The sequence below is a fragment of the Amblyomma mixtum genome, chromosome 8 (genome assembly GCF_055824585.1).
Source record: "Amblyomma mixtum isolate Tamu chromosome 8, ASM5582458v1, whole genome shotgun sequence".
Classification (NCBI taxonomy): Eukaryota; Metazoa; Arthropoda; class Arachnida; order Ixodida; family Ixodidae; genus Amblyomma; species Amblyomma mixtum.
In genome coordinates, this window is record NC_143019.1 from 114,164,814 (window position 1) to 114,235,029 (window position 70,216).

Sequence of the window (70,216 nt, forward strand, 5' to 3'; positions counted from 1 at the left end):
TAGGTGAACACAGATGTCCTTGTACTTAATATTATTGGAATTATCAAATCTCATACCTCTTCACCCCAAGCCTCTGCAGTCAAATAAATTTGAATGGGTTGCATTACAGGCTGCTGTGTTCGTACACTATTCTGGTGCACATGAAACTGCACTACGGCAGATGGAATACAGGAACACTTCGCTTGGTGGCTTTCACAAAGCTGACAAGCCAGATGCATTTCTGTCCAGTGTTGTAGCTTTTGTGCCATGATGATGATGAAGAAACTTTATTTCTGCCAGAAGAAGACCCGTGCGCCTCCGGGTCCGCACGCAGGCGCTGGGGAGGGCCAGCGTCGCAGCTCGAAGACTAGCAACGATATAATCGCGCAGCTTCTGCTGCCAGGCGGGTAGCGTATCGTTGCATGCTAAGGTCTACACTTCTGAGTATGGTCTCCCATTCCTCTGCATTATTGATTCTGCCATATCCTCGGGCACTGGGGCATCTCCATAGTATGTGTTCGAGTGTAGCGGTATGCCCGCAGAACCCGCCGAACACCTCCGCGTTCTCCCTCGTGTCACTTCCTGTCCAGCTGCTCCAGAGCGGTGATGCGAAGATTCTAGCTTGGAGTCTTCTCCAGTCATAGGCCTGAGCCGAGCTAAGCGATCTATCCGGAGGAGGATAGATCCTTTTGTTCTTTTTCTGAATATCTGTGATGCTATTAAAGGTGTTGGTTTCCTCTTTAGTGCTGAATTCGTACGAGGTGTCCACGGCTCCCCGGGGTAAAGAGGAGCGGGCGAGCCTGTGGGCGGCCTCGTTTCCAACCAGACCCGAGTGGGCTGGGGTCCAGATGATTAGAATACTGTGGGCTGGGCTGTGGACATACATGTGTATTCGAGCACAGCATCTTTCTGAAGACAGGCCGCAGCAGTTAGCCATCGACGAGCAAGCAAGCAGAATAAGCGACCTTGAACAACAAATGCAGAAGAATCCATTCTCCATCGCCTCTGTCACTGCTGGCTGCTCGTCCACAATACAGAGAGAGCGATGGGGCCTTTGAGAGGAATGAAAGGTGGTTTGAAGAAACATTGCCTAATTTGGGCGAATCCCACTTCAAACAGTGCTTTTGTGTGTCGCAGAAGACATTCAAATACTTGGTTGAGTCGTGCTACCGTGAGTTGTCACGAAAGGACACGAACACGCGGGCTGCAATTTCAGTTGAAAAGCGAGTTGCCATTGGACTGTTACCATTTGGGGTCAACCGCAGAGGACAGAACCATCGCACACCTATTTGCTCTTGGCCAGTCCACTGTAAACAAGATTTACAGAGAATTTTTCAAGGTCTTCCTTGAGAATCTGGAGGCCAAATGGCTACGCATGTCGTGATAAGATGGCGGAGCACATGCGACAGTTTTATACTGTCCATAGTGAAGTAGCTTAGGAAGACCTGCTGCAGAGCTCGGATCCCGAGACCCAGCGGAAACTCGTCCGACTGACTGAGGAGGCCGCCGAGGAACAACACATCAGGGCCAGCATTCAAGGCGGTGTCTCCCCCAACATCCTCGGCCGAGGGTGTTGAGGCGGGCACTTTCTCTGTTGGACATTAAATGTTTGTTCTCTCTCTCCCTCAGCAGCTCCATCTCAAGGTGGTACTGTATGGTGCTTGGCACTGTCTACAAGTACAGCTTAAGGGACCGAAGGAAGTGCTCATTATGACCCATAGGCTTATGTGCGACAAGTGTACTCCTCACTGCACCGAGCTCGGAATTTATGATGTCAATCTCATGCCCTGCCTTCCTAAGTTTGGTAGGCTGAAAGAAATTGTCTTGCATTCCAACCTCGAAGAACTTTTGAAAATCTGCCGTACATGTGGAGCTGCAGACGACAGTGTGGACATCGCAACAGCAATGACGATGATTTCAGCAACAATCCCCGGTATGAATGCGCACAAGACAAAGTGGCAGAGCCAGCCGATGGTCAGCAGTAAACCTTTGGACAATGTCCTCTTCTGTTAGACCACTCTATTTTCTGGTAGCAGCCTTACAAAAGTCATCCGGATGATGTCAATTATGGGTGGCCAGGCCTTACAGAAGACCCAGCACTTCCAGCTATCGGGTTCGTCGTGCTCCCGTCAGGTTTTAAGAGTTTCGAAAACGACGCCCTCTGCTTTGCGGAGGAAGGGCAGCCCGAGCTGCTAAGGGTTCGCTCGCCCAGAAATTGGTCGAAGGAGCGCCCCACTTCGGTGCGAAGGGGCTGTGCCTGTGGACTGTTACGGGTTCGTCGCGCCCTGTGACCGACGGGTCTAAAGCGGCGCCCCCGGGAAGCCAGGGAAGAGGGTTCGCCCAATAGGACTTGTAACTGAGCCTCCTCTCTGAGTTGAGACTTGTTGCTGAGCTGGTGGCGGCTCTCCTTTGTTTCGCGAGCATCGGGGGGGCAGTCCTTTGTTTTGCGCGTGTACCCGCCCAGGCAGACATGGTTTTGGTGCTGCTACTTTCAGTGTTTATATTTTCCTTTTTTTCACAAAGTGCTCACTGAAACTTTTTGCCCGGTTTCTTACAATATTTCCCTTCACAGGCTGCTGGTGCTTTTAGTGCTTATATCTTTGTGTTCATTGTGTTCCTAGTGCTCATAGTGTTCCTATTTCCTAGTGTTCATACTACTTGCTCACAGTGTTTATAGTGTCTACTGCCAAGGCAGACATCGTCTTTAGCTGGTTGGTGTGGCTCGTACCTGGGTAGAGGTCGGTTACCTGGTTGACAGTTGTGGAGGCAACACAGGGGCCTTGTTCGGTATTTGGTTTAGAGGCTGTATTGGTGCTTTGGACTGTTAGGTGGCGAATTAGTTGCATTGAAGTGTTGCTTTATTTACTTTTTTTCTCAGTTAAGTGCTGGTGACCACTAGGTGGTGTATTAGCGCTTTGGAAAAAAGGAAGGAAAAATTATAACAAAGTTTCTTTTTCTCTCCGATTAGGCTTAGTGGTTTGAATGGTCATTGACTGATAGCCTGTTAAAACTGGTGACCACAAGGTGGTGTATTAGTATCCTTTTTTTTCATTAGGCTTAGAGGTTTCAATGGTCATATGGTTATAAACTATTAGTGCTGGTGTGCTGCATGGGCGATAGTGGTGATCACTGCAAAATCATGGCGACCTATACACGGGATTTTATTATAGGCCCGAGGAATGCGTCTAGAGATATGGGTCACGTATGCCATATTTGTGACACTAGGGTCACATCAAGAGTGAAACTCGAGGCCCATTCCTCCACCCACAACATTCAGCTACTGTGGCGTTGTGTCTTTTGCGGCAAGGATTGGAAAAATTCACAGGAGGCCCCTTCGCACTGCTCTAAATGCCCCTCGAGGGGCAAGCCTAGGGGTCCCCACCAGGTGGGCACTGCCACTGGCTCCGGTCAATCTAGCTCTGGTACGGATGGAGGGCCTTCAGCATCCGATGCTTTAGTAGCCCCTCTCCATCCTGGTTCGCAGTTGCAGACTGAGTGTCTTGTTACTGCCGCGCTCGACACAAAGCTCACATATAACGCAGCTTCTGATTTATTGGGTACTAGTTCCCCTACATTGATTCCTCCAGTACGCACCATTAGTCCTACTTTGCCGACATCCTCCGGATGGACGTGTCATTCGCACGGCCATAATCCTTAACATGCATCACGACATATGGTCTCTTACAGATTCTTGTGTGCAGCGGTACATTCAAGCAAACCATCTTATGATCTGATAAACCATCTCAACTGATACAATTTGCAGGCTCTCAAAGCTACACGAAGTATTTGATCCAATTTTTAGTAGCAATTCTGACCCAGTGGAATCTGGAATTTCATCAGAATTACAGGCTGATGTAACCCAGTCAAAAAAAATCAATGGGCCCAATTGGGAAACCAATTAGAATGAAATGGTGCCAATTGGGAGGTCAATGGGTTCAATTGGGAGGTCAGTGGGTCTAATTGGGCGCCCAATGAAACCAATTGGGCAGCCCATTGGTCCAATTGGTTTTGTCATTCCCAATGGGTCACCCAACTCACTCTAGGCAGCATTTCAAATCAGACAGGTGGTCAAGAATATTAGACACAAATAGCCAGCACACGATTGCATTTATTTACGTAGCATATAATGTGGATCCAAAGAATAATGTGTTCACAAGATCATAAATTTGATACCAAAGAATGTCAAACTGAAGTAAAACATGAAAGTGAAACAATAGCATATATACATTCAGCAATAAATCATGCAAAAGCGAAAACTACTAACATAGTAACAGCACTCAGATTGAAAGATATTTACAAAGAGGCTTCAGACAAATAGAAATCAATTTGTTTAACAAGAAATCTGCCCCATCCAGTTTGCAATACAAGATGAACACAATTTATGGCCACACAAATGGTGTAACCAATGAGTGAATTTCTTCAAACTTCTGTATCAGAAGCAGTGAAAATTTGTTGCAAAAATTTCAGGTTTTGTAGCAGAAAGGATTGGTGCAGTGAGAAGACTGCACACAAAAGATCACACGAAAATGAAACTATGCAGCACAAGAAAGTGCACAGGCAGCACTCTATGAAATGCACAGTTAGCAAAGGATGGCTTAAAGGCTTTTGCTTGTCCTTTCCTTTTCTTGTCCCATCCGCCGTAGTGGCTCAGTGGTTATGATGCTTGGCTGCTGACCCGAAAGACGCGGGTTCGATCCCGGCCGCGGCAGTCGAATTTCAATGGAGGCGAAATGCTAGAGGCCCGTGTACTGTGCAATGTCAGTGCGCGTTAAAGAACCCCAGGTGGTTGAAATTTCCGGAGCCCTCCACTACGGCGTCTCTCATAGCCTGAGTCTTTTTGGGACATTAAACCCCATAAACCAAACTAAACCAAACCTTTTCTTATCCCATTTCACCTAAAGGACCACAGTCCACTCTGCTAGACTATATGCGCGCTACAACTTCACTCACTCCACTGTTCCTTGCCAATTATTCTGTGTGTACCGAGCATCATAGAGATCACAAGCTATCGTACTATCATGCAATGATGCACTGCACAGCCCTTAACTTAAGTTTCCTGAACCACAAGTGCAGAGCAACCCATGGAGGTTCTTCCTGGTCGCTAATTCCTTTCATCAGGGTCTAGCACTCCCATGCATGTGCTTTTGCCGCTGCCCGGTGATCTGACATATCAAGAAGGCAGAGGTCAATTTATGTGAGCAGTGCACGATTGTGCAAGATAGTTAGCACTGTTTAGAAATGTCACAATTTCAGCTGCGAGTTCAAAAGAACACAAAAAAATGTCATTTTCCAAACACTGCCTCATTACTCTGAATTGAAAATATGTGGTAAGATTCAAACTGAACAATACATTCTATTGAACTGTTAAAAATTTTTAATATTTCTGCACTTCTACTTTCCCCAACGCTGTAATGGAAACAGTTTGTACAAGTTAAAAATGATGGCTGATTTTGATTATGCTAATGTTTTTAATGATACTTGTACAGTTGTGGCACAAAAATAGAGCCAAAAATTGATTTTGTAGCAGCATGTAGCAGGATTTGCCATTTGGAAAAGCAGCTCACCACTGCTAGATTGTTAGCAAGTTGACAATGCATGAGACTGCCTTACATTCTTTTGTCAACCACAGGTAGTCTTAATTCACTGAACGTGCACAACATAGGACACATGAAGCACTCTGAAAAAAAAAAAACATCTAAGAGTTCACTGACAGATGTTTGTGAGTTGACTAGTGACAGTGCCAATAAAAGAGTTCCAGAACTTTCCAGTGCCAGTTTATGGTCACATGACAGGGTTAATTGGAGAGACATGGGAGAGGCCTTTGCCCTGCAGTGGGCATAGTCAGGCTAATAATGATGAATTTTGCCACATTTAGGTTAAGGAAACATACAGAATGCCCCTGTGTGATGTCAGCGCACGTTAAGGCTGCAGGTGGACCCATCCATGCAGCATATGTCGTCGTCTGCAAATGGAGAACCCCAAGTGGTCCAAATTTATCCAGAGCCCTTAACTGCAATGTCTCTCATAGCCTTAGTCTCTTTGGGATGTTCCATAATTTGATTTTTAAGAGCATTAGCTCTTACTACTTACGTTTGCCAAGAATGCGTCTGTCTGTAATGGTCAAATTGATCAAAACAGTTATCATGTGACCACACTATGTCACATAGCAAAAGCGGGCGCGTAGCGGCGCCTCATTTGATAACTATACTTTCAATCCGTTATATATGTGCCAGCATAGTGGCCACCGATATGGGACTCCCCGGCAGCACCATTTGCATAAAATTTGGGGGCCACCCATTTGACGCAGAATGTTCCAAGTGGTGTCAAATGACTTGGCATGTTCCCAAGGATAAAATTACTAAAAGATGAAACTCAAAATGTGTGGGATTCACACCGACGACCCTTCTCCCCCAAACCGTGCATTCCGACTACCTTCAGACGGCCATTACGGCCGAACCGTTTGTCACAGGGGGTTCCAGATAGTGTCAAACAATTCGACGTTTTGTGATGCACACGTTTGTAAAATTAATTAACTAATATAACGAGGAAATATACCAGATAAAGCGAAGGTAGCTGGAAGCTGCACAGTAGTGCAAAATCCATCGGGTAGATGGTGCTGCTTGGGTTTTAGAAAGGACGGTTCCAGAGAGAAAACATCCATGGATTTTGGATTTCACCTTCTCCTCGTTTACTGAGCACACCGATGTAAACACTTGAAGCTGCTGCAGCTAATGCCCATAAGTCGAACAATGAGGCAATGTTGGCAGAGAATTTTTTTTCTGCAAAAACATTTAAAATTTTCTCAAAACGTGAATGAGCTTGGAACTGCAGCTACATATGTGTTATGAAGTTCCATGAGTACACAAACTCTCTCAATATTTGATGCTGGCAGAACAAGCACGTCCGGCTCTTCTGCCACAACCTTCAGAAGATGCCTCATAGTTACCATCGAATATTTTACTGGACTGCACTTGAGTTTCTTGAGGAGGACGTAAGTTTTGGAGTCACCACCACAAACCTGTTTTTCAAGGATGGCAAATGAGCCATCAGTCAATTGAACAACAGAATTATTTGTTCGCTTATTCAGCGCATACCCCCTGACAGTAAAAACTGATCCTTTCATGAGCATTCTAGCATACTGATTAGAATTTGCAGGTATACTGAATTCAGCTCCAACTTGACGGCCTGGTTGTTTGTATTCAGTCCCATTTCCGAAGAAGCGGATGCCGTCACTGGAGCAAACACTCTTTTTGGTAAATGCTGCGTCAAGAGAGGTGCAAAACTGCACTACCCGTTGGTCAACAGCAAGCTGGGTTAGCTGTTGAGCTACATCCTCCATTTGCAAACGACGACACACTTGATGAGGGATTCCATTTGCTGCCTTCACAACCTCCTTTAGGCTGCCATTCCCCGACTCAAAAGGGAAGGCTGAATGAGCCCACAGTGGCCCCCAGTGCCGAACACTCTTCACAATGTGTGTGAGCTGATGCATATTGTAAGTCATAAATTGTTTCCCATATAGAAGTTCCGCACGTATGTGGAACTCCATGAGAAGCTCCGCTGCCATGTCAATTTCATAGGCCTCAATGTTGCATTTTAACATAATATGGAGGGCTTCGACTAAGCATGCCCAGTGTTGTAGATGTTTTTGACAGAATGCCATCAAGCACTGGGATGCTGTAGAATAATATCCAGTTTTCAAGTTCTTTGGCTTTCCACCATCTGCGCTCTTTGGTCGGTCTCTGCATGCGTCTGACTATTTTCGGAGGCTGTATGGCCATTAACCTTTCGTCAATTCTCTCTTGCTCATGGCTGATTGAATGCTGGCAATTGGATGACTGAAGCCATATATCTAAAAACTGACGGCCGATTCCGAGCAGAATGCAGTGCATATAGTCTGGAACAAAACTTGACACTATATCAAAGTATGGCAGAGCAATCAAAGGCGATATAGTTTTTACACCATGGATGGGCTTATTTTCTTTTTCTGCAGCCTCCATGTCGATTAGCATTTGCTTTTCAGTGCGGTCAATAGGATCGACACTAAGTACAGGGTACCGCATTGAGCCCCCAGCCCATTCCCCTTCTTGGAGGCACCAACTGCAACCAAAATAGCCATTGAATTGGGTAACTCCTTGCATTGGTGCCCGCGCAACAGAATCGACAGCACAGCACACACAGAAAGCCTTGAATTTCTTAGTTTTTCCTTGACGCTCTAGGGTGAAACCCTCATTACTTAAATGATTCATGGCATCAACAAATGCCCCTTGGAATAATGCCATGTCTGGCTTTTGCTTCCCAAACCACAAGGCGGCTAGAACAAGCTTCGCCATCCTTTGCTCAACTGGCACTTCATTGACAATTAGCTGAATTGGCCAAATAGAAGTACCACTTGATTTAAAAAGCGGTGCGCCATCTGCATTTAATGAAAAACTAATCCTCGGTCCAACTTCTGCAGTTTTTGTAACAAAATCGCGGTACAGCTGTCCATCCCATATATCTGAAAGAGTGCTATTTTGGGGCAGCGATTCTGTCAAGTCTAATAATTCACAATTGTTCAGTAACTTCTGTAGCTGAGACTCAATATCTAAGAGTACAAAGAATGGTATGTCTTCAAGTTTGGAAACATTGATTACATTGCTGCATTCTGGGCACTCAAAAGATGAATTTGTATCAATGTTGCTTATATGTGCAAAGCAATCAGGACAAAAAAAGTGAAAAATCATTGATGTCCCAGACTGCTCAAGCAGTTTGATAAGCCTGTACTGGGAGTGAGGCAAGATTAGGCGCTCAAAGAAACTGTTGATCATTTCTATAAGGCTTGTGAGCCCTGTTAGGGATAGCTTATTTTTTAAGGCATATTTCAGCACCATCAGAAGAGCATCCCCCTTTGTCACGACTACTTTTTCATTGATGAGCTCTTCAAAAAGATGGCTAAACAAAGAGTTTTCGCCAGGCCCAGGTTCCTTGTCAGGTTGTTCAGGTAGCGACTCCTGAAATGAAAATTATGATTTAGAAGGTCTGAACAAGCACCCGTAGCGATGCTTAAATGGTGCCTGCTCAAACAAGATAAAAAGAACTACACCTTTTAATGACATTTCACCCGAAAAAGCCGACAAAAGTTAACAGCAGGTGAAATAACTTGAACAGCTAACAATGCCTAAACAGTACAACTGTCTACTACAAGTGATTTCCAACCTTTAAGAGCTACTTACTGACAGTGGCAGCAGCTTTAATTTTTTCAGACAGATCCCCAAAAATGGATGTGATCACTTCTGGAGCTCTAAAAAGGAAACTCTAGCCCCTATGTCACGGCCTCTGGATGGAAGCGGGTGCGCTTCCACTGAGCGATCGTGCCCGCGGTTTACTCGAAAGCTACTAACCTCGCTGTCATACACTGACGAAGATCCACTCGTATCCTGTTCTTGTGGAGTTTCTGCACATCTACTGCCATCAAGAGATGCAGGTTCACCCCCCATTTGTGTTGCTGCGTCATAATCGGCAGCATCGGAATCTGTTTCTTCAGTCCCGCTACTGTCGCTGCTAGCCAGACCTGCGGGAACACCACACAGAGCGGAGTCTTCTTCCCAAGGCGAGGGGTCATCTTCAGACGACAAGGCTGCGTCTGAAGTTCCCTGCGACAATACAAGCATATGTTTAAGTCGCGCGTGTACGCTCTGTCCTAAATATTGTCTAAAGACATACAGAATGAACTTACAGCACGTTGGTGGCGGGCGCGCGCGGTAGACCGAGGAAGTTGAAAATCTGCAGCCGGGCTCAAGTAGGCTTTGTAAGGTCCTCGCTTTCTTCGTTTTCGCGAAGAATGCATTTCTGTTGTCAAATTTAGTGGCGACCAGAACGCATGAAAACTTTATCTACTGCATTCCAAACTGCCTTTGACAGCAGCACACAAACACAGCTGACAGTTGCAATCTTGAAAATAATTGTCTAGCTGATCCAGTCGATGTTATTGCTCCGCTTCGTATTCATTGTAGAAGTGTTTGTATCTTCGATATGCGTTTCTTTCTCCACAAAAAAAAATGAATGAATAAAATGTTATTTTTTATAACATTAAAATACATTAAGAACAAGTTTTGTTGTGTTAAAGTTTGTTACTTTATTACTTGTAAAGTGGGAAACTGATTGCTAAATCCTGACTGCTGATATGCAGCGTAAACAAAAGCTGTGCAGGCCACGTGTTTTCAGTCGGCTCTCTCTCTTGTGGCTCGCAGCCTGGTTGTACTAGTTGCTCCTTGCTGTTTCATAATGATGGTGAGCCACGCTTACGTGCGCTATGAAGACGACAAAAAATATGCCATCGTCTCCATTGCTGACATTGAAGACTTTCAACCGCGCAATGAAAAAGACTTTTCTCCAAGGGCGTATTATGCCGTGAAGTGGACAGCGGCGGACGGCAGTTCGGATTTTTACCGCTCGCGCGTTTTAATCTTGGGCGGTAAGTTCATTTCAGCTGGCTTGTTGAATATGTATAGATTTATTTTATGGTGCCTTGCATGACGGCAGAGTCGAATTGTTCCCCAGAAAAAAAAAAGTGCTGTTAGCGTCACTTGTCAGTAAGCTAGTGCATCGATCAGCTTCGCGAGCAGGTTTTACTTCACACGCACTTGTAGCGCCTCAATCGATTATTTCTCTTTGACGATCTCAATGCAAGGTGCATATATGCGATCACATTAAATCAGACATTTGCAGAAGTACCTTTTGAAGGCCACTTGGTTCATTATCACATGGAGTAAACATGGCTAAGAACGGAAGGAAAACAATGGGAATGAAGCCGGCTCCCATGTTGCAGGGTTTTTTTTTTTTTTTGAAGTTAGTTGCACGATTTTTTCTTGACTGCATATTTTGCTGTCATCCGCCATCTCTTGTATGACAGTGCTGTATAAAGAGTGCGTGTTCCCACGAAAGGTAATTAGTAGTCGGCACTCTTCATTGTCTTCGTTCTTCCCGTATCTTTCGTGCCTTGTTAACCTAGATGAGAAGATTGACAAAGATTATTTTGCTTTATTTTAATCTTTTTTTTAGCGATGCTATTATAGCTCAGAGGTGAACTGATCAGCGAAAAATAGGCCATGGGGAAACTTGTTCTGACGAGTTTCATTGTTATTCATTACATCATGTGCATATTACATCATTGATGTAAGTTTGCTATATGTTACAACTTCTTTTTTATCCTGGATTGACATAATTTTCAGAGTCAGAAGATGATGTGGCTTCAAAGGTTGCCCGCAGCAGGGTGAGAATAAATAGATTGCTGGACTCGAGTGACAGTGACGATGATGTGCTCCAAGAGGTAAGTACCTGGTTGCATGTGTTCTGTCTGGTGCCTGTGACTTATGTTTTCTTTCGGGGAGTTGAGACATAACAAAGTGATTTTTTCCTGCACAGCCTCCTCCAAAAAAAAAGAAGAAGGATGGGCCTAGACAGCATCTTCTGGAAATTCTTGATGCAAAGAAAAAGCAGCTTAGGCATGGAGTAGATGACGAAAACTTGCATAAAAAAAAAGTAGGCCTGAACATAGTCGCACAGCCTACAAAGAGAATACGATGTTGAAAGAAGTAAAAAAAAAAGATGAAGAAATCAGGAATCTGAAATCAAAATTGCAAATACAAGAGGAGGAAATCTTGCAGCTGCGCAGGCTAAATGTGGGCCTGCAAGAAAAGATTTTGGCCAGGATTGATGTTGGTGAAGGTATGTGGCTGAAAGCTTTTGGCACTAATCTGAAGCAGTTAGTACTGGCATGTTAGATGCTATATATATGACATGTATATAACGAAGTTTGAAACGTGTCATTAATATAAGTACTTCATGTACTCTTTCGAGAGTTTCCATTCACAAAGGCTGGTTGCAGGCCTAAATGTCAAGTACATAACTGTTTCCATTAATGAAGTGTTTCATACTTCACTACACACACACACACAAAACTGCTATGAGATCAGAGTCAGCGTTCAAGCGGAGATATTGTAAGTGCCAAATTTTGGTTCTCTAGCTTTTAACAATGCGTAACTCACATCAGCATGCCCAGGTGCTCTTTAATTTATTCTGGGTTTTGAAACAGGTTGTTCTGATTGCTGAAAATTAAAATGGTGAAGCACCGACATGGTCTTAGCATGCCTTACCATCGATCACCTGTTGAAGCTTCAAAAGCTTAAAGCAAGAAATTTAATATAAATTATTTGCAAACACTACACAGTCATCTGCAAATTTTCTGCCTGAACTTCTTTAAAAAACAGTTGGATGTAAGATAAAACGTAGTCTCAGGAACGTTCACGAGTTATGGAGTAGGTGGTAGAACATTTGGACTGCTTTTAGTTTTTGTAGGATCCAGTTGTGCTGTATTTGGCAGCTTTCTATCCGGTACCTAGCCTGCATACTGCAGTTGCAGAATAACTGAATTTGCCAAATTTTTCAGTGTGTTTATGCATGTGCTAATACCCAATGTAGGCATCTTGGTCACCCCTCCTGTCACTCGGGCTGCAGCAACCACATCGGATAGCAGCAGTGGCAGATCCCTGCCGCAGCATGCATCCTGTAGTGCAGCAGAACTATCAACAGAGAGTTCACTTCAAGGTGACGACATGGTAGGTTAAACTGCATTTTAATCGACTGCATGCTGATCCGTCTTGACAAAAGGCTGGAAAACGTTCCATGTACATGTCAAGAGATTTTTGTTTTCTCTAGGTGGACATCGGCCAAGGGCTCTACATACAACGAGAGGCCTGGAAATATATTCAGGGCCAACAGAAAGACTCTATATTTGTAAAGGAGTTGATGATGGCCATATGGAAGAAGGAGGACTTAGTCAATAGGTCGCTGCAAGGTAAATTAGCATGCATTGTATCTTATTTCTAAATCATAACTGCTATTTCTCATCCTTGTAGATAACTGAAAGCTTCAATCGTTATTTTGTTTGTATGCAGGCAAAAAATGTCCGCGATTTCCAGACAAGGCAGTAAAGAGCCAACTGTCCCCCTGGAAAGTTGACGTCATGCGAGGTAAGAGTTAAATGATGTAGAACATGATGCAAAATAATGCAGCTTGTCATAGCACTGAGGGGTAAATAAGGACAAAGGAACTGTTTGGCTGGTATTTCTTATTTTGGGGGGGGGGGGGGTTGGGATTTGTCTTTTGATGTAAAACGTCCCCTACATGAAGCTTTTTTGGTGGGAAACTTGATTTCAGAATGCTACAAGGCACGGCTGACAAGGCAGAATATACCGGCAGGGCTGTTGCCAGCTGCCACAAAGAATCTCAACCACTTTATTGTGGAGAAGCTGGCAGATATTGATAAGGGATTCAAGAGGTAAGCTGCTACTTTACAGCATGAATTTGCAGTGAAGCCCCACCTACATTTAGTCTCGCCACACACCCCTACGACAAAGCCATACTCTATTGTTTTTACTGAAACAAGGACCTAATAACAAGGTGTAAATATTAGCTCTAGAGTTTTGAGTCGTCTGGTTTGACTGGTATAGTCAATCATTAAAATTGTGATTCTGTTTACTGTTATGATTCTGCCCCGAAAGGGTGTCGGCAGGGAGTACATTTACTTAAAGGTGCAGTGAAGAGGAAACTGAACTCGTCTTTCAGCCGCAGGAACTCAATCTGCACGTTCCAAGCATTCTTAGAAACGTCAACATATTGCCCTGTGTGGTCGATTTCCCTAATTAAATTGAATTAACGTCCGGATCCTGCCTTTTTTTTTTAATTCTCCCCGCACGGTGGGTGGAGTCGACCAATGCGTGGAGTGCCTTTCACCCAGTCCCGTGGCGGCTTGCCACTCTGCCATCGGCGGAGTAATATGTAGTAATCCGAAGTAGCAAATAGTCCGCGCGTATTTTTATTTCTGCGGGCTTATTTTGTGGCTATATTACCTGCGAATGAAACTATTTATTCATGGAAACCTAAAAAACAAAATAAAGCGAAAGCAAAGCCGCCACGGAGCTGGCTGAAAGGCACTCCCACGCGTCGGTCGACTCCGCCCACCATACGGGGAGAATTTAAAAAATGAAGGCGGGAGCCAGATGTTAATTCAATTTAATTAAGGAAATCGGCCACACAGGGCGATAAGTCGCAGTTTCTAAGAATGCTCGGAACGTGTGGATCGAGTGCCCTGCGGCAAAAAGACGAGTTCAGATTCCTCTTCATTGCACCTTTAAAGCATGCAACGACTGCAGATCTCGAAATTAAATAGCTTAAACATTCAGCTATGATGCAGGGATTATTGCTTAAGTATATTCTATTTTTTGGGTAGTTTGAGATCCTTGAACATTGAATTTTTTTTTCGCTTTAATTTTTCAGGGCATCAAAGGATAACCATGACCACTGAGTGGACACAGATGACGTGGAGGCTGATGTTGGTGGGAAAGGATTGGCAGTGCAATAAATATGATAGTGCACCCTCTTTGTGGCCAACATTTCTACAAAATTATTGGAATGGAGTCTTCTGTGCGTATCGCAAGTGGTTGATATGAAAATCTGCCTGTCGAGCCATATCACTCGAACTAGTGAAGTCTGGGCTAGTTTTGCATCAGGCTGTGTGACCCTACAAATCTATTGGGTCGTTAGTCAATATAAATTTTGTTTGGTGGCATGGTTAGACTAATTCGACTACCATTAGGTCCAGTTGGATGACCACTTGAAACCAACTGGTGTACCCTTTGGTATGATTGGGAAACCAATTGAAACCAACTGGTCTACCAATTGGTCTCCATGGACAACCAATTAAAGCCAACTGGTGTACCATTTGGTCTGCTTGGGCAACCAATTGAAACCAACTGGTGTACCAATTGGTCTGCTTGGGCAACCAGTTAAAACCAACTGGTGTACCATTTGGTCTGTTTGGGCAGCCAATTAAAACTAATGGGTGTACCGTTTGGTCTGCTTGGGCAGCCAATTAAAACTAACGGGTGTACCATTTGGTCTGCTTGGGCAGCCAATTAAAACCAACTGGTGTACCATTTGGTCTGCTTGGGCAGCCAATTAAAACTAACGGGTGTACCGTTCGGTCTGCTTGGGCAACCAATTAAAACCAACTGGTGTACCAATTGGTCTGCTTGGGCAACCAATTAAAACCAAATGGTGCACCATTTGGTCTGCTTGGGCAACCAATTAAAACCAACTGGTGCACCATTTGATTTCAATTGGAGAACCAATTCATTTCAACTGGTTGGTGCCCAATGGGTGGCGAAAACACAACTGGTTGACCAATTGGTTTCAATGGGAAAATTTCCAATGGGACCCATTGGTTTTTTTTGACTGGGAAACGAAGCCTTATTTGTGGTCGATGAGGTAGCCACAGCCCTACGACACTTTCTTAGCAAATCCGCTCCTGGCCCAGATGGGGTCTCGGTGACCGAACTGAGAAAAGTACCAGCCGAAGTACTGGTGCTTATATTTAAAAACTGGTATGCATTCGGTGTGGTTTCCCACGAGCTCAAAGTTTCGCGAACAGTATTTATCCCGAAGTGTGCAAAACCAGCTTCACCGGGCGATTACAATATCCGCAGTTTTGTACAGAGTGTTCGCAAAAGTGCTTCTTGCAAGGTTATCAGATGAGAACAAGTTTCACAAGTTCCAGGCCAGTTTTTTCGGAGGACAAGTCTGCGTCCTCGAATTTGCTTATCTTGCAAGCACTCATGAAGACTATGAAAAAACTCCACCGTCGGCTGTTCGCCATTAGTCTTGACATCCTAAAGGCATTTGACTCGGTGTCACACCATGCCTTGTTTGCGGCCTTGAAGGGAATGAATGTGCCACAGCGTTTCATAGCGCTAATACGTGATATGTACAAGTTTGGTACCACTACGTTTTGGTCCGATGGAACTACTGATGACATCGGAGTCCCTCTTCGGAGAGGCATAAAGCAGGGGAATCCATTATCTCCTTTCCTTTTCAACTGCGTTCTGGACCCCCTGCTGCAACAGTTGAATGCCTCGTAGCTAGGGGTGCACCTGCGGGGTGCATCTAGGAGTGCCTTGGCATATAGTTTTTGTTGCTGACACCTTTGAAGGCCTCCAGGCTCAAATTAGAAAGACGGAGCTGTACCTTCAAAATGCTGGGTTGCGCTTGAACCCTCGAAAGTCACAATACTTTGGTTGGCATTACAACCATAGTGCCAAAGCCTGTAGGTACGACCTGCCACCCGTTTCCCTTGGTTGTGTGCAGGTGCAGTCGATTGCAAAAGAGACGCCAATAAAATATCTGGGCCTAGGAATTCACCTGACAAAGCAACCAGAGGTGCAAACTGCTAAGGCGCGCTCCCTTCTGCACCTCATAGGTGCTGCCAGCCTAAAGCCATTCCAGGAGCTACACTGCTTCCGGCAGCTTGTCGTCCCCGAATTTTTACACACAGCGTCTAACACACTGAACGTCCGGACCGAATCCGGTCGCTTTGATAAATTGTTGGGAGAAGTAGTTAAGAAAGCGTTGCATCTACCACATAGCTTCCCAAATACCCACCTGTGGTTGCCATCAAGATGTGGAGGACTTGGGCTCCTGCAGCTGCAACGGGTTGCTCAGGTAGTCCAACTGAAGGCACTAGGAAGACTGATTTGCCTAGGCGACAACTTCGTAGATGTTTTTTTCGAGTTCGTCCTACAAACATCCTTTAACCAAATTGATCAGCAGTTTGGTGTGCCCGAAGGGGTTACTTCGCACAAAGAACTTAGTTTGGCCATTAAGAAAGGATCCATTAGATGGTGGAAGAAACTAGAGGCGAAATACTCCAACAAAGATCTTTTCGCCTTCAAGGATCAATTCTCAGCCAACTCTGTTTCTTACAACTCCAATCTCATGAAAAACGGCGACAGGATAAAGGCCTCACGATTGCGTACCGATCTATATCCTACCCGAACATTGTCTAACAAACACTTGACAAATCCCGACGACCGCCTCTGCTGTGGCCGCGCTCCTGAAACAGCGTACCATATTCTTCAGGAGTGCAAGTCTATCTCCTTGCCACGCACTGAGCACCACAACTTTGTTGCAAAGAACGTCGCCAGGTTGATTCTAGAGAAAGACCCTACAGCGGTCATTTAACGAGAGAAGACGTTTGCAGCCCCGAGTGGCTGTCTACAACCGGATATGATTGTTAGAAAGGGCGGGGTTGTACATGTTGTCGATTTCGCTGTGACTTGGGACACGAACGTAGGAATTCTGAAAAGCATGTGCGCCTACATGGCAGCGAAATACGAGCAACTCCGCCCTCAATTCCCAGGCGAAACCGTGAAGTTCTGGGGGATGGCCTTCGGGGCAAGGTCAATGCTCTGCAAGGAGACCGCCACTGTTGGTACCTTTCTAGGTCTCACAAAGGCCGACCTTGGATGGCTCTCTGCCAGAACACTAGTTGGGAGTATTATCATGCTTAGCCGCTTCGCACGGTTGGTGAAGTTGGGGAAAGATTGAGAGGAGGCTTCGAGGCTGTGTGTCAGCTACAATGCCTATGAATCTCAATCGAGGTGCAAGCACCACCTGTGCCGAGGTATGACGTAGAGCCTCACAGGTGCTGCATGTGAGCAGCCCTGGGCCCGCATTACGGAACTGTCAAATCAAAAACTTGTCAAAAAAGAGTCAATTAGCCCCGTCGTGGCCGCGCTCCTATTGGTCGGCCGTGGCCGGCGGCCATGTTGCTATTTTGCGTCATGAGTGGCTGTCGTTTACGTCACGGACATGACAGAAGTGATGTTGCACACCTAATTATGCAGGCGTAAATTGACGGGTTTTTTTACCGCTTCGAGGCAGTCAATTCGACCGTTGTGTTTTTTGACAGAAAATGGCGGCGGCAGCGGCGGCGGTGTACGAGGCTGTATGACTGAGGTGGCTGCGGCGACGCGAGCAACGGCGAAGGAGGGCGCACGAAGACGTGTTTGACTTGCCGGACGAGCTGTTCCGACGCCTTTTTCGACTGGAGAAGCAGACTGTGGTGTGGCTGTGCGACGAACTCGTCTATGAACTGGTAGGTGTGCGTGCGAATGCATTGTCGGTGCGGCGGCAGGTGCTGTGTGCACTACGGTTCTTTGCCACCGGCGGCTTTCAAGCTGCCGTTGGTAACGAGGCACACGTCAGCATCGCACAACCGACGGTGAGCAAGTGCGTGCGGCGGGTGGCGGCGGCAATATGCAAAGTTGGCGTGCAGAAGGGCTGGGTTCCGTTCCCTGCGAGCTCCGAGGAGAAGGCGGCGGCGAAGGAGGGCTACCTTCGCAACGGCAGCATCCCCGGCGGCGTCGGGTGTGTCGATGGCACACTCGTTGCCATCAAGGTGCCGCGGGGCAATGCAGCGCTAACCGCATCAGGCGATAATTTGCGGCAACACGCCGCGCGATGGCATCGCGCGATGAACTGACGGCCGCCGAACCACTGTCGCTCATCGCTGTTTCTGGGTTTGCAGAAAATTTCACCCATCGCCCGGAAATGGCGTGTGAGACTAGCCAATGACCGTAGGTGTTGCCGCTGCACAACTTCCGATCCGTTTTGTGCGCGAAAGTCGTCAGTTTTTTTTTTTCAACAGAGCAGCAGCCGACGAACGCCTAACCATGGCAGGTTTGCAACAACAAGAATTTAATGAAAGGCTCATTAATGAAGTTCAACAAGAAAGGGTGCTATGGGACATGTCCTATATGCACTACAGGTCCCAGCAGCGCAGGAATGTTGCCTGGCGCCGCATCGCAGCAGCCCTCGGGTCCACCAGTGAGACACAAACCTTCCACTGTCATTGTCACTCCTTTCACATAAACTTCGTGCACTGACAATTGTTGATCCTGCGTGATTACGTCTACATTTATTGACATTCATAACTGGAACGTTGTCAGTGTGTTTTTCTTCATGATGCTCAGCTGATTGTGAAAATATGGAGTCTTTCGGGTGGTGGCAATTCGTGAAATGTGAATGTATGCGAGCGCTTGGGAACGATTCAGCGAGTACCGTGCTTTTATCGCCCGCGGTCACAGCATTGAACTTGATTGCATCCTGGAGCTAGACTAGCTAGACATACGGAGAACAGCGCGTGGACGCGAGACAAGTGCGTTACGGCACCGAAACGGCGACCGGTGCATATACAGTTGCGGAGAGTCATATATTCTGGCTTTTGTACTGTAATCATTGTTTTAATGCATGAAGCATTGTCAGTTTGAGCATACTTGCGTGGTTTTAAATATAGTTTACACTTCACAGTTGCTGACGTGAAGGACCGCTGGAAGAACCTGCGGGATACATTCCGGTGGCTGTACAAGGGCCGCAACCCCGCACCCAAGAGTGGTGCTGCAGCAGCAGACGAGGATGACCATTTTGATGGCGATGACGCTGCTACGAAATGGTTTTTTTATGACCGACTGCTATTCCTGAGGGACACAGTCACTGGCCGTTCGTAAGTATGCTGAGCTCTACTTTTCAAAGTACAGGATGCTGGAGAGTGAATAAGCATTTTTTTTATCATTAATCTGTAAATGTGCTTTTTCATACTTGTTCATTTTTCCCTTCAGTCATTGAAAAACTGGCATGTATACTGCATGATAAAGCTATAGATTTGGGACAGTCATCAGTCTACGGTAACAGAGAAGCTGTCAGGTTGGTCATCACAAAATCATACTATCAGGAAACGGCAGGCACGCACACAGTTTACTTTAGTGTTGAGCAGCTTTGCTTCCTTGTATGCCTTCAGGACTTCAGGTAACCTGGAGCCGCTGCCGGCTGATGATTGTACCAGTGGTGGTGCAGAAACAGCGCAGCAGATTTTTTCAGGCATGTATGAAGAGGAATCAGCATGCACAGACATTGGTGCTGGAGACAGCGTCGCTGGCTCCACCACCACAGCAACGCAGAATCCACAACCATTAGGTCTGCAATGTGCTGCCGGTCCTAGTGACATTGCAAAAAGGAAACGAAAAAGGTATACGACGATGAAATTAACGCACTGTCAAAAATAATTGCAAAGGACACAGATGAGGCTGAGCATTTTGGCATGCTGATTGCTTCATATGTCAGGCAATGCCCAAAAAGGCTGTCCTTGCAACAGCAGCGAAGTATGTGCAGTTTTCGGAATGACTTTCTTTTTATGATTGCCTCCCTGTGCATGTGATCATGAAACTGCTTGTAGAAATTTTGTTAATGAAGTCACATTTAAGAAATTTTCAGCAAACACACTTTTGCATGGTAATTCCAAATGTACCATTTCATTTCTTGCAAAAAAGTTCTTTGTGCACTCTGGAGTATATTATTTAAATACTTGTCAAGAGCATTCAAGAAATATTGCTGTATAATACTTTTGAAATGCATGTGTTCGTTATAAAAAACTGTAAAATGCTCTTTCCTCAGCCTTTCTAGTTTTCTGCATGAAAATATAACATGGTTTATTGTTAACTTGTCTTGGCATAATTCACACTGTGGCTTGTCTTCTTTTGTTAGTAGGAAAATATGTGCGAGATGTGTGTGCCCTAACGAAGACGACAGATAACCACTTCTTTGAAACGTTCCTGGTGGGTGCACGACTCCCACTCACCTAAAACTGGCTTTTGTTTGTTATTTACCTCACTGTTCCAAGATGACTGCCATTTTTCTTTTCATTTACACTGTATTAAGTTCACGCAATCTATAAAGGGCATATTTATTTTTTTATTTCCTTGCCCCAAGCTTGAGCAGCGCAGAAATCTGCTCTCTCGTTTCCTTTTATTCCGACATGACTCGGGACCCAGCAGAGTTTAATGTTCTGTCCTTGACCTGTGGCTATTACTACGTTATGTATGATGTTACCAAGTAGTGGAGTGACTGAATTTATAGAGTGGAGCGCAGTAAGTAAACTTAGTGAGTCTGTGTAAATAATACTGTGTGAGTTTCTTGTTTACTATTTGCTGCGTGGCTACACAGACGGCGTAACATTCGGCAGTGAAGATTGATGCACATTGCGGAAGCCTTACTATTTGATTCCAATTCTCCTGTACCACTGCGCTTCCAACGTAAACATCTGTTTTTGAGCCATCTGTATTAAAAGGTGTAAAAGTACTCTATTTCTCCTCGAGTGCAAAAAATTCTGGTATTATAAGCTGCTGTGGGGCTTCTTTTTAACGGAACTTTGTAAGAGTGAAATCGCAGATGGAAGGAAAAAGGTACCATGGAGGTGATGGATCTCATCCTGGAGCAATGCCAGGTAACGTGTCTAGTATGCCGAGATTTTCGCACATTTCTTCGAAACGCAAGAGCAGTGGCCTAGTAGACTGCGGTTTGTTATTAAATAGTGTTCTTGATGGGCACTTTGTGACTATTTGGTAACAGATGTGTTTAGGTAGTGAACGGATTTTTAAAATTTATGAACATGTGAGCATCGTTCTTCTGTCTATAAGTGATGGTTCATTAGTTTCCACATAAAGACTATTTATGAGTGAAGTCCTGTGTGCACTAGTGGAAAGACGCAAATCTAAATTATGTACCGGGTCCAGTCATTTCAAGTACGATGGTCTCGCTGACCCATATACTATACACCCGTAATCCAGGGAGGAGCGCACTACAGAGCGATAAATTTGCAAAAGACATGACCTATCGGAACCCCAGTGCTTTCGGGAGAGCACTTTAAGTATGTTAAGGGATCGGGAGGCTTTCTTTTTTAATGTGCTGATGTGAGACAGGAAAGTGAGTTTTCTGTCAAATGTTATGCCGGTGAGCGTCCCTACCGCTGTGACTTGTGGTAGCAGCTTTGGACACAGGAATCACCTGGAGAGACATCCATACCCACATGGGTGAAAAGCTGTTTGCGTGTCATCTGTGCCCCATGGCTTTTGTTGAACGCACAGGCCTCGAGTATCATGGTAGATCCCATAAGGGCGAAAAGCCCTTCCAGTGTGACGTACACTCAAATCTCGTTATACAAAACGGTTTATAATGAAATAATGGATATAACGAAAGAATCGCAATTCCCCTTGAAAGTCTCCATAGAAACCCATGTTTAAAATTTCGTTTTAATGAAAAAAATTTCACCGATCAACGACTATAACGAATAGTTATTCCAAAATGCCAACTAACTGGCCAGTTTGCACACAACATATAGATTGGGGAAATTGCATGACGTGTTATGGACCTCCGATGCGGCAGTTCGAATCTCCGGCGCTGGCCCCTCACCATCCGGCAATGCTCCAAGCCAAGCCAGGCTGGCCAAGCAGCCACAAGTGGTCGGTTTCGCCCTTACCATCTGGAAACGTTCCAAGTCAAGTCTCTCCAAGCCAAGCCTTGCAGTCTGTTGTGTTCTGTGCAGCGCGCCATCGCTAGCTTCGTTCCATACCAGCGCTGTGCGTGTAGGGGTTGTAGGCCTGGCTTTACCGGCGTGGTCAGTCCGTCAGCGTGCTTTTATTTGACATGTCGCCAGTTTCACGACATAAAAATGAATAGCGGCGGCAGCAGCTTGAAGCGAAAACGAAAGGTTATCGACCTGGAGCAGAAGGCAGCTATAATTAGGGCTGTTGCGTCGGGCACGAAGAAGACACAAGTGGCCACGGAGTTCGGCATCGTGCCGAGCACGCTTTCTACGATCATCAGCAAGAAAGACGCTGTCGCTGGCGCACGTGGTGTGAAAGGCAGCCGCAAGAAACTGCGGCCTCCTGCCTTTGAGGCCGTGGAAGAGGCGCTGTTCAAATGGATTTTTGACGCAAGGGCTACTAATTTGCCCGTCAGTGGGGCATTACTCGAGAAAAGCGAGAGACTTTGCCTGTCATGGGCTGCAACAGTTTCGTTGCAAGCGATGGCTGGCTGCAGCGATTTAAGGAGCGCCGCGACATCGTTGATAGGACAATTACCTGGCGAGTCCCAGGCATTCGACAGTGAAACCACAACGGCGTGGGTGAAAGCCAAGGTTGGTCTTCTCCTTGAGAAGTATGAAGAGAAGGACGTGTTCAACAGGGACGAGACCGCTCTTTTCTATAAATGTTGCCACAAAAAACCTTATCCTTAAAAGGCGAGCTCTGTCGCGGCGGGAAGCACAGTAAGGTCCGCATCACCGTGCTGCTTTGTACGAATATGGACGGGTCCAAGAAACTGCCACCTTTGCTGATAGGGAAAGGTGCACCGCCACAATGCTTTAAAGGTGCACTAAAGAGGAATCTGAACTCGCCTTTTTTCCGCGGGAACTGTGTCTACGCGTTCCGAGCATTCTTAGAAACTGCGACTTATTGCCCTGTGTGGCCGATTTCCCTAATTAAATCGAATTAACATCCGGCTCCCGCCTTTATTTTTGAATTGTTCCCCGTACAGTGGGCGGAGTCGACCAACGCGTAGAGTGCCTTTGAGCCAGCTCCGTGGAGGCTTTGCGTTCGCTTTATGTTGTTTTTTAGGTTTCCATGAACAAATAATTTCATTCGCAGATAATATAGCCGCAAAATAAGCCCGCAGAAATAAAAATACGCGCGGACTATTTGCTTCTACGAATTACTACGTATTACTCCGCCGATGGCAGAGCAGCAAGCCGCCGCAGGACTGGGTGCAAGGCACTCCGCGCGTTGGTCGACTTCGCCCACCGTACGGGGGAGAATTAAAAAAAGGCGGGAGCCGGACATTACTTCGGTTTAATTAGGAAAATTGGCCACACAGGGCAATAAATCGAAGTTTCTAAGAATGCTCGGAACGTGTAGATCGAGTTCCCGCGGCAAAGAGACGAGTTCAGATTCCTCTTCAGTGCACCTCTAAAGGAAAGAGGCGACTTCAACCGCAGTACCAGTCAAACACGAAAGCCTGGATGACAAGGGAAGTTTTTGCTGGATGGCTCCGTGACTGGGACGAGAAGTTGGAGAGGCAGAATCGCAAGATATGCATTTTCTTGGATAACTGTGCTGCCCACCACACAACTGTGGCGCTGAAGAGCATTGAACTTCGGTTCTTGCCCCCGAACTGCATGGCAGTGATATAGTTCCTTGACCAGGGCATGATCATGTCCTTTAAGGCTGGATACTGCAAGCGAGTAATTGACCGTCTTGTGTTGAACATGAAGTTGAACCGCGACACGAAGGTCGATTTGTATATGGCTTTAGAGATGCTCAACGCTGCATGGATAGATGTGACAGCCAGCACCATCGCCAACTGCTTTCGACAAGCGACATTTGCCGCCAGCGAAAGGGTGGCAGCGATGACTCAACGAACCAAATAGTCGCACCCAGTACTACCGCTGCTACCACCGCTCTCGCCACATCAGACGAAGCTGTAGCATTATGGAAGGTGCTTAATGACGCCGGCGTCGCGTCTGAAGGCGAAACCTTCTGCGACTACGTGGGCGTGGATGCCGATGTTGTGGCAACGGAGCAGCTGGCTAACGACTTTGTGCTTGCTGCCCGGGAGCCCGAAGGAACCAACGATGAAGGTGTTGCGGAGGATGTCACTTTGCATGAGGCTGACGATGTACCGACATCGTCTCAGGCGCTGGACGCGGTGGACCTGTTGCGCTGCTTCTTCGGCGGCCACGAAAACGGCGAAGATGGGCTTGACATAGCTGCTGCTGCCGAGAAGGCCGAGCTTTGGTTGAGAAAGACGCAGCAGCGAAGCATCACCGACTTTTTCGCACCGTCAACGTGAAAGGTTCGACATGAATATAATGGCGATAAAGTCGCTTCTAAATGCCTTTGACTCTAGTTTATCACTGTATGCGATATCGGCAAGCAATAGCACTCGCCGCGGATGCAGCCACTCGGCCGCGACGAGAACTTGTACCTGGGCTTTAGCTTACCTGTAGTAAGTGCAACCTCATATACAATAATTAACTGCGTAATTATTATTCAGTGGCTATAACAAACTAATGGTTGTAACGAAAGAATTTTGGCGCCCTTTCGGCTTCGTTATAATGAGATTTAAGTGTATGTGAGAAGAAATTCACCAAGAGAAATTTGAAATACTACAAAAAGACGTTTCATAATGGACACCCCACAAAGGCGTCTGCAACATGCACACGGTGAGTGGCGACACCACGGGGTTAACCCGAGCATCTGCAGGGACATCCCCGCAGGGGGATGGCGAGCAGTGCGTCACAACGGACCAGAGCACCCGCGTTTAGCCGTGCGTAGCATCACTGTGTCCGGGGAGAAGGGGATCCTGGTGGTTAAGCCAATGCCGAGTGTTTGGACCCTTAAGGCCCCTCGGCAGAGGCAACACACCACTTTGGCCCCAGCTTCCTGTAGACGGCACCTCCGGCCTGACCCGACCGGGGGAAATCGGCAGTCGCCTTTTCCTGTCCTCCCCTCCATCTTTCACTTTCCTATTTCCTTTCTTACAACTCTCCTGTCTCCTCTTCTTTTCTCAGTTTTTTCACTTTTCATAGGCGGCTAGGGTTAACCTTGTGTGACCAACTACCCTGAGTTGCATGACATTTGGTTATAGCAGTGGTGTACAGCTGGCATGGGCAGGGCTTGTTTTTCAAGTTCCTGTACCATCCCCTTGTTGGGCTCCATGGTGGGTGGCTGGCACCATGGCCGAAGAACATTTTTTTTTTCAATGGCTACCTCATTCCTTTCAAATGATCGCCCTCTAAAAAGAGGGTGGACCGTTGTGACCTCCAACTTCTTCAATAAAAAGAAAGCAACTTTCCCTAAGTATCATATTCGCGGCGGTTGAATTTCTTTGCAGGAGAAATTCTAGAGGCCCGTGTACTGTGCGATGTCAGTGCACGTTAAAGAACCCCAGGTGGTCGAAATTTCCGGAGCCCTCCACTACGGCGTCTCTCATAGCCTTAGTCGCTTTGGGACGTTAAACCCCATAAACCAAACCGTTGTGACCTCCAACTTCTTCAATAAAAAGAAAGCAACTTTCCCTAAGTATCATATTGTTCATAGTGAACGCGAAAAAAAAGCCAGGTAGAGTGATATCCCCCTTTGTAGTGTCAAAAGTTCTGACAGATCCCTTGGGCCCTAAGTACAAAGTGACCAAATTGGCTAGTGGCGACCTCCTGCTAGAATTGCTAGATATAATTCAGATCACAAAGCTGGCAAACATCGAAACCTTTGGTGATATCCCTGTGTCCGTAACACCACACCGTTCTTTGAACACAGTACGTGGTGTCATTTCTGACGACGACTTTTTCGAGATATCAGAGGAAGATATGCTTGAAGGATTGCCCGATCAGGACGTAACTAAAGTTCACAGAATGAAAATTCGAAAGGAAAACAAAGAGATTCCGACGAAACACTTGGTCTTGACTTTTGCCTCCTGCACCCTGAGTCAATCGAGGTAGGTTATGCAAAAATCTTTGTGCGCCCTTACATACCCAACCCTAGACGCTGCTTCGAATGCCAGAAGTTTGGCAATGGCTCCCAAAGCTGCCGCAGCCGTGACACCTGTGCTAAATGTGCCTCAATTGACCACAAATCTGACGACTGCGATGGCGCGCCACGGTGCGTGAACTGCGAAGGTGACCAAGCCGCTTATTCAAGGTCTTGTCCTGCCTGGAAAAAAGAAAAAGAAAATTACAATAAAGAGAAAAGGGAATATCACATTCAAAGAGGTAAGAAGGCGCTATGCAAGGACACAAGGCACTTTCTCCTTCACACCCCACATAAACCTCGCTGATGTGGTGCGTGGGCGCGGCACACCACACCGGCCTTCGGCACCTGCCCAGCTCACACACAGTGATGCTGAGGCAGGGCCATCTGCGCCTCCAGCAGATGCAGCGAGAGCTGCTATGCCACCCCCGAAAAAGGGCCCGCCGGCCACCAAGTCGGCACCCCGCAAGGCTTCCCCCGTTCGGGAGAAGCCCGCACCCGCTCTGCCCGCGGTTCTCTGCGGAACTCCACTGCCTCCACTGAGGCGATGGACACAACTCAGAGCTCGCCTCCGCCGCTGCAAAGGCGCGGCTCTCTCGATCGAAACAAAGAAAAAACCCTAATAACAGGCCCTCTACATGAAGGGACCTAAGGTCTCAATCCTTTCCCCCTACTGAAATCATCATGGTGTTCCTTATCCACTGGAACTGCCGTGGAATTCTAAATAATTATAGTAATGCAACAGATATCCTAAATTCTCTATCTCCTGTAGCACTGTGTCTGCTACAGGAGATAGAGAATTTAGGATATCTGTGTGAGTGCACTGGTGTTGCTCTAGGGTGCCCTTTAGAGTAAAGCTGCTACCACATGACAAATCCTAGGGTAGTTCGCCACACAAGGTTAACCCTAGCCGCATATGAAAAGTGAAAAAAAAAAGAGAAAAGAGGAGGAGACAGGAGAGTTGTAAGAAAGAGATAAAAAAGAGAGAGATGGAGGGGAGGACAGGAAAAGGCGACTGCTGATTTCCCCAGGTCGGGTCAGGCCGGAGGTGCCGTCTACAGGAAGCCGGGGCCAAAGTGGTGTGTTGCCTCCGCCGAGGGGCCTTTAAGGCTCATTCACACTTGTGAGTCGCAAAGGGCGTGCGACTCGCAGTCGTATGCGACCTGGGGGCAGCTCGCCACTACCAATGTTCACACTAGCAAGGCGACTACGCGAGTCGCTTTCTCGTTCTGTTCTCGTTCCAAACGAGAACCATTGGGAATGTGGTCATTCGCGCCCTTTTTCCGTCTGCTGTGGGTTCGCGCCAGTCGCTTGCGCTTGTCCCGAGGCATTTTGTTGTATCGCTCCTCGGCTCAACACAAGTATGTTTTAAGGTGACCTCAGCAAGGAGGAAGACGTCGTGACTGTTCTGATGTGCTCTGCAGCCGCGCAAGCTCTTGCTGCGCGCTCGCGCGTACGGCACAGAAAGAGCGGCGACGGCGTCGCTGGTGGGTTCGACCATGCCTCCGATCACGGGAAGTGGCTGGACATGCAAGCCGCCTGCTACCGCAGCTGCGGGCACACGATGAAGAATACTACAGAAAGTAAGTTTTCATTTCTGTCCTTATGGCGCAAAGCACAACTTTGCAACCTTCCTTGTTTAATCCTTTTTTCTCCTTTGCGCATTCCAGCTTTCTCTGGATGCCGCCTCGGACTTTCGACACACTCCTGGATGTGGTGCGAAGTTCTATAACTGCGCGGGACACCAGGTTCAGGAGTGTGATTTCAGCGGCTGACCGTTTGGCCATGACAATTAGGTTACCCGCCTTGTTAGAAAAATGGTAAAGTTTATTCTCATGTATAGCATATAACAATTGTAGCTCCGACCATGTCATAACACAATGCTTGCTGAATTGATCTGTTTCATTGGTTCATGCTGCATAGTAGTGAGCACTGTTCTCTTTATAAATAATCAAGTATAAACAGTTCATCTGTGGTGTGTAAATCAAATTTCCAGTGAAGTGAGTATATATGCTGTTCAACCTTTCTGTGTCATTGCTTTGGCAGGTTCCTGGCCACGGGTCAAAGCCTGAGGGAGTTGTCTTACAACTTCTTGGTAGGAAGGTCCACCCCGTGCTGTGTCGTGGCAACAGTCTGCCAGGCACTGTGGGATGTGCTAAAGCCACCCTACCTAAGGCATCCATAGGTGGCAGACGAGTGGCTAAAAGTAAGCTTCATTATATTATTTATGTTATTGCTGCTGTGCTCTGCAGGAAAAGGTTGTTACTGCACATGGTGTTCCGGAATACCTCACAGGAACAATGAATGAGTGACCAACGCAATTCATTTTGATATATGGAGTTATATCCGTTAAAATTTATTCTGCAGATTGCAGCTGACTTTGAAGAAAAACGGCAGATGCCACACTGCGTTGGGGCCATAGACGGCAAGCATGTCTTGGTTGAATGCCATGCCAACTCTGAAAGTGCAAATAGAAATTATAAAGGATCATTGAGCAAGTCGTTGCTTGCTGTCTGTGATGCGCGCTACAGGTAAGGCTCTCTATTATATGACAATCTTGGCACGTTCAGTTTGCTGACACTTTCTTAATAATGAGGCCGACCACAGGTTTGCATGACTGCTGACTGTCAGGTAGCAATGAACAAATAAGACACACTGTCAATCTCAATGCCATGCAAAGGGCAACATTTCGTCTAAGCACTTTGGGTTTCAATCCATGTGTAAAATTATTGAGAACTGCACATTCTCAGCAACTGCAACATGATGTGACCTTTAAAACATAACTTACAGGTACAAATGAAAAGAGCAGTTGTCAGAAACACATTCATTGCTACTCGATCTCCACTGAATTTCAAACTATCTTCCATACAGGTTCCTCTACATCGAAATGGGGCACTTTGGAAGCGACTCTGATGACGGAGTTTTCGCCTCGTCAACACTCCAAAAAAAAGATTGCTGGTGGTGAGGGGCCGCTGCCCTATTTCTTCGTGGGGGACGAGGCCTTCCCGCTGAAAGAGTACATGATGCGGCTTTTTCCAAGACGAGGTAGAGGACCACATCTGAAGTTTCACTGCACTTAAAATGAAAAGTGCTATATCACTGGCATGATAAAGCCGTGAAATCTGCATCTGTTATAATCTGAATTTTCAATATCTCTTTCCTCTCGAAATGTTGCATGCCTAGTTTCACCAATATGTCATATTTTACCATTTCAAGAAAGCTGTAACACAGGCCATGTAGAGCATGCTAAGAGTTTTGTGTTGCATGCCACAAATTTGTCAGCCCAGCCTTTGCAGCGTCACCTTTTCATCTAACTAGGACGCTTGTGGTCCATTCTTGTAAACCGGTAACCTTGTTGTTAACAAGTGTATCGAAATCACATTACAGAAATGCTGCTCCAGGCGTGCATTGGCAGGAGTACCAGAAAAAACAATACAAATGCAGTAACTTCGATCTGCATGCATACTTGAGCACCAAAATACTCTACCCTGGCGTCTGTTATGCGGGCCATCACCAGGGCAGAGTCAGCCAAGTTGCAGCAGGTTTGCTACCCCACAAAGGTAGGCATTATTGTCTGTATGTTTGGCTGGCAAACGTATGCAGTTATGTCAAGCTTCTGGTTGTATTTTAAGCAGCGTGGAGGCAAGGCGAGAAGGCATTTCATTCTTCAGTGTAATTGTTTCATGCAGTACTGACACAAGCCAGAGCTCTCCAGGCATGGAGCTTTTGGGAATGAAAGTACACACTTAATAAGCAAGTGTGTACCGTGTTATACACTAGATTTGGAAATTTTTTGCACTTCTGAGTGATAAACCACACATTTGTGCTTCTCAGTATGTTTTCAAGCAGTGTTGGCACAAGGTGAGTGCAAAGAATGTCATGTTTCAATACATTTATTTGATGCATTGCTGATATAAACAGCCAAAGCCCTGCGGAAGCACAACTTCTCACACTGTAAGTAGACACATCCATACGTAAGTCTATACCATGCTACAAGTTCAGTGAACTCACATTTCATGCAATCCAGGTACGATGACACAGTTGCCAACTCAGACGACAACGACAGCAGGTAAGCACCTACCATCCTTTTTACCGAAATTGTAGGCATTCTGCAGTAAGTGAATTATATCAGAAAGTTCAGAAGTGTACTGTTTGTCACACAGCCCAGCACCTGCTCAAGCTAGGTTTCCAGGGTCTAGTAGCCCTTCACTGGCTCAAATCTGCACCAGTTCAGACTGAGCTGCATGGGCGATACACGTTGCCAGCCAGGTAAACAAGAAAGCAAACTTTGTCATGTAGTCATTTCTTGACTTGCTTTTGTGCTTTTTCTTCTCGAGGCTGTCCAAAGGAACACCTTCAGGAGGGCCACCTTAACGGTGTGTACTTGCAAGTTTCATACCTTTTAACATAAGATAAAAAAACGGTGTGAAACAATGTAGTTTTCATCATTCTGCAGAAGGAGGAAGACGACAGAGGACAATTTTAGAGACTGCGTGAAGGCGACCCCCGACAAATGTGCGGGCAGTCTTGCTAAAATTACGAGAAAACAAAGGAATGAAGAAGAATGTAACGACGGCAGTGACGCCACGGACCGCTTAGTCACCGTGAAGCTTCGTGCTCTACCACCAAGGCAGTGATCGGAAGCTATACAGTCTAGCCCGGTTATAACGAAGTCAGCGGGAATCGGAAATCCCTTCGCTATATCCGCTATTTCGTTATATGTGGACTACGAAAAAAAAATGCAAGCATCGGCGTACCGATTTATTGCCGCTGAAAGAAGTCGTCCAGCGTCCCCTGAACACGTTTCGCGAGTGCGGACTTCAGGATTGCGGCTTCCATACCATCCAACTGCGAACCAAAGATCTGGTCGAACTCCGCAATAACGATAAAAATAAGCCACGCTTCCAACATGCACAATGCTGCCGCGCTTTCTCCCTGCCTTGCGCACTGCGGCACCGACATAAAACAAAGCGCGCACTGCCACACCTCCTGCAGACTGCAGTACAGCCGTGGCGCCGACTGCCTGGGAGAAATAGAGAACCGAGATTGGCCAAGACGGCCGCTCTCTGCGACGTCATCGAAAAAAAAAAACGTCTGTTCTTTTTTACATTTTTCCCCTGCGCGGCGTGCTCTACCACTCTACGCCGTTGAAGAACAGCGCAACACGAGACCGGCGTGCCATGCGATGCAGTGAAGCAACCTTTCGCTCCGCAGGAGAGCAGACGACGCCACGAAAGGACACCGTCAGCCGAATTTTGCTCTTATTTTCGCGGAAAAAATCGCCTCAAGGACGCAAAAATGTGTTGATTGGCAGATTACTTTTCGGTTGGTATTAAATCTCTTCGTTATATCCGCTGACGCGCTCTTATTTACTTCGTTAAAACCGGACCCAAAATGTATTCAAAATGCAAAAATGGGAATGGGAAATTGAAATCCCTTCGTTATAACCGCTATTTCACTATAAGTGGGTTCGTTATAAACGGGCTAGACTGTATTTAAGACATCCAAAATTTGTACAAAGCTGAGCAAGAAAGTCTACAGTAAAGTAACTTCGCTTTATTTTGAGAGGAAATAAAGCATACAATTGTTTGAACTCAAGAGTATGATGCCTGCATTCATTTCAAAGACAATGTTTTAGAGCAGATACAGTTGTATCTTCCGTCCTGCACGGCCAACAATCCTTTCTTGGCATGGAGCCTTGCCATCCGTGACAAAATATTGTGCCAGTCTGTAGGGCACATTCATAGCAGACCTGCCATACAACATAGATTTTCGAAGGCTACATCCGGAAGCTCGACAAAAAGCGCCAAGGGCGCAAAGTTCTCATGCTGGTGGACAACTGCGCTGCACATGGCCATGTCAGGGACCTGAAAGCTATGCAGCTGGAATTCTTGCCGCCGAACACGACGTCCCTACTGCAGCCCATGGACCAAGGCGTTATCCGGACCCTCAAGCACCTATATCAGTCACGCGTGCTTAGTCGCATGGTGTTATGCGTGGACAGCGGCAAAACCTACAGTGTCGACTTGCTGTCTGCACTCGGCATGCTTTCCGATGCATGGAAGGCGGTGACCGAGGACACACTGCGGAATTGCTTCCGCCATGCGGGTTTCGCGATCAGAGACGAAGTGCGTCGTCATCCGATGATAGCGCAAGTGAATCTGATCAGCCGTCTTCATCTGCTGACCTCATCGAGCACTTGCGCGCTGCAGGAGCCGTTCCCGTGGAAGTGTCACTGGAGCAGTTTGCTAACGCTGACAGCGAGATTGAGCTCTGCGCTGAGCTTACCGACGACGAAATTGTTCGCCAGGTGCTGGAAAGTGATGACTCGGGCTCCGACAGTGAGGAGCCAGAGACTGTGCTGCCAACTAGCAATGAACTAACCCGCGCTCTGATGGTGTTTTCGGCTGTGTACAGCGAGAACGTCACCCTTGCCGACGTGCAAGCCGACTTACATGTACGGCAACGTAGCGCCCCGCAGAGGCAAATTGACCACTTTTTCAAGCCGCTCGATAAATAAAGTTACTTTTTTGCGTGAATTCGTTTTTTCGGACTGCCTGATTTTCCGGACACCATCTCGGCCCCTTGAGGGTCCGAAAAATCGGTCGGCGACTGTACTTAGGTGGGTGTTATTACCAAAACACGCTTCATTAAGCGACCCTCTTTCTTGCTGCATGGCACCTGATGCCACAGATGCAATGACAGCACTGATGGTCTCAAAGGCACATCCGTCATAAATCAATTACCGACCGCATCAAGGCAACTTATATGTGACCACCGCTGCATAGCAGCTGCAATCTATAGCAGCTGTGATCTAAAGCAGCTACCAAAAAGTTTATTCTATTAGCTAATGAGCAAAATTATGCATCCAGATGTACTTTATAAGGTTGATTTTATTAGCAGATAAAATTTTGATCCAGATGCACTGAGCATTTACTCGGAAAGCCGGTTCATAAAGCTGCAGTGCTGTGCTCCAAGTCCCTCGGGTGGCCGAAGTCGGTACTTAGACCATGGTAACAATGTTGATTTAAACTACTCCCTTTGATGCACACTGCAACAAAGCATAGCACAATGTGCATCTGATGCTGAAAGGAGCAGCCAAGAATGCCATCACAGACTCCAAGATAAATATTATGGACGCGAAAGATGCCCCTCGTTGGGGCAAAGTGTTTGACAAGTTCGGGTACACACATTTGCAATGACATGAGACTCACAGCACATGCAGCAAGTCTCGTAAGAAATGTGCCTGCAACTAAAGCAAAGAAAAAAAGCGGCGAACGAAGGATTGCATCGTGGACTGCGAAGTTTTAATGATTGGAAGCGACACACAGGCTACGAGGGACGCTGTAGTGGAGGGCTCTGCATTAATTTAGACCACCCTGGGCTTTGTAAAGAGCGCTGAAATCACACAGTCCACAGGCACCTTTTGAATTTCACGTTCAATGAAACTTACCTGCCGCAGCAGGGCCAAGCACGCGACCAAGTGATCAGCAGCCGAACTCCAAAGCCGCAGAGCCGCAGCAGTGGACGCAAACGAAGGCTTAGAACAAGAAGGTACAAGGAGACGCAGGACTTGCCATAGAACCAATGAATTAAAAAAATCTTGGAAGCATTTAAAACGCAGTGAGAACAATGCTAGACACACACACACACTACACAAATACAGGAGTGCACATCCAAGAACAAATTACAGCAGTTGTAGCGTGGGGCTCAGAAGGCAGTGCAACACAGGAGCGTCAATATTCGGAGGTCAAATGATGGGAGCACGGACCTCGAGAAAAGGCATAACATTGGAAGATAAAATTCCAAGCAACAAACAAAAACTTAAAGATGCACTGAAGAGGAATCTGAACACATCTTTTTGCCATAGGAACTCGATCTACACGTTCCCAGCATTCTTAGAAACTTTGATTTATTGCCCTGTGCAGCCGATTTCCCTAATTTATTCGGATTAACGTCCAGCTCCCGCCTTTTTAATTCCCGCATACGGTGGGAGGAGTCGACCAACACATGGAGTGCCTTTCAGGCAGTCGCGTGGTGACTTTGCTTTCGCTTTTATTTTGTTTCTTTTAAGTTAGTTAGTTATATTAATTTTAATGGCGCAAAAGCAACTGAGGCTATGATACGCCAAACACAAGGTTAGAGTTCCTGTTAAAGGTGAAGCTTTTTATACTTAGAGTTTGTTTAAAACACTGGCTTCCCTGAGAAACCTAAAAATACAAGAGATGTCAACCAGTGCTCGATCACCTAAAAGTAACAAGGGGTGTAAAGGGATGCTTTCCCTGTAAAATGTTGTAAAATATTTCTTTCTTCGTTCTTCTAGTTGGATACATGAAATTAAAATGTGGTTCACCGTGAGTTCAGCACCACACATGTCACAGAGAGGTTTGTTCTGTTTGGTTAGTAGAAAGCTGTGCGTGAGGTGGGTGTGTCCAATGCGGAGCCGACATAAAATAACTTCGGTAAAACGTTCTTGATGCCTACATGATTGCCATTCCCCTAAAATTGGTTTCACAGAATGTAGTTTGTTGTTTACGTGTTCTTGCCATGCAGCCTGCCACTTATTTCTGAGTTTACTGGTGATAAACTTTAAACAATCCCTGTGCGGTATGTTCACTTGCTTTATTTGGCCATTCCGGGCTTGTGCAGCGCATACATCTGCTTTCTCATTGCCCACAATTCCAACATAGGTCTAGTCAGAGGCTACATAGCTGCAAATTAGGCCCACGGAAATAAAAATACGCATGGACTCTGCTTTCGCCGGTCCCTACGTATCACTCCGTCAATGGCAGAGCGGCAAGCCGCCATGGGACTGGAAAATAAAGGCGGGAGCCCGACGATAATCCGATTTCAATTAGGGAAACTGGCCATACAGGGCAATAATTCGAAGTTTCCAAGAACGCTCGGAATGTGTAGACCGAGTTCCCACGGTAAAAATATGAGTTCAGATTCCTCTTCAGTGCACTTTTCAGGGTAAGCAGCAACAATGGGAATCTGGCACGCTCTCAGAGATGACTGGCACGCGTGGACCATGACACTGGATTCCTTTGGGACACAGGGACAAGTTAATCGCCTGCACAGGGTCGTACACACTCGATGTGAACACGCAAGCATCACCAGGCAACTACGTCCCACACAGCCACATATCAGAGAGGCGCCAGCAATGAAGAACCTGGAGATGGTGCATCATGCCATCTGCCACTTTACTTTCATACATGGCCGTGTATGACCAAATGCTATAACCAAATATGACGCAACTAAGGGTAGTTGGTCACACAAGGTTAACCCTAGCTGCCTATGATAAGTGAAAAAACCGAGAAAAGAGGAGGAGACAGGAGAGTTGTAAGAAAGAAATAGGAAAATGAAAGATGGAGGGGAGGAGGACAGGAAAAGGCGACTGCCGATTTCCCCCGGTTGGGTCAGGCCAGAGGTGCCGTCTACAGGAAGCTGGGGCCAAAGTGGTGTGTTGCCTCCGCCGAGGGGCCTTAAAGCTCCCAACGCTCGGCATCGGCTCAACCACCAGGATCCCCTTTTCTCCGGACACGGCCGATGCCACGCACGGCTAAGCACGGGTGCTCAGGTCCGTGGTAACGCATTGCTCATCATCATCCCCCTGCGGGGATGTCCCTGCGGATGCTCAGGTACCCGTGGTGTCACAATTCACGATTGTCTGCATGAGTCAGACGGTCCTTCATTATGAAATGCCTTTTTGTGGTATTTCAAAGCAGCTACCACAGCTGTTGCAACAGTGAGGACGTTCACCAGTGTGAGTGCGCTGCTGTACCACCAGGTGACTCTTCAAACCAAAGCTGCTCCCACACTCATCATAAAGGTATGGGCGGTCACCTGTGTGAGAGCACTGGCCCTTTAGAGTAAAGCTGCTACCACAGCTGTTGCAACAGTGAGGACGTTCACCAGTGTGAGTGCGCTGCTGTACCAGGTGACTCTTCAAACCAAATCTGCTCCCACACTCATCACAAAGGTATGGGCAGTCACCTGTGTGAGTGCGCTGGTGTTGCTTTAGGGTGCCCTTTAGAGTAAAGCTGCTACCACAGCTGTTGCAACAGTGAGGACGTTCACCAGTGTGAGTGCGCTGCTGTACCAGGTGACTCTTCAAACCAAATCTGCTCCCACACTCATCACAAAGGTATGGGCAGTCACCTGTGTGAGTGCGCTGGTGTTGCTTTAGGGTGCCCTTTAGAGTAAAGCTGCTACCACAGCTGTTGCAACAGTGAGGACGTTCACCAGTGTGAGTGCGCTGCTGTACCACCAGGTGACTCTTCAAACCAAAGCTGCTCCCACACTCATCATAAAGGTATGGGCGGTCGCCTGTGTGAGAGCACTGGCCCTTTAGAGTAAAGCTGCTACCACAGCTGTTGCAACAGTGAGGACGTTCACCAGTGTGAGTGCGCTGCTGTACCAGGTGACTCTTCAAACCAAATCTGCTCCCACACTCATCACAAAGGTATGGGCAGTCACCTGTGTGAGTGCGCTGGTGTTGCTTTAGGGTGCCCTTTAGAGTAAAGCTGCTACCACAGCTGTTGCAACAGTGAGGACGTTCACCAGTACGAGTGCGCTGCTGTACCACCAGGTGACTCCAATCCAAAGCTGCTCCCACACTCATCACAAATGTATGGGCGGTCGCCTGTATGAGTGCATTAGGGATGCTTTAGGGTGCCCTTTAGAGTAAAGCTGCTACCACAGTGAGGACGTTCACCAGTGTGAGTGCGCTGCTGTACCAGGTGACTCTTCAAACCAAAGCTGCTCCCACACTCATCACAAAGGTATGGGTGGTCGTCTGTGTGAGTGCGCTGGTGTTGCTCTAGGGTGCCCTTTAGAGTAAAGCTGCTACCACATGACAAAACCTAGGGTAGTTCGCCACACAAGGTTAACCCTAGCAGCCTATGAAAAGTGAAAAAAAAAACGGAGAAAAGAGGAGGAGACAGGAGAGTTGTAAGAAAGATAGAAAAGTGAAAGATAGAGGGGAAGACAGGAAAAGGCGACTGCCGATTTCCCCCGGTCGGGTCAGGCAGGAGGTGCCGCCTACCTGAAGCTGGGGCCAAAGTGGTGTGTTGCCTCCGCCGAGGGGCCTTACAGGTCCAAATGCTCGGCATTGGCTCAACCACAGGGATCTTTTCCCCGGACACGGCGATGCCACGCACAGCTAAGCGTGGGTGCTTGGGTCCGTGGTGACGCACTGCTCACCATCATCAGCCTGCGGGGATGTCCCTGCGGATGCTCAGGTACCCGTGGTGTCGAACTCACCAACGTTTGCATGGAACAGACGTCCCTGCGCGGTGTCCATTATGAAACGCCTTTTCGTGGTATTGCACATTTCTCCTCTCGGTGAATTTCTTTTCACATACGTCGCACTCGAAGGGCTTTTCGCCCTTATGGGACCTAACATGACACTCAAGGCCTACACGTTCCACAATAGCCATGGGGCACAGATGGCACGCAAACGGCTTTTCACCTGTGTTGGTACGGATGTCTCTCTCCAGGTCATTCCTGTGTCCAAAGCTGCGACCGCAATGGTCACAGCGGTACGGACGCTCACCGGTGTGTGTGCGCTGATGTCGCTCTAGGTTGCAACCATTTGTAAAGCGGCTACCACAGCTAGCCGCAGTGACTCCGCAACAACTGCTGCCATCTGCTGCGTGGACGCTGCTGCCTGCTGCAATGCGCCTGTCGCATCACAGCTGCCACATCCGCCATGGCGGCAGTGTGAACAGCAGTTGCTGCAGCCGCTGCTGTCTGCATCTGCAAAGGAAAGGAGCTTGAATTGCACTACCCCGAGTGATTGAAGAGGGCTGGTTTCACTTCCACGGTAAACATGATGCGACCAAGCCCCACACGCGTGCGTTCCATATGGCAGTGACAGAACGCCAGGCTCTGAGCCATGTGTCAAGGGTACGTACTATGCGAAATAATGGTGCGAAACGTAAAAAAAAATTTGGTGAATGCTTAAGCTTCATCTTTGAGTGGAATGCGGCAGCGTGTTGCAGCACTGCCAGGTAGTCGAGGCATGGCCGTGCGCACAACAATCAGTCATTTTCAAAATTGGATACCCATGCATTATGTAATATTTCTGTGCAAAAATCCGAACAATTTGTCTGCACCTACCTCATTGTTGCTCTCAATGAGCCTTTCCAGGGTGTTGAGCAGCCGCTGCTGGCACTCGGCGTCCTGGCGGTTTCGCGCCTCTGCCGGGTCAGCGTTACGCAGTTTCCAGCAGCAGCTGCTCCACGGCATCTCCTTCCGCCCGCCTACTGTTGCGAGGCGGGTGCCTTCTCTCACAGCTTGGCCCTGGCTGTGGCTGCTGGGGGGCTGTCAGAGGGGAACACGCACATATTACTCAATGCGGCATGCTGTAGAATAAGCAAACTGATCTGCACAATGTTTGTGAGAACTATGGACATGAATACACATGAACAGGCCCATACGCATGCATACGCTGCCAGTGATGTAACGAACGTGCCATTGTAGCAAGATATACGCTGTGCGCATTGACTACTCCAATGGGTGCCATCACAGTCCCCACTGCAATAGGCCAAAACTTGCACAAGCTCCAGTGCCTGATGTACAGGAGAGTTTTGCGACCACTATTGGATGATTTTGATTATACATATTTCTCTGCAAATCATACTAAGGCCGAGCAGCTTCCAACCCGGGTGCTAAGGAGGCTACATATTTGCAGGCTGACTCACCGGCTTCTTCGCTCAGCTCCTCAGCAAGGAGGTCCCCCAGCAGCACGCTGTCGACGCTGCTGATGCTGTCTTCTGTATGAAAGCATCACAGCACAACTGATCAGTGGAGAGTTGCATCAAAGTGTGCAGTGCACCATAGTAAAATGAACGGCTACTTCATCTGAGCTGCTACGAGAACTAACAAATCCCCAGGAATGGAACAAAAACAAAACTATCAAAAGTGGAAACTGCATATGCAACTCCAATTTCTTCATTCCAACCACTCAAACCTTTTGCATAGGATTTAACTTCTTCTACCTCAGGCTTATCTCTTCCATGATATTCAAACCCACACATGCCGCTAACAATGCGCACAGCTCACTAGCCATACAGGCGATTGATGAAATGGTTTACCTACCCGCTGACATTGGAGACAGCGGTGGAGGCGGCGGTGGTGGTGCTGCAGAGGTTCAAACGCTCGGCATTGGCTTGTGGAGGCCAGTGTTGAGGTCGAGAGAGACCTCTTCTGGTGGTGGTCCCAAGGCAGGCACCACAGCTGGCAAGCAGGGCTGGGCAGGAGTCGTGGGACGGGTGCTCGCACGTGGATCGGCGTCTAGAGCCGAAGCTTGTTGTACCGCGTGGGACGCAGGACGGGGAAGGTTTGAGCCGAAAAACTTGAAGAAGGCGTCCTTCAAGTCATCGTAAGGGTGTTCACCCGGCGGTGAAATGTCAAGCTGGGTAAAGAGATCGGCGGGCAACTCCCTTTTCACGAGGAGGTACCGCCAGATCTGTGATCGGACGCCGTTCACGTATAGCTGAGCGTCCACTTGCAGAAACCAAACTACAGGGCTGTGCGGGCGGAACGGCCACAGCTGCAGACGTGAAGGGTCGAGAAGCTCGGGTGGCTGCCACTCGTCTTGAGCCAGGTCCTTGTCGAGAGGGCAGGAGTTCGAGGGTGCGGTCGTAGTTGAAGCAACCGGGCCGAAGACGCTGGACTGGGGCGGAAGAGTACTGGCCAGTGACGGTTGCGGCGTGCTGTTTCTCGAGGATGCAGCCGAAGACGAGTGCGATGCTGGTTCGGGCGCAGGCGCTGGCGGTGGCGAAAGCGAGTCTGCCTCGTCATGGAGCGGCAGCGGGTAGTATGATGCGCCGTAGTAGACGAGGACGGCAGCGCGCAACTCGTAGGGCCGGCATCCCGAGGCAGGGCAGGCAAGTCGGCAGAGGAGGTCAGGCGGGAGAATGTCGCAAAGGACTGCGTGTTTAAACGGCTGGATGGTAATGCCGTTCAAGTACAACGCAGCCTCCAGTTCGGCGAACCACCCGCCGACGCCTGCAGGCCGGAACGCTGGAAGCGGGGGGTTGAAATCCAGGTCTTGCCAGCCTGCCATGCTGGGACGCCGCTGGGATAGAAGGCGCGGCTCTCCGGGTCACCACGATGTGGAGGCCAGTGTTGAGGTCGCCCAGGAGGCGACCACGGCCACGTTTATTTGAGGCTGCCTTAGAAGAGGTAGCGACAGAGCAGCGGCGGCAGCGTCTGGCCAGGCCGAAGTCCAGAGCGTTCTCTACTGCGCGAGCCGGCGTTCTCCTGCGCGTGCCCACCGCTTCGTCGTCTTCCGCGAGCCGAAGCGGTGGCGCTACAGGCTCAACCACCAGGATCCCCTTCTCCCCGGACACGGCGATGCCACGCACGGCTAAGCGCGGTTGCTTGGGTCCGTGGTGACGCACTGCTCACCATGATCCCCCTGCGGGGATGTCCCTGTGGATGCTCAGGCACCCGTAGTGTCCCAACTCACCAACGTCTGCAGGGTGTCCTCCATTATGAAATCCCTTTTTGTGGTATTTCAAATTTCTCCTCTTGCTGAATTTCCTTTCACATTCGTCACACTGGAAGGGCTTTTCGCCCTTATGGGAATCTAACGTGACACTCAAGGCCTACACGTTCCACAAAAGCCATGGGGCACAGATGGCACGCAAACGGCTTTTCACCTGTGTGGGTACGGATATGTCTCTCCAGGTCATTCCTGTGTCCAAAGCTGCTACCAGGTCACAGCGGTAGGGACGCTCACCGATGTGTGTGCGCTCATGTCGCTCTAGGTTGTAACCATTTGTAAAGCAGCTACCACAGCTGTTGCAACAGTGAGGACGTTCACCAGAGTGAGTGCGCTGCTGTACCACCAGGTGACTCTTCAAACCAAAGCTGCTCCCACATTGATCACAAAGGTAAGGGCGGTCGGTCGCCTGTGTGAGTGTGCTGGTGTTGCTTTCGGGTTTACCTACCCGCTGACATTGGAGAAAGCGGTGCAGGCGGCGGCGGAGCTGCTGCTGCAGGAGGCTGGGCCTGCGAGAAAGCAAACCGCCGCAAGTTTACACAAGCTTATCCCAAAGTTCATCTTGATGGTACATTGATCACAGCACGACTTTGTGAAACAGTAAAGAATCCCTCATTACCACCAAGCAGAAAACTGTGGAAACGTTTATAACCTCACTACAATTCTTTTACAACATTGCAAACGCACCTGTCGCCTGGCCATGGGGAAATAGGCTTTCCCCACGCCCTTGGCACTGACCCACCCCAGGATCTGCACGATACGGCCCCCAGAGCCAGGCAGCTTGCCACCTCCGGTGCCCCTGCGACCGAATGCGAAGAGATACGTTACTGCGGCATTCCATAGACCAACACTGTTGACAGGCTCACCCTTGGCCGGCCCGCAGACTTGCCAGCTCCGCCCTTGTGTGGCAGCACATTTGCCGCCAAGACTGCCGCCAATGTTCGGCGGTCTTGACAGCTGGGCCCAATCGGTTAAGGTTCTCCGTCAGCTCATCCCAGAGCGTGCGTTTGCGGGCTCCGTCGAGGCCCGTGCCAAGAAGGTATGCTGCTCCAAAAAATCAAGCAGCATCTCCTCTTGGGCAGCGGACATGCGGGGTCTCTTCGGTGCCATACCAGACTAGATTTCCCACCTATTCTCTCCGAGATATCAAATAACTTCCGCAGGGAACAGCGGGGAGTTTTTGGGGTCAGGGCAGTCGCTTTACAAGAGGGAGCGTATCCGTGCGCTGTATTCCAAGCATTACTTTTCACGACTATCGCTTTAATGTGAGCATTCTGGCCTGCACGTCATGGTCGTCTTCTATTTCCTATGGGAATACAGACAGACAACCACACATTAGATACTGCAACACTCCATTCTTTGACACTTTTGCCATCGATCGTAAGCGTCGACAAACACAGGCTTACCTCAAGCAGTTTTCATTTCGTACCAACCGCTCCTTGCAAATTTCCTCAGCAGACACGTAGCCTTCACTGTCTTCATTCACATTTTTCTCCGCGCTTGGAACAACCGCACAGTACTTTGATATTAGACGCCGCGCAAAAAATATCAAGGCGTGGAACAGCTGTTTTCGTGCAAAGCGGCTCGTTGACATTTTTACCGCCGTCAGCGCAGCCCCGCGGCAGCAAAACTTACCCACTAGCAAATTTAAGAGCCCAACTTCGTACGCCTCTTGTTTTTCTTAATATTTTCCAACTTTAAACTTAATATTTTGGCAAAAAAAAATAATTATTTTTATCGCTGCGCATTTCTTTACTCTTTTAGCAAAAAATCAGCAGACGGTCCATCGTCGTGCAGACAAATGCTTCCGGGGCGCCGCTCTGCTGTAATTGGCTGATTCCTCGTAGCGTCAATTTTGCGTCAAACGTCGACGTCACATTGTATCGTCATTTTGACGTCACTGTCAATAACTTTTGACAGAATTTTTGGCAGTTCCGTAATACGGCCCCTGTTGAGTGCTCTTCGGCAGGGGAAGGTGTGGTCAGTGCTCGTGAAGCAACTGCGCCAACGGCTGTCTGCGATTCTCACAACTGTGAGTGGGTGGTTGTCATCTCCAGGAAGAAGCGGAAGGCTGTTGCATTGTGTAGGCAAGGAAAAGGCATCAGCCCAGCCACTGGCAGGACTGCCAAAGTACTTGCTAAGACAGCTGCCAAGCCCTCGAAGCGTGCCACAGCTTTGTCTGTAGCAGTGAGGAAGGTGCAGGATTACTTGCACAGGAGTGCTTGTGAGCCTCCTTCTGTTGCAGCCATTGGTGTGGACGACGAAGGGCAAGCTAGTGACCTGCGCAGCACTGCTGCTGTGTGGCCAACCAGCACAGTGGTGAGCTGCTTGGCAAAGTAGACTTCGCAGCTGTCTTCTGCGGCATTGTTGTAGGGGTCACTGGCTGCAAAAGCTGCACACTATCCACAGCTAGAGAAGGCCAGGGGGCATGCAAACTAACCAAACTAACCAAGCATCAGTCCGGTGCTGCTAAGCGGCGACGGCGTCGTTTGTGTTTGTGTTGTGTTGGGTTTATTGGCGCATAAGCAGCTAAGGCTATCATGCGCCAAGAACAAGGTATGGAAAAAATATGTTTGAGCAGAGTTTGAAAACAAAGTGGATAAAAACGGTGGTGTAAAGGGCCTAAAAGTTATTTTTACTAAGTAGCTGATGAAATACAAGAATTAAAAAAAATGTCTGATAGCAGAAACCTTTAAAGGTTGGGTTACCTCCGCAGACATCCTTGGCTCGGCAAGGATTTCGAGGCTCCCAACAGCTCAGATAAAGACCTCAGCCTCCTTCTCGTGATTGAGAAAGTGGCTGAGGTGTATAATTGTATGTAGCGAAGCACCGGGTGAGTAGATTAGAGTTGATGAAGAATACTGGCTTCCCTTAAAAAGCTAACAACACACGGTATACTGACAAGTGCATCTTTGCCTAAAATCAATGCTGGATGAAAAGGAATGTGTTCTTTGTAAAAGGTAGTAAAATGTTTTTTTCTTAGTGATTCAAGTTCTGTACATGAGAATAATATGTGGTTTACTGTTAGTTCATCTCCGCACTTTTCACAAACACGATTGTCTTCTTTTGTAAGTAGGAAGTTGTGTGTGAGATGTGTGTGTCCAATACGGAGACGGCATAAAATAACTTCGATGAAACGGTCTTGGTGGGAGCATGACTTCCATTCTTCTATAAATGGTTTTACTAAGTGGAGCTTATTATTTCGTTCAATATTCCATTGCGACTGCCATTTATTTCTTAGCTTGCACTGTACCAACTTCATACAGTCATTGTAGGGGATGTTCACTTTCTTTATTTCTTTGTTGCGAGCTTTCGCAGCACATTCATCCGCCTTCTCATTGCCAGTGATTCCAATGTGGCTGGGAACCCAGCAAAATTTTATATCTTGTCCCTGTATTGTGGCGCTCGTTATGTTGTGTATGATATTACCAATTAGTGGTGTCACTGCATTTCTATGGTGAAGTGAGGTTAGTATGCTCAGAGAATCAGTGTAAATGATACTGCTCTGAATGTTCTCATTTATTATTTTTTCTATAGCCACCAAGACTGCGTAACCCTCGGCGGTGAAAATGGATGCACATTCAGGTAGCCGTACTATTTTTTCCCAATTATTCTGAACTACAGCACTTCCCACGTAGTGCGTCGATTTTGATCCATCGGTATAAAATGCTTCGTATTCTCCGTATTTTTCCTTGAGTGCTAAATATTCTTGTAATATCTGTTCATGTGGTGTGTGTTTTTTCTGAAATTGTGTTAATGTGAAGTCGCACACAGATGGTAGGCAGTGCCAAGGCGGGAGTGGATCAGGTTTGCGGGCAATATTTGGTAATATGTTCATTATGTCTAGTTCTTGGCATTTCTCTTCAAAGCGGAGAAGAAGTGGTCTGATTGCTAGAGGTTTGTTGGTAAATAGTGTTCGAGATGAACACTTTGTAACGAGTGGGTAACAGATGTGTTTAGGCTGGGAACGGATCTTTAAGATGTATGAGCATGAGAGCATTGTTCGTCTGTCTGCAAGTGGTGGTTCATTGGTTTCTACGTAAAGGCTTTTTATGGGTGATGTCCTGTAAGCACCAGTTGAAAGACGCAAACCCATATTGTGCACAGGGTCCAGTCGCTTCAAGTACGACGGCCTTGCTGATCCATACACTATGCTGCCATAATCTAAAACGGAACGTACTACAGAGCGATAAATCTGTAAAAGGCATACCCGATCAGAACCCCAGTGTTTGCGTGAAAGGACTTTAAGTATGTTCAGTGATAGCGACGCTTTCTTCTTTAGTGCGTTTATGTGAGGCAGGAAAGTAAGCTTTTTATCGAAGGTGATGCCTAGAAATTTGTGTTCCTTTTTTAAAGGCAGTGTGGTTTGGTTTAGGTGTAATGTGGGATCTGTGTGCAAGCCTCGTTTGAGTGAAAAAAGTAAGGCTACTGTTTTCTGTGGTGAGAACTGGAAACCATTCTTTTCTGCCCATGTTGCCAGTTTGTTGATTGTAAGTTGTACTTGTCTTTCACATGTACATATATTGGAAGATGTGCACGCTATCTGAAGATCGTCGACATAGACTGAATATGTTATGGAGCTTGGTATAATTTTGTTAAGAGAATTCATTTTTACAATAAAAAGAGTTGTGCTTAAAATACACCCTTGAGGCACTCCATTTTCCTGAATAAAATCCCTTGAAAGGGTTGAGCCTAGACGGACATTAAATGAACGGTTAGATAAAAAGTCTTTAATGGAGTTCAGCATTCTGCCACGGATGCCAAGTTCAGCTAAGTCCTGGAGGATCCCGAACCTCCAGGTAGTATCATATGCTTTTTCTAAATCAAAAAAGACGCTAAGACAGTGTTGCTTGTGTATAAAAGCTTCTCTGACCGTATTTTCAAGGCGGACTAGGTGGTCTGTAGTGCAGCATCCCTTTTTAAATCCACACTGATGGATATCAAGAAGTTCACCAGATTGAAGAACAAAGGTTAGTCTTATATTTAGGACACTTTCGAAGGATTTGTCAAGGCAACTAGTCAGGGCTATGGGTCTATAACTGCTAGGAGAAGTTGGGGGTTTACTAGGCTTAAGAAGCGGTACAATAATAGCTTTCTTCCAGACTTCCGGTATTTTCCCAGACATGAATATTGTGTTAAAGAATCTTAAAAGTGCGTTCACGGCTGGCTCGGAAAGATGCGCAAGCATTTCATAGTGTATTTCGTCGGGTCCTGGAGCAGTTTTTTTGCCGGCAGATAGTACTTTATTGATTTCTTGGAGGGTAATTAGACAATTGTATTTTTCATTTGTGCCTCCACTTGTTGGGAGCCTCTGTTTTTCAGCTGTGTTTTTGTATTTTAAAAAAGACTGTGTATAGTGTGATGAACTTGAAACTGCTGCGAAATGTTCCCCCAATATGTCTGCCTGTTCCCCTATGCTTGTTTGTGTGCCAGGTGTTGTCAATAAAGGAATTGTGAACGGTGAAAAATTTCCATTCAATTTTCGCACATGTTCCCACATTTTTTTAGATGTGGTGTGACTGTTTATAGAAGAGACGTAAGTTTGCCATGATTTTTTCTCGGCACTACGACGGACGTACCGAGCTTTAGCTCTTGCTTTTTTTAAATTTATGAGATTCTCATGAGTCGGATACCTGCGAAATTTACCCCAAGCCCTGTTTTGTAATTTTTTTGCTTCCTTGCAGTCTTTTGTCCACCATATTTTATGATTTTGTTGCACCACTCCTGATGACTGTGGAATAGCTGTGAGTGCGGCAGTTATGATACAATTAGTGAACTTTTCATTTATCTGGTCGATGGAGAGATTATCTAAAAGTATGTTTTCTAAATTTGCCTTTTCTTTAAAAAGTGACCAGTCGGCGAGGTGAAGCTTCCAGCGCCGTGGCCTTGTGGGGATTATTTCCGGTGGGGATGCTAAAGTGATTAGTATAGGGAGGTGGTCACTGCCATATGGGTTGTCAATGATATCCCATTTAAAATCATTAAAAACAGAAGGTGAGCTAAATGACAAGTCTAAAAAGGACATTTTCCCCGAGGTAGGGGAGCAGTAGGTGGCTTTTCCTGTATTTAAAAGACATACATTGTTTGTGATGATAAAATCTTCGATTATTTGACCCTTAGAGTCACAGCGCTCGCTTCCCCAAAAAGGGGAGTGAACGTTGAAGTCCCCAACTACTAGATACGGTTCTGGAAGTTCATTGATCAGTTCTTGTAAATCGTGGACTGTTAATGTAAAATGTGGAGGAATATATACAGAACAGATAGAAATTGTTTTATGGCTGACGACACTGACCGCAACGGCTTCAAGTTTTGTTTTGAGTGTGATTTCTCGAGCAGGGACGCCGCTTTGCACGACAATCGCAACGCCTCCAGATAGTCTATTTGCGTGCTCACGATCGTGTCTAAAAGTTTTATAATGTTTCAGGATATTTGTATGTTGTGGACCTAGATTTGTTTCTTGAAGACATAAGACTACGGGCGAGATTGACCCTAGGATATCTTTTATGTCATTGTAGTTCCTCAACATTCCTCTACAGTTCCACTGAACTAGAAAAGCCATATTTATGTTTGGGATAGGAACGATTGGGAGTTTACTTATTTTCTGGGGCCGTTATAGTGGCCCTGCCTTTTTTCCGCTCAAGAGAGCTGTTTCGCCGCTCTAAAGCAGGCGGACTGTGGGATACGTCCATCACCTCGTGACAGGTGCTGGACGACCGCGGGGAAGCCGCGCGTGTGTGAGTGTCAGGTCTCCCCCGACGGGGGGAGGTCCTGCGGGATGTCAACCCATGGGCCGGCACTCCCTGGCTTGGAGTTGGCAGAGCAGCTTTCGCTGTTCCTGCCTGGGGCGTGGGTGGCCCTGCTACAGGCACAGTGACACTGGCCTCGGCAGGTGCCGGAGTGCTGTGTGGTGCTACGCCCCTGCGCACCACATCAGCGAAGTTTGGTTTTGCTGAGAAGGAGAATGTATTTGTAACTGCAAAACGCCTTCTGGCTTCTTTAAATGAAATGTTTTCTTTTGTCTTTATGGTAATGATTTCTTTCTCTTTTTTCCAGGACGGACACGCCCTGGAGTACGCAGCATGGTCTCCTTCGCAATTTGCGCAGCGTAGTGCTGCGTCACATTCCTCAGACTGGTGGTCTTTTGATGCGCATTTCGCGCAGGTTTTGCGGCCGCGGCAGCTCTGCGAGCCATGGCCAAACTTCTGGCAATTGAAACAGCGACGGGGGTTGGGTATGTAGTGTCTTACGTTGACTTTCAGGTACCCTACTTCGATTGTTTCGGGTAAGCTGCTGGTGTTAAATGTAAGGACCATGTGTTTGGTGTCTATTTCCTTGTTATCTTTGCGGATTTCGATCCTGTGGACGTCTATTACATTTTGTTCGGATAGTCCTTGAAGCATTTCAGTTTCTGTTAGGTGGATAAAGTCAGCTTCGGAGATAACGCCTTTGACTGAGTTGAGGGATCGGTGGGGAGTCACGGAGACAGAGATGTCCCCTATGGAATCGATGTTTGCAAGTTTCGAGCACTGGATGCTCTCGCGTAGTTCGAGGAGTAGGTCGCCGCTTGACATTTTGGATACCTTGTAGCCAGGCCCTAAGGTATCTGTTAGGCATTTGGTGACAAGAAATGGGGATATGATTCGGGCTTGCTTTTGTTCACAGTTGCTGTGTATAACATGAAACTTAGTGAAAGTTGGTTTCTTTTTCATGAAAAAGTCTGATGCTTCGTTCCGCACTCTTTTAAGAGAGCGATCGGGTTTGGAAAGGGGGGGAGCCATAAAAAATTGATGTTTTTCGGTCATGGTGCCAGCCACCCACCATGGAGTCCAACAAGGGGACGCGACAGGAACTTGAAAGAAAGTCCTGCCCACGCCAGCTGTACACCTTAACTATAACCTAATATGACTCAACTCAGGGTAGTTGGTCACACACGGTTAACCCTCGCCGCCAGGAAAAAGAGGAAAAACCGAAGAAGAGAGGAGGATACAGGAGAGTTGTAAGAAAGGAGATAGGAAAGTGAAAGATGGAGAGGAGAACAGGAAAAGGCGACTGCCGATTTCCCCCGGTCGGGTCAGGCCGGAGGTGCCGTCTACAGGAAGCTGGGGCCAAAGTGGTGTGTTGCCTCCGCCGAGGGGCCTTAAAGGTCCAAACGCTCGGCATCGACTCAACCACCAGGATCCCCTTTTCCCCGGACACGGCGATGCCACGCACGGCTAAGCGCGGATGCTCGGGTCCGTGGTGACGCATTGTTCACCATCATCCCCTGCGGGGATGTCCCTGCGGATGCTCGGGTTAACCCCGTGGTGTCGCCACTCACCAACGTCTGCATGCTGCAGACGCCTCCCTGCGGGGAGGCGTCGTTTGGCTGCTTTGATGCCATGCAGAGAGGCTGGCAACTTTGACGACCCAATCCGCGCTAAGGTTCAAACTTCTGTGCACGAGGGTGACACAGCAGGATGCGCCTTGAGCACTGCAAGACCCAGTGCTGCCAAGCGACGCAGACGCTGTCACATAGCATCAGCTTCGAGCTGCAAGAATGGCCAAACTAACGTTTAAGGCAATCAAAATGCCCAAAAAGCGGAGTGGTCTGTGCAGGGAAGAGAGAGGAGCAGATGGAACCACTGACACCTGGTCGAACAGTACCCAGTGCGGGCATCATGAACATTCAGAGGCAAGATTTTTAAAGCTGGTAATCTTGGCCATGGGCTGCAAACACATTATCTGGTGAGGGCGGCAGCAAGATTTGTCTGAATGGCACGTTTGATAATTTTACTACCTTTAAGGAGTGCTTAGATGCCTGGTGTTAGGAGGAAAAGCACGTCCTTCAAGTCAGCAGGTCTAACAAAAACCCATTCGATGCAGAATCTAAAGAGCATGAGTTCTTGAGGATTACTTATCGTTGCACTCATGATGGTACTGCTAGGATACGCAGAACTGGAAAGTGCCCGAAGCAGTCATACAATGGTATTGGATGTGAAATGTTTCTTTCACTGGCTCTGTGCAAGGCACCATCTCTGCACTACAAAAATTACTCAGCTGAAAACTGAGCACAATGGTCATTACAATCTTTATCCAAGCCAAAGACTTCTGAACAGTACTGAAAAGCTGAACTCGTTGATTTAGTTAAATGCAATGTTTCTCCAAAAAAGTTCAAGAAAATGGCCCAACAGATAACAGCCGAACTGTAACTACAAAAGATGCGTACAATCTGAAAAAAATGTACTGTGTGCAAGTTCAGAACCAGGAGGCCCAAGAAAAAATGCTAGTTCAACAGGTAGAAAGCTTAACTGAGAGAAATTCAAATTGGGTTATTCATTATGCAAAACATCAGAACCACAAGGTGCAGTCTGTCTTGTTCCAAACAAATGAGATGTGTGAAATGCTTGAAAAATATCCTGAAATATATTTGTAGATGGGACATATAAAGTTAATATCGAAGGTTATGTTCTGTACTCAGTCCTCATTGAAGATGGCCGTGGGCGGTGTGTCCGCTATGCATTTGTACAAAATGAAACTGCTGGAATCATCCGAGGCATGTTTGAAAAGTTTGCAGATTTTAATCCATACGTTGCAGCAGCCTGTAAGGTGGTGATGATAAAGACATGAATGAGTTGCGTATCCTTAGCAGTCTTCTCCCAAAGAGTCAAATTTTACTATGCACATGGCACGTGCTTAACTGCTTCTGTAGAAACATTGATGAGAAGGCAAAGGGGCAAAGAAAATTACTAATTCCGCTTGTAAAAGCATTACTTTACTCTAAAACCAATCAGAAGTACTCTGACAGGCTGAATTCTCTTTGTAATGCAGCTCCTGCTGGATTCCTTTCCTATCACACGCAGCAGTGGGACACATGCAGAGATGTGGGTGCATGTTTACAGAAAAAAATCTTCCAACCCTAGGAAATAATAATAACAACCGAACTGGCAGCCATAATGAAAAGCTGAAAAGGTTTCTTTGTCCTAGTATGAGAAAAACAAACGCGAAGCTTCGCGCCAGTGAACGAGCAAGAGAAACCAGTCGCCGGCCGGCGGAGCTTTCGGAGCGGGTCTAAATCGAGGAGGAACCGGGGAGTTTGAACCGACGTGAATCTCGGTCGCACCCTATTTTACTTGAGCAGCAGTAGACGCTGGTCTGTCCCACAATCTTCTATTTTTTCCCCTTACGTAACGCCGTCGCTCCTTCCACTTCTCGGACAAGATGTCGCACACCGTGACGGTGACGAGAATGACGACCACAAGCAGCTCGCCAATGGTGATCAACACGGGATATGCCTGTAATATCCAAGGGGCCCTCAAGATCCTCGAAACAGTATTCGGGGCCATCTGCCTGGGCCTGATGCTGCACTACACCAAGCACGGCAACGTGGACTTGTTCGGCATGCCGGGCCACGAGCTGTACTTCCTCCTGACCGCCTTCGGGTGCCTGCTGTGCACGTTCCTACTGCTCGTCTCCTCGTGCTGGTCCTTCACCTCGTCATCGCTGCTCTCGCGCACCTCCTTCGAGATTCTGTTCCACGTGGTGGCTTGCGCCCTGTACCTGGCGGCGGGGATCACGCTGCTGACCAAAACCCTCGACTACGACCGCCGCTTCCGAGGGGAGGCGTACGACGCACGCATAGCGGCAGCTGTGTTCGGCATCATGAACGGGGCCCTGTACCTGATCGGCGCCATCCTGTCGGTCCGAATCTTCCGGCTGGGCTGACCGCGCTCGGTGTGGCTGGGCCTGGCCCGACTACCACGAGCTTCTGTTGGCTTTGACGTTAAACGCACTAGCCGCTCTCTGTTCACTCATACTCATCTCGGCATCACTGTTGCTCTGTGCCCGCGAGCGTGGTGGAGTTCTTTCGTTGAATGCTTCATGTACCGTTTGTACTTATAGAGCTCATTCTTTGCGCACAAGTTTGTGACGGCACTGTGTAGACTGTAATGTAATGCCCGCGGGCCATTCGGTATCCTTCTTTTTCTTTTTTTTTTCGTCGCGCTTAATGGAGAAGGTTCTTCGGGCTTGCCTCGACGTACTGAGTCGCCCGCGCGCACATCATGCCGTGTTTTGGTAATCACTGCCACATTCAAGATGCGAGCTTTGGTACAAAGAAAAACAGAGAAGTCATTTTCAAGGTAGCTGAGTAAAGTTACGATTTAAAACTACCGATCTTATGGTGCAGTCCAGAGCGACAGAAAATTCTATCTTGTTTTTTTTTTTTTTTTTGCGAGAAACTACATCGTGCCAAATTTGTATGCACCTTTCTCTATGCTAAACACTCAATCAGTAGACATTGTTGTAGATTCAGGCGGTCAGCGACATTCTTTATATGCATTTCAGGAGGCCGAAGGTAGGATGGCCATGGCATAGTAAAGTAATGCGCCAGAAAGGAAACCCTAGTAATACATTGATTCCTACATGATGATGCGCGAGGCGGCAATTGATTCGCGTCTCTTCGGAGAAGCACTGAAGGGTTAAATTTGAGTCACGTGCGGAGGTTGTGTGCGCGGTCACCACCGGTGGCTTTTTTTTTCTCTTGTTCTCTTGTATTGCAGTTAATTTGAATTTATATTCCGTGTGAATGTCACTCACACTCATCAGTTAAAAGTAACCACAGTACCGGTTGTGATGTGTTTGGTGTTGGGACTTCTGGCCTGCTATTTTTTTTTTTGCTCTCTCGGGATTCTTCTGAGCTCATTGTTATTTAGCGTACGTAATAACGCTTCCTTCGAAATCACAGGGCCTTGTTTGGCATTTTCCCCAGGGTACCGCGTTTCTTTTTCTGCGTATTTTCCTCGCCGAAGTTTCGATTGCACTGTCCTTCACCGGCACTCGCGGGATGTCGCACGTCGGAGGTGAACGAAACGCTTTTCAGGCCTTTCGTTCGTTCGTTCGTTCGGCAAGCCGCGCTGTAGCGGGATTGCAGCTGTAATCGCGCGGAAACAATGGCGGCCATTCACCGGAAAAGAGACGAGCGCGAGTCGCTACGGTCTGGAATAAATGGCCAGAGATAACGACTTACATCCAGGCAGAGAAAAACAACTCTGACGGCAGCGCGCAAACGTGATGAAACCTATCTGGGCCGGCTGGGGCGCGTGCGCTGTGTATGCGTCAAACGCTGCAAGAGCAGGCTGAGTCGCACGTTTTGTTCATTGGAGGCTGTGCAAGAAGTGATATAGTATGCTAACTGTGACACGGCCTCACTACAGTTTGCTAAGCTGAAAGAAATGAAGATTAACGTCAATGTCAGCTGCATTTCAATTGGAACTGTCGAATGCTAGCACATCAGAGGCAAAAGATAGAATCTTCAAACAGTACGAAAGGTTTCGAACTGCAAGTTACCACCAGGTCAATTCGCTGCTTGACTCGTATTCTGTGATTTTAGGAAGCAAGGACTATCATGCGAGTCAAAACCTTAGCAGGATGCAGTTTCTACATCCAGTATGACTTGCCATGTGCACATTATTATGGCAGCCCGCTCATGCACAGGACAAGGACTGCTCGATGTAGCATGCATCCCCAACAGATGGTGAAAGGAGCATTTCCTAAGCAAAAGCTGCATGGCTTCAAACACTAACTCGGCAGTAACGAACAGCATTCAGGCACCTCCTTGTGTAACGGACACTCCGCAATAGATATTCTGCTGGGTTTATAAAGAACTTGAAACTGTGGCTAAGACTGTTGCAAATATTGCATCCATGGGTAGCGAGAAAGAGGCACGGGAAAATGTCTCGACCATTAAGGCAATTGCAAGGCAGATCACTGGGACATATGCACAGCACAGACAGACTAGCATAAATTTGCAAAGCTTAGCAAACCAAACAAACCTACCAGTTCAAGCAAGCATCATAAATACAGGAAGTAATTCTAGGAGCACTAAGCTTGTAGTACCTGTAGTTAAGACCAGAAGAGGGCGTCCTAAAAAAGTGAAAGCAACTAAGCGGGCACTTTTAACGCAGCATAATAGAACAAGCCTTGCTTGTGTTAAAGCTGATGTGTTGTGATTTTTATCACAAGAGTTACACACTATGTGACAAAGACCTACATGATATAAAAGAAATTTCCTCATATAAGAGGGTTTCAAGACGTTTTACTGGCCCAAAGGCTACAGTTTTCTCACGTGAAAGGCCCATTTGTTCAGATCTTTCATACTTCCAACCCAAACCACTGGTTTATACCCCTGTCAAGTAGGCAAGTTAAGTACACTTTGCCACATCTAAACGACGCAAGTGGAGTGTCACTCACCGAAGAGTGCACTCCGCTAGGAGTGCGTTCACGGACCACACTTCGCTGGCCGAGTGCGTAGCCTCGCCGCCAGCGGTTTCAATGGTACAAATGTAATGCATAAAAAAAGTACACAGTTCATTTTACTGCTTCACCACCTCTGAAGAAATCGATTTGGTTTTATTGATAAGCGAAACAGCACAATGAAGAAACGAGAATAATTTATCGGGTACGCAACTATCTGCACGATGCAGCACTGCAGCATTTCCATTTTCATTTCGGTCGTCTTTATGTTTTGATACAAGCACGTGCTGACCACGCCGATCGAGTTTGAAGCGTGTGGCGGCCTGTGCAGAGCTGTCACGACAGCTGATCCCCGCGAATTCCCCGTTTTTCTGCCCAACTAAAGAACGCCATGGCCCGTTCAGAGGATTCATGTGCCATGCCTGTTGCAAATATGGCAACGGATATTGATGAAGGCTGCCGAAGCAAAGAAAGGATAACGATGACATGGACGGACGACGAGACACGAGCATTAATCCACATATGGGAGGATCTGTTGCCGGGCCTGCGTGCCGCCAAAAGGAACCTGAAAATCTACATGACGATAGCTGAACACCTCCGTGCAGTAGGTGTCCAGAAAGACACCAAAGAAGTAAAGCAAAAAATCCAAAATATGAGCAACAAGTACACGCAAACCCATTTATATCCTACTGCAGTACCTGCAGCCTCGTTCTGCATGTTTTACCTGTGGCAGTTAAATTATTTCATTTATTCGCCATCTCCTCCTTACTGGAATTTCCGTTTGCCCCAAAGCTATACTTGGACCACTAGAGAAGGCACTGTGTACAGCTCCGGATAAATTTAGACGATCCAGGGCTCTCTACCGTGCTCGGCATTTGTGCGATGAAAGATGTCGTAAAGTGAGGCTCAGCAGCCGAAAACAAAAGCCGCCGCGGCGGGTCAGAAATTGCTGTCGCAGCAGTTACGCCACATAATTAAGTTTGCGACTGCTTTATGTCACTTTAACGAGAAAAAAAGTATTCTCGAGGTTGCGCATTGCTGGAAACGTTGCAGCTACCTGCGGAGTAATTTTTTTTTTTTTTTTTCATTTCAGGCTGCTCACCAGGACAAGCACTAAAACTGGATCCGGGGGCATACCGTGGAGATTCTACTGGGACCTTCACCGCTTCCTTGGCTCTCTTCCTGCAAATGACGCCAGCCTAACGGTCATCAATATATTCAATTTGGTCTGTGCAACTGACAGTAAATGAACTGCCGCTGCATGTAAGAGACAAAAATGTCCTGGTGCCTGCGTTACCGTATGGCAAATCCCATCCAAGGCGCTTTATTTCTCTTTGTCGTGTGTTTTTGGCGTGTTTTTTTTTTATTTCTCTATGTCGTGTCTGAGAGCGATCTTGTTGACGGAGTATTATGAGCATTTTGTGCTCCCTGTTGAAGGAATTTCTCTACTGCTGGCAAAACAAATCAGCAGCATGGATGCAACAAGAAGTTCAGAGTGCCTTGTTAGGTTTGTGGTTGATGTGCAGTTTTTGCATGGCACATGACATACAATGTGCACCTGTCTGCACATCCCAAAATGTGCTGCACAGCAAGCTCCGCTCTGGTCACATTCTTGCTTTCCTTTTGAATGCAACATTGGTCAGTAAAGAATTAGTCACAGCAGTCAGAAAAATGCCTGCGATGGCAAGCAGCTACAAAAAACTGAAGTACTGAAACTCAGCTGCTTAAATCAGGACCTTTTATTTATTTGAATGCTTCCTTTTTCTCATGATCTCAAGCACGGTGTTATTAGAATTGCACCAGTATTTTCCTCTTTTCACAGTTCCATTTGACAAAAAGAGAAGCAATAAGCGACACATGTGCTGAAAAAATATTTAAAAACAAAAAAGCAACTTTGGTTGTTAAGGACACGGCACAGGCGATACGGAGAAATGATGTCCTCATAACAAGGAGCGTCACCGGGACAACTTGTTCCAGTAAGAGAGCGTTGAGGGAGCTGCCAAAACAACCCCTGACGCCTGAGAAACTTCTTGTCATGTCAGGTACAGCTGGCATGAATACTTCTTGTTGCCTGTACTGCTGCATGCCATCAGTTGTCTTTTTGCAACCTGGCAGCTTGAACAATAATGCAGTAGCAGGATTCACGCTTTTGGCATAGCATGTTGCCAAAGATCTGATTATACATTAGGTGAACACAGATGTCCTTGTACTTAATATCATTGCAATTATTAAATCGCACACCTCTTCAGCCGAAGCCTCTGCATTCAGATAAATTTGAATGGATTGCATTACAGGCTGCTGTGTTCGTACAATATTCTGGTGCACATGAAACTGCACTACGGCAGATGGAATAAGGACAACTTGGCTCGGTGGCTTTTGCAAAGCTGACAAGCCAGATGCATTTCTGTCCAGTGTTGTAGCTTTTGTGCCATGATGATGATGAAGAAACTTTATTTCCGCCAGAAGAAGACCCGTGCCCCTCCGGGTCCGCACGCAGGCGTCCGGGGAGGGGCAGGTGTGCCGGAAGGGGTTACTTCGCACAAAGAACTTAGTTTGGCTATTAAGAAAGGATCCATTAGATGGTGGAAGAAACTAGGGCGAAATACTCCAACAAAGATCTTTTCGCCTTCAAGGATCAATTCTCAGCCAACTCTGTTTCTTACAACTCCAGTCTGATGAAAAACGGCGACAGGATAAAGGCCTTACGATTGCGTACCAATCTATATCCTACCCGAACATTGTCTAACAAACACTTGACAAATCCCGACGACCGTCTGTGCTGTGGCTGCGCTCCTGAAACAGCGTACCATATTCTTCAGGAGTGCAAGTCTATCTCCTTGCCACGCACTGAGCCCCACAACTTTGTTGCAAAGAACGTCGCCAGGTTGATTCTAGAGAAAGACCCTACAGCGGTCATCGAACGAGAGAAGACGTTTGCAGCCCCGAGTGGCTGTCTACAACCGGACATGATTGTTAGAAAGGGCGGGTTGTACATGTTGTCGATTTCGCTGTGACTCGGGACACGAACGTAGGAATTCTGAAAAGCATGTGCGCCTACATGGCAGCGAAATACGAGCAACTCCGCCCTCACTTCCCAGGCTAAACCGTGAAGTTCAGGGGGATGGCCTTCGGGGCAAAGTCAATGCTCTGCAAGGAGACCGCCACTGTTGGTACCTTTCTAGGTCTCACGAAGGCCGACCTTGGATGGCTCTCTGCCAGAACACTAGTTGGGAGCATTATCATGCTTAGCCGCTTCGCACGGTTGGTGAAGTTGGGGAAAGATTCACAGGAGGCTTCGAGGCTGTGTGTCAGCTACAATGCCTATGAATCTCAATCAAGGTGCAAGCACCACCTGTGCCGAGGCATGACATAGAGCCTCACAGGTGCTGCATGTGAGCAGCCCTGGGCCCGCATTACGGAACTGTCAAATCAAAAACTTGTCAAAAAAGTGTCAATTAGCCCCGCCGTGGCCGCGCTCCTATTGGTCGGCCGTGGCCGGCGGCCATGTTGCTATTTTGCGTCATGAGTGGCTGTCGTTTACGTCACGGACATGACAGAAGTGATAATGTTGCACACCTAATTATGCAGGCGCAAATTGACGGTTCTTTTTACCGCTTCGAGGCAGTGAATTCGACCATTGTTTTTTGACAGAAAATGGCGGCGACAGCGGCGGTGGTGTACGAGGCTGTATGACTGAGGTGGCTGTGGCGACGCGAGCAACGGCGAAGGAGGGCGCACGAAGACGTGTTTGACTTGCCGGACGAGCTGTTCCGACGCCTTTTTCGACTGGAGAAGCAGACTGTGGTGTGTCTGTGCGACGAACTCGTCGATGAACTGGGAGGTGTGCGTGCGAGTGCGTTGTTGGTGTGGCGGCAGGTGCTGTGCGCACTACGGTTCTTTGCCACTGGCGGCTTTCAAGCTGCCGTTGATAACGAGGCGCACGTCGGCAACACACAACCAACGGTGAGCAAGTGTGTGCGGCGGGTGGCGGCGGCACCGAAACGGCGACCGGTGCATATACAGTTGCGGAGAGTCATATATTCTGGCTTTTGTACTGTAATCATTGTTTTAATGCATTGTGGGGATCCATGTTGCCCTTTGCCCGCCGGATGCACCCTTCTCTCTCTCTCGTGGCCTACCGCGGCTCTTCCTCTGGCGGCCCCCAACTAGGCGCAGCGGCGGAGGGAGCGGAGGGGAGGCGCCCGCGACTACGCGTCGTCACGTGGGCAGCCCTCCTTGCCCACCGCTATCGGTTTCGGCGGCCGCGCGGACGGGCACAGTCTGACGGAGAGTTGACAGCGAGCCTTGAGAGAGAGCGGACGCGACACCAGCGGCGGCCCAGGTGACCCGAACTGCTCTGTGCCTGTGTCCTGTGCCTGTAGCCTGCCGCTGCTGCCTGCGCGTGACCGAGGAAAGACATTGGGAGATCCCAATTAAAGGTTTTGCCTGCGGGCTTATTCCTCGGAGGTGTGTTCTTCGCGGCCACAGGTGTGGTCGAGCTAGCGGAGTGGCGTTGGCCCTGAGTTCAGGGTCCGAACCGTGCCAGGAACCCCACAGCATGAAGCATTGTCTGTTTGAGCATACTTGCATGGTTTTAAGTATAATTTACACTTCACGGTTGCTGACGTGAAGGCCCGCTGGAAGAACCTGCGGGATACATTCCGGCGACTGTACAAGGCCCGCAACCGCACACCCAAGAGTGGTGCTGCAGCAGTAGACGAGGATGACCATTTTGATGGCGATGACGCTGCTACGAAATGATTTCTTATGACCGACTGCTATTCCTGAGGGACACAGTCACTGGCCGTTCGTAAGTATGCTGAGCTCTACTTTTCAAAGTACAGGATGCTGGAGAGTGAATAAGCATTTTTTTCATCATTAATCTGTAAATGTGCATTTTCATACTTGTTCATTTTTCCCTTCAGTCATTCAAAAACTGGCATATACATGATTTTAGTTTCGATACCTGGGCGCCGCCATGTTTGTTTTACTCGAGCGCCGCCTACCGCCGACGCCATCTTGGGCTGATAATTTGCAGCCGGTGGGCTGCAGCCGAAGCAGCGTGCGATCTCTGAAAGTGTCATTCGCCAGTTTTATTCCTGCCAAGCCTAGAAATTTTGGGTGGGCGTTCGCCTCGTGTCAATCCTCGTGTGTGCTTTGCCATTAGCTCCTGCAATAACCAACTGGGAGCAAGCGACCATTCCTCGACACAGCGAACGATCAGCATCGGTGAGTGCCATGCTCGCAGTTCACGCGTGCTTTTTTGTCGCCGGTTGCCTGTAGGGCAAACGTGGCACGGTGTTGCATGTTAGAAAAACGAAAGCAAAATGTGTTGAAACACAAGGTCGCGGAGGGCAATGATTATCTAGTTTTTCGTGGAGCGCAGTTTTTCATGAACGCTTTCGCTGCCTGCTTGGACATGGCGAGTGTGGCAGTTTAGATGCTAGGCTTGCGACAGAGTACCCCGTTTACAAACTGAAAATTTTGGAAACAGCGAGTACATGACCGAAACGAATCCACTTCTGATGATTAGAATGTCTGTTTGCGGAGATACGCGCTATGAAATTGAAATTCGGCCCCTCCTGCCGCTTGCGTAGGGCTGTTCGTACTACGAGCGATACAAGCCAGTTGACTGAAAGCGATTCGCATTCTCGCCTTCTCCGCTCCCGCCAGCATTTACTGGTGCACAAATACCAGAAAATGTGCAGTTACACGATCTAATAGGTTGGTACGCTAAGGAACGCTATTACCACTTACAGGCAGAATCGCTGACCTGTGTTGAGAATTCCAATCTCAATCGGGTCGGGGCACTGCTCAAGTCGCTGCGTTTGTTGTATCTCTGGCACGGTTATGCATAGCGTGGATTTTTTTTTTACAGTGCATTCGATGCGATTTCAGGCGAATAATTTATTACAATGCATGGCAGAGTTTACCGTCCTGTGCATGCCGTGTATGTTTTCATTTTACGTTGCCATGGCTGCATTTTTTCTCACTTTGCAGTTGGGTAAAAGTTCATGTCGCCGCTTACATTCATGCCATGCTGTGCAAATTAAATTAGTATTTTTGCACTAACGACATGTTTATTTTTTTCAGGTGGCGATCCCCTAACCCTCCCGATATTGACGATCATGTGGGACGGCGAAAAGAAGTTGTGGCCAAATTTGTGAAGTCCTCACATAGTGTACTGCTGAATTAAAAAAGAGCTCTTCCAAGGCCGTCCAAATACTTGATCTCTTAAAATTATGCACAGATTATAGTTTGGTAACCCAGGCGCTGCGCTTCGTTCCGCGCCCGAGATTAGGCACAGGCAGTGGGTTTGTTTCTGTCTGTATTTCGTTCACAAACTGCGCTAACGTTTAGCTTTTTGTTGGCGCAAGTATTTTTTGTTCACCAACTACGTCCACTGCCAATGCAACTCGGGACCGGCGGAAAAGCGGTGAAGAAATGGACACCGCAGACGTGATGAGACCTTCGCATAACATGATGCGCATGCATACTGGCGGCGTTTGTTTTTTTCTACTTTCGTCTACTCTTTCCGCAACCGACAATAAAACAGTGATGTCTAGAAGACGTTCGTGTTCCGTACAACATTGCTGCTTTTGTTGTACAGATGCAAACACGCGCTTGACCGGTAGCTAAGCAGCTGCGGACGTTGCTCCGCGCGCCGGATTATCAGCCCAGGGGAGGACGGCAACAGTGGGGTGTCGCGCAGCGCACGTGTTTGAGAGTATTTCTCCCTCTCCTGCCCGCTCCTCGTAAAATGGTGTATATACTGCATGATAAAGCTATAGATTTGGGACAGTCATCAGCCTACGGTAACAGAGAAGCTGTCAGGTTGGTCATCACAAAATCATACTATCAGGAAACGGCAGGCACGCACACAGTTTACTTTAGTGTTGAGCAGCTTTGCTTCCTTGTATGTCTTCAGGACTTCAGGTAACCTGGAGCTGCTGCCGGCTGATGATTGTACCAGTGGTGGTGCAGAAACAGCGCAGCAGATTTTTTCAAGCATGTATGAAGAGGAATCAGCATGCAGACATTGGTGCTGGAGACAGCGTTGCTGGCTCCACCACCACAGCAACGCAGAATCCACAACCATTAGGTCTGCAATGTGCTGCCGGTCCTAGTGACATTGCAAAAAGGAAACGAAAAAATGTATACGACAATGAAATTAACGCACTGTCAAAAATAATTGCAAAGGACACAGATGAGGCTGAGCATTTTGGCATGCTGATTGCTTCATATGTCAGGCAATGCCCAAAAAGGCTGTCCTTGCAACAGCACCGAAGTATGTGCAGTTTTCGGAATGACTTTCTTTTTATGATTGCCTCCCTGTGCATGTGATCTTGAAACTGCTTGTAGAAATTTTGTTAATGAAGTCACACTTAAGAAATTTTCAGCAAACACACTTTTGCATGGTAATTCCAAATGTACCATTTCATTTCTTGTAAAAAAGTTCTTTGTGCACTCTGGAGTATATTATTTAAATACTTGTAAAGAGCATTCAAGAAATATTGCTGTATAATACTTTTGAAGTGCATGTGATTAGTTTTTCTTGGCATCAGGGAAACCAATAAGGGTAAAATAATCATTTCGCCTACCATAGAACTTGAGTTATGGGGCTTTGAAGTTGCTAATTTAGAAATGGGAAGAATAGTTATTCCCATTTCTGAAATAGAAAATTAAAAACCTTGTAACTCAGGTTTTATAATAGGTAGGATGATAATGTAACCCTTATTGCATTCCTTGACGTTTCAAAAACTAATAGCATGAATTTTAGTGAGTTCTCTGCAACAAAAATTCTTATCAGCTGATCATAAAAATTTACATAAGTGCACAAGGACTTGTTATATGTGAAATTAAATGGCATATTTCAAATGAGCACAAAAAAATGTTTGCTGAAGATTTCATCATTGTTACTTCATTAATAAAAGTTTTTGATACGAGACCGTCCTACATCCCTAAACATGCGCTTGATCTCATCTGTCCGTATCTTGTATACATTCTCCCAAGACCTGGCTGTGGAAATTTTGCCTAATATATTGGACACTGGAGTCACAAGTGTGGAAGCCAGTGAAGAAGCAAAAAGCCCTTTCTCAGCTTCTTTTAGGACCTACGGCATTATCTGCCGACCAGCTGTGATGACGTCACGGTTCATCTCTCTTCACGGAGGCACTTTCCAGCTACCAGCGATTTCATGCTAAGGTGTTAACTGCAGCGTTATTAGAACTAGTGATGCCATTGGCTGGAGAGCCACTTCTGAGGGCTATTCACTGCTGCGTTCTTGGGTTGTATCTGAATATTGTGAGTGTGGTCAATGTTCATATTGTTTTTCTGCTTTCCATGAGCTCTCAAAACGGTGGGAGTCGGTGAAAGCATGTTTTACGGTGGGAGTAAAAAAATGTGTTGTGTTTAATGGCGCATAAGCGACTAAGGCTATCATGCGCCAAGCTCAGGGTATAGAAAACTTTTTTATATAGGATGTTATACAAAAGACTAAATGAATGGCGGTGTAAAGGGCCTAAAAAGGTAATTCATGGAACCTAGAAAAATATGACAAAATTTTAGAAGTGACTTATGGTAAAAGTTTTAAAGAGGGTAGGTAACCTCAGCAGCCATCATTGGCTGTGCAAGGATCTCGAGGTCCCCAACCGATGGAATAGGGACCTCAGCCGTCTTCTCGGGAGTGAGAAAGTGGCCGAGGTGCATTAGAATTAAAACAGACCAGTGGGTAAAACACATTTAGAGACACTTAAGAAATCCTGAATCTTTAAGAAAGCTAAAAACATGTGATATATGAACAACTGCATTATGTCCTAAAAGCAGTGTAGGATGAAAAGGGATATTCGTTATAAAATTGAGTAAAGTACTTTTTCCTTAGTTTTTCCAATTTCGTACAAGAGAATAAAATGTGGTTAATCGTAACTTCAACTCTGCATTCCTCGCAAATAGGTTGATCTTTTTTTATCTGTAGGAAATTGCGTGTCAGGTGCGTGTGTCCTATACGAAGACGACAAATAATGACTTATTTGAAGCGTTCTTGGTGGGTGCAGGATTTCCACTCTCTTAAAACTGGTTTTACGAAGTGTAGTTTGTTGTTGGCTTCATTGTCCCAGGTAGACTGCCATTTTTTCCTTATTTCACAAAGTACCGAGTTCATGCAATCTTTAAAGGGAATATCTACTTTCGTTATTTGCTTGCCACGAGCTTGCGCAGCGCAGAGGTCTGCTCTCTCGTTGCCTTTAATTCCGACGTGACTCGGCACCCAACAAAGTTTTATGTTTTTTCCTTGAGCTATGGCTTTTGTTATGTTGTGTATTACGTCACCGAGCATCGGGGTAATTGCATTTCTAGAGTGGAGAGCTGTAAGTAAACTAAGGGAGTCCGTGTAAATGATACTGTTTCTGAGGTTTTCATTTGCTATTTTTTTTACGGCCAAGCATACAGCGTAAATTCGGCTGTGAAAATTGATGCACACTGTGGAAGTCTGATTATTTCATTCTCATGCCCTCGTACTACCGCACTTCCTACGTAGGTGGCTGTTTTTGAACCGTCCGTATAAAAATCCGCAAAACCATTGTATTTTTCCTCCAGTGCAAGAAATTCTTGTACTATATGTTGTTGCGGGGTTTGCTTTTTGTGAAACTGTGTGAGAGTAAAATCGCATATTGCAGGGAAGTTGTACCATGGAGGTAGTGGCTCTCGTCTGAGTGCAATGTTAGGTAATGTGTTCAGTACACCGAGACTCTCGCACATCTCTTCAAAACGCAAGAGGAGTGGTCTGGTAGTTTGTGGTTTATTATTAAAAAGTGTTCTGGATGGACACTTTGTAACTATTTCGTAACAGATATGTTTTGGTAGGGAACGAATTTTTAGGACGTATGAGCATGTAAGTATGCTTCTTCTATCTGTAAGAGATGGTTCATTTGTTTCAACGTAGAGGCTATTAATGGGTGACGTCCTGTAAGCGCCAGTTGCAAGACGTAAACCTAAATTGTGCACTGGGTCCAGTCGTTTCAAGTACGATGGCCTTGCCGAACCATATAGTATACTACCATAGCCTAATGAGGATCGTACCACAGAGCGATAAATTTTTAGAAGCCCTGCCCTGTCAGAACCCCAGTGTTTATGTGAAAGGACTTTGAGTATGTTCAGTGATCGGGAAGCTTTCTTTTTTAATGTGTTAATATGAGGCAGGAAAGTGAGTTTTCTGTCAAATGTTATGCCTAGAAATTTATGTTCATTTTTTACGGGTAAATCTATTTCGTTCAGGTGTAGGGTGGGGTCTGCCTGTAAGCCTCGTTTAATGGGAATAACTATTCTTCCCATTTCTAAATTGGCAACTTCAAAGCCCTATAACTCAAGTTCTATGTAGGCAAAATGAGTGTAAATGGAAGGGCCACTGTTTTCTGTGGAGAAAACCGGAAACCATTTTTGTCTGCCCATGTTGTCAGTGTATTTATTGTCAGCTGTATTTGTCTTTCACATGCTGATATGTTGGAGGATGTGTAAGCTATCTGGAGGTCATCTACATAAAGTGAATACATAACGGACTTTGGTATTATTTTGTTAAGAGAATTCATTTTTACAAAAAGAGTTGTGCTTAAAATACATCCCTGAGGCACTCCATTTTCTTGAATAAAATCCCTTGAAAGGGTTGAGCCTAGACGGACATTAAATGAACGGTTAGATAAAAAGTCTTTAATGGAGTGCAGCATTCTGCCACGGATGCCAAGTTCAGCTAAGTCCTGAAGAATCCCGAACATCCAGGTTGTATCATATGCTTTTTCTCAGTTCAGTTCAGTTCAGTTCAGTGCATTTATTTCAGTCATATACAATGGCTGAGGAGAAAGGAAAAAAAGCCGCACACGCGGCTTGACAAAGCTCCCATCTCCCGTGGCGGCTTGGCACGGCGATGACAGACAGCAGTAAAACAATAACAAGAGAATGCATGAAATAACAAATATGTACAATATCTTCATAACAGATCACCAGAATAGTCTCGGTACTGTTACACACACGCAAATGATAGTTTAATCACAGCACATGGACACTTTGTTTATTTTACAGTTGGATATGATTCATTCTTTTGTAAGAACATATTTCTGACAGCGTTATATGAAACGGAAAGAATGGATTGATTAGTGAAAGCGTTACTATTAAGGAATGATGGCAACACATACCTGAGAGTTTGAAAACCGTAATTTGTGCGTGGGCAAGGTACATACCAATATTCGTAGTGTCTTGTGTTGTGAACAGCGGTATTTTCCCGTAGATTCGCAAGGTCAGCAAAAAATGTGGTGTCACTATGTACCTGAGATTTGTACTGCTGAATTACACGGTACTGATGAATAACCCTTGCATCCATAATGCGGTATTTTGCAAATAGAGCACTCGTATGTGCTAAGTATGTGGCACCCGCAATTGCTCTGACTGCATTTTTTTTTGTAATGTCAAAACCTTCTGAATATTAGTTTCTAAATCGCAAAAGACTGCAAGACAGTGTTGTTTGTGTATAAAAGCTTCTCTGATAGTATTTTCAAGACGGACTAGGTGATCTGTAGTGGAGCATCCCTTTTTAAAGCCACACTGATGTATATCAAGAACTTCACAGGATTGAAGAACAAAGGTTAGTCGTATATTTAGGACACTTTCGAAGGATTTGGCAACGCAACTGGTTAGGGCTATGGGTCTATAACTGCTAGGAGAGGTTGAGGGTTTACTAGGTTTAAGGATCGGTACAATAATAGCTTTTCTCCAGGCCTCGGGTATTTTTCCTGATATCCAAACTGTGTTAAAGAACCTTAAAAGTGTTTCTACGGCAGGTTGAGAGAGATGGGCCAGCATTTCGTACTGGATTTGGTCGGGTCCTGGAGCAGTTTTTTACCAGCAGACAGTACTGTATTTATTCCTTGGAGGGTAATCATACTGTTATATTTTTGGCTCGCACCTCCACTGGTGGAAGTCTTTGTTTTTCGGCTGTGTTTTTGTATTTTAAAAAGACTGCGTATAGTGTGATGAACTTGAAACTGCAGCGAAATGTTCCCCCAGTATGTCTGCCTGTTCCCTTATGCTTGTTTGTGTGCCAGGTGTTATTAAAAAAGGAATTCTGAATGGTGAAAAGTTGCCATTTAATTTGCGAACCTGCTCTCACATTTTTTTAGATGTCATCTGACTGTTAATGAATGAAATGTAACTGCCATGATGCTTTCTCGGCACTCCGACAGACGTACCGAGCTTTGGCTTTTGCCTTTTTAAAATTTAAGAGATTTTCATGTGTCGGATACCTACGGAATTTACCCCAAGCTCTATTTTGTTCTTTTTTAGCTTCTTTACAGTCTTTTGTCCACCATACTTTATGGTTTTGTCGTGCCACTCCTGACGACTGAGGAATAGCTGTGAGTGCGGCAGTTATGATACAATTAATAAACTTTTCGTTTATCTGGTCAGTGGTAAGATTTTCTAAAACTTTATTTTCTAAAGCTGCCTTTGCTCTAAAAAGTGACCAGTCAGCGAGGTGGAGCTTCCAGTGCCGTGGCCTTGTGGGGATTATTTCCGGTGGGGATGTTAAAGTGATTAGTACAGGGAGGTGACCGCTGCCAGAGGGTTGGGAAAGATGTGCCAGCATTTCGTAATCTATATTATCAGGGCCAGGTGCTGTCTTTTTTCTGGCCGGGAGAACTTTGTTCATTTCTTGGATTGTTATTAAACCATTGTACAGTTCGTTTGTGCAACCAGTTGTAGGAAGTCTATGTTTCTCGACTGAATGTTTATACTTTAAAAATGATTCTGTGTAGTGTGAAGAACTGGAAATGTTTGAGAAGTGTTCGCCTAAGATGTCTGCTTGTTCGTTGTTGTGGACTTGTTCCCACACTTGTTTCGATGTAACTGAAAAATTTACAGATGATAAGCAGTTTCTCCAGGATGTTTTTTCTGGATTGCGACAGATGCACCATGCTTTTGCTCTCGCTTTTTTTAAATTTATGAGGTTGTCGTGTGTGGGGTATGTTCGGAAAATTCCCCAGGCTTCATTCTTTTTCTTTTTTTGCTTCTCTGTACTCTTGGTTATACCAAACCTTGTGGTTTTGGTGCACTACTCCCGACAACTGCGGAATAGCTAGACGTGCACCTGCAATGATACAGGTTGTAAAAATTTCATTTAGTTCGTCAACGCTAAGATTATCAGAAAATATATCCTCCACACAGGCTTTTTCTTGAAATAGTGGCCAGTCCGTTAAGTGCAGCTTCCAACGGCATGGTTTAGTTGGAATGATTGGTGGTGGTGATGAAAAGTTAATTAAAACTGGAAAGCGATCACTTCCATACAGGTCATTCAGAACATCCCACTTAATATTGGTAAAAATGGATGGAGAGCTAAAAGACAAGTCTATACATATACAACTCATCCTTCCTGAGGATGGAGTGCAATATATGGGTTTGCCCATATTGAGCAGGCAAACGTTGTTGCATAGGATAAAATCTTCTAAAACTCGACCTCTAGTGTCTGTCTGTTCACTACCCCAAAGCCTTTGCCCATACCTTTGTGATCAGTGTGGGAGCAGCTTTAGTTTGAAGTCACCTGGTGGTACAGCAGTCCATTCACACTGATGAATGTCCTCACTCTTGCAACAGCTGTGGTAGCCACTTTACACATCATTACAACCTTGAGCGACATGAGCGCACACACACCGGTGAGCGTCCCTACCGCTGTGACTTGTGATAGCAGCTTCGGACACAGGAATCACCTGGAGAGACATTCATACCCACATGGAAGAAAAGCCGTTTGCGTGTCATCTGTGCCCCATGGCTTTTGTGGAACGTGCAGGCCTCGAGTATCATGTTTAGATCCCATAAGGGCGAAAAGCCCTTCCAGTGTGACGTACACTCAAATCTCGTTATACAAAACGGTTTATAACGAAATAATGGATATAACGAAAGAATCGGAATTCGCCTTGAAAGTCCCCATAGAAACCCATGTTTAAAATTTCGTTTTAATGAAAAAAATTTCACCGATCATTGACTATAACGAACAGTTATTCCAAAATGCCAACTAACTGGCCAGTTTGCACACAACATATAGATTGGGGAAATTGCATGACGCGTTACGGACCTTCGATGCAGCAGTTCGAATCCCCCGTGCCAGCCCCTCACCATCCGGCAGTGCTCCAAGCCAAGCCAGGCTGGCCAAGCCGCCACAAGCGGTCGGTTTCGCCCTTACCATCTCGAAACGTTCCAAGTCAAGTCTAGCCAAGCCAAGCCTCGCAGTCCGTTGTGTTCTGTGCCGCGCGCCATCACAAGCTTCGTTCCATACCAGCGCTGTGCGTGTAGGGGTTGTAGGCCTGGCTTTACCGGCGTGGTCAGTCCGTCAGTGTGCTTTTATTTGACATGTCGCCAGTTTCACGACATAAAAATGAATAGCGGCGGCAGCAGCTTGAAGCGAAAACGAAAGGTTATCGACCTGGAGCATAAGGCAACTATAATTAGGGCTGTTGCGTCGGGCACAAAGAAAACACAAGTGGCCAAGGAGTTCGGCATCGCGCCGAGCACGCTTTCTACGATCATCAGCAAGAAAGACGCTGTCGCTGGTGCTGTCGCACATTGTGTGAAAGGCAGCCGCAAGAAACTGCGGCCTCCTGCCTTTGAGGCCGTGGAAGAGGCGCTGTTCAAATGGTTTTTGGACGCAAGGGCTACTAATTTGCCTGTCAGTGGGGCATTACTACAGAGAAAAGCGAGAGACTTTGCCTGTGTCATGGGCTGCGACAGTTTCGTTGCAAGCAATGGCTGGCTGCAGCGATTTAAGGAGCGCCGCGACATCGTTGATAGGACAATCACTGGCGAGCTCCAGGCCGTCGACAGTGAAACCACAACGGCGTGGGTGAAAGCCAAGGTTGGTCCTCTCCTTGAGAAGTATGAAGAGAAGGACGTGTTCAACAGGGACGAGGCCGCTCTTTTCTATCAAATGTTGACACAAAAGACCTTAGCCTTAAAAGGCGAGCTGTCGCGGCGGGAAGCACAGTAAGGTCCGCATCACCGTGCTGCTTTGTACGAATATGGACGGGTCCAAGAAACTGCCACCTTTGGTGATAGAGAAAAGTGTGTCGCCACAATGCTTTAAAGGCGCACTGAAGAGGAATCCTTTCTCTGGATGCCGCCTCAGACTTTCGACACACTCCTGGATCTGGTGCGAAGTTCTATAACTGTGCGGGACACCAGGTTCAGGAGTGTGATTTCAGCGGCTAACCGTTTGGCCATGACAATTAGGTAACCCGCCTTGTTAGAAAAATGGTAAAGTTTATTCTCATGTATACCATATATTAATTGTAGTTCCGACCATGTCATAACACAATGCTTGCTGAATTGATCTGTTTCATGAGTTCATGCTGCATAGTAGTGAGCAGTTTTCATTATAAATAATCAAGTACAAACAGTTCATCTGTGGTGTGTAAATCAATTTCCCAGTGAAGTGAGTATCTATGCTGTTCAACCTTTCTATGTCATTCCTTTGGCAGGTTCCTGGCCACGGGTCAAAGCCCGAGGGAGTTGTCTTACAACTTCTTGGTAGGAAGGTCCACCGCGTGCTGTCTCGTGGCAACAGTCTGCCAGGCACTGTGGGATGTGCTAAAGCCACTCTACCTAAGGCATCCATCCACAGGTGGCAGACGAGTGGCTAAAAGTAAGCTTCATTATATTATTTAGGTTATTGCTGCTGTGCTCTGCAGGCAAAGGTTGTTACTGCACATGGTGTTCCGGAATACTTCACAGGAACAATGAATGAGTGACCAACGCAATTCATTTTAATATATGGAAGTATATCCGTTAAAATTTATTCTGCAGATTGCAGCTGACTTTGAAGAAAAACGGCAGATGCCACACTGCGTTGGGGCCATAGACGGCAAGCATGTCTTGGTTGAATGCCCTGCCAACTCTGGGAGTGCAAATAGAAATTATAAAGGATCATTCAGCAAGTCGTTGCTTGCTGTCTGAGACGCACACTACAGGTAAGGCTCTCTATTATATGACAATCTTGGCATGTTCAGTTTGCTGACACTTTCTTAATAATGAGGCCGACCACAGGTTTGCATGACTGCTGACTATCAGGTAGCGATGAATAAATAAGACACACTGTCAATCTCAATGCCATGCAAAGGGCATCATTTCGGCTAAGCACTTTGGGTTTCAATCCATGTATAAAATTATTGAGAACTGCACATTCTCAGCAACTGCAACATGTAGTGACCTTGAAAACATAACTTACAGG

The 70,216-nt window shown here is 46.8% G+C and overlaps 5 protein-coding genes and 1 pseudogene across 9 annotated transcripts; 3 read left to right on the forward strand and 3 right to left on the reverse strand.

Annotated features, from left to right (window-relative positions):
• Positions 1-7,416: 7,416 nt before the first annotated feature.
• LOC149334008 (uncharacterized) lies at positions 7,417-9,917 on the reverse strand. The gene is made up of 3 exons (XM_089554983.1): positions 9,698-9,917; positions 9,363-9,614; positions 7,417-8,972 (listed from the first exon to the last, which is right to left on the reverse strand). The coding sequence occupies exons 1-3, from the start codon at positions 9,806-9,808 to the stop codon at positions 7,563-7,565; spliced, it is 1,773 nt and encodes a 590-aa protein (XP_089411109.1). The 5' UTR covers positions 9,809-9,917; the 3' UTR covers positions 7,417-7,562.
• Positions 9,918-10,301: 384 nt separating this feature from the next.
• Positions 10,302-14,869, forward strand: LOC149334009 (BEN domain-containing protein 5-like). 4 transcript variants are annotated; one of them, XM_089554987.1, is made up of 8 exons: positions 10,393-10,435; positions 11,193-11,290; positions 11,386-11,688; positions 12,442-12,578; positions 12,679-12,817; positions 12,918-12,992; positions 13,180-13,300; positions 14,299-14,869. In XM_089554987.1, the coding sequence occupies exons 3-8, from the start codon at positions 11,544-11,546 to the stop codon at positions 14,324-14,326; spliced, it is 645 nt and encodes a 214-aa protein (XP_089411113.1). In that variant the 5' UTR covers positions 10,393-10,435; positions 11,193-11,290; positions 11,386-11,543; the 3' UTR covers positions 14,327-14,869. The 4 variants fall into 4 exon arrangements, with proteins under 4 accessions (XP_089411112.1, XP_089411110.1, XP_089411111.1 ...); XM_089554986.1 differs by having other exon boundaries at positions 10,302-11,290; XM_089554985.1 differs by having other exon boundaries at positions 10,386-10,435; positions 11,193-11,688.
• A 3,661-nt stretch (positions 14,870-18,530) lies between these two features.
• LOC149334010 (uncharacterized) lies at positions 18,531-19,379 on the forward strand. The gene is made up of 2 exons (XM_089556170.1): positions 18,531-18,684; positions 19,168-19,379. The coding sequence occupies exons 1-2, from the start codon at positions 18,531-18,533 to the stop codon at positions 19,362-19,364; spliced, it is 351 nt and encodes a 116-aa protein (XP_089412296.1). The 3' UTR covers positions 19,365-19,379.
• Positions 19,380-38,428: 19,049 nt separating this feature from the next.
• LOC149334011 (uncharacterized) lies at positions 38,429-40,764 on the reverse strand. Its single transcript, XM_089556171.1, has 3 exons — positions 39,318-40,764; positions 38,921-38,992; positions 38,429-38,540 (listed from the first exon to the last, which is right to left on the reverse strand). Exon 1 carries the CDS (start codon positions 40,285-40,287, stop codon positions 39,370-39,372), a length of 918 nt encoding a protein of 305 aa, XP_089412297.1. The 5' UTR covers positions 40,288-40,764; the 3' UTR covers positions 38,429-38,540; positions 38,921-38,992; positions 39,318-39,369.
• On the reverse strand, positions 40,765-44,297 carry LOC149334012 (uncharacterized; annotated as a pseudogene). The gene is made up of 3 exons (XR_016284981.1): positions 41,595-44,297; positions 41,416-41,527; positions 40,765-41,237 (listed from the first exon to the last, which is right to left on the reverse strand). The product of XR_016284981.1 is annotated as an uncharacterized LOC149334012 (transcript).
• Positions 44,298-50,701: 6,404 nt separating this feature from the next.
• Positions 50,702-51,934, forward strand: LOC149334013 (uncharacterized). Its single transcript, XM_089554988.1, has one exon. It carries the CDS (start codon positions 50,926-50,928, stop codon positions 51,427-51,429), a length of 504 nt encoding a protein of 167 aa, XP_089411114.1. The 5' UTR covers positions 50,702-50,925; the 3' UTR covers positions 51,430-51,934.
• Positions 51,935-70,216: the final 18,282 nt, after the last annotated feature.

Coding starts and splice junctions, on each gene's coding strand:
- LOC149334008 (XM_089554983.1), bottom strand. CDS start 9,808: ATGCATTCTTCGCGAAAACGAAGAAAGCGAGGACCTTACAAAGCCTAC. Junction 9,615..9,697: donor GCGCCCGCCACCAACGTGCT/GTAAGTTCATTC, acceptor GTATTGTCGCAG/GGAACTTCAGACGCAGCCTT. Junction 8,973..9,362: donor CGTCAGTGTATGACAGCGAG/GTTAGTAGCTTT, acceptor TTTTCATTTCAG/GAGTCGCTACCTGAACAACC.
- LOC149334009 (XM_089554984.1), top strand. CDS start 11,544: ATGTTGAAAGAAGTAAAAAAAAAAGATGAAGAAATCAGGAATCTGAAA. Junction 12,579..12,678: donor CACTTCAAGGTGACGACATG/GTAGGTTAAACT, acceptor TGTTTTCTCTAG/GTGGACATCGGCCAAGGGCT. Junction 13,301..14,298: donor ATTGATAAGGGATTCAAGAG/GTAAGCTGCTAC, acceptor TTAATTTTTCAG/GGCATCAAAGGATAACCATG.
- LOC149334010 (XM_089556170.1), top strand. CDS start 18,531: ATGGCAGGTTTGCAACAACAAGAATTTAATGAAAGGCTCATTAATGAA. Junction 18,685..19,167: donor AGCAGCCCTCGGGTCCACCA/GTGAGACACAAA, acceptor TACACTTCACAG/TTGCTGACGTGAAGGACCGC.
- LOC149334011 (XM_089556171.1), bottom strand. CDS start 40,287: ATGGCAGGCTGGCAAGACCTGGATTTCAACCCCCCGCTTCCAGCGTTC.
- LOC149334013 (XM_089554988.1), top strand. CDS start 50,926: ATGTCGCACACCGTGACGGTGACGAGAATGACGACCACAAGCAGCTCG.